General features: G+C 38.4%; 2 protein-coding genes and 1 long non-coding RNA gene across 5 annotated transcripts; all 3 read right to left on the bottom strand.

The window, feature by feature from the left end:
• Nucleotides 1-12,090: 12,090 nt before the first annotated feature.
• On the bottom strand, nt 12,091-13,939 carry LOC109177260. The gene is made up of 4 exons (XM_019326574.1): nt 13,809-13,939; nt 12,711-12,780; nt 12,561-12,613; nt 12,091-12,417 (listed from the first exon to the last, which is right to left on the bottom strand). The coding sequence occupies exons 1-4, from the start codon at nt 13,937-13,939 to the stop codon at nt 12,315-12,317; spliced, it is 357 nt and encodes a 118-aa protein (XP_019182119.1). The 3' UTR covers nt 12,091-12,314.
• A 27,590-nt stretch (nt 13,940-41,529) lies between these two features.
• LOC109177447 (pre-mRNA-splicing factor SLU7-like) lies at nt 41,530-45,171 on the bottom strand. 3 transcript variants are annotated; one of them, XR_002053588.1, is made up of 12 exons: nt 45,041-45,171; nt 44,302-44,465; nt 44,059-44,171; nt 43,471-43,884; nt 43,231-43,366; nt 42,845-43,144; nt 42,407-42,623; nt 42,184-42,287; nt 41,997-42,065; nt 41,811-41,901; nt 41,714-41,752; nt 41,530-41,677 (listed from the first exon to the last, which is right to left on the bottom strand). XR_002053588.1 is itself a non-coding variant. In XM_019326840.1 (11 exons), the coding sequence occupies exons 1-10, from the start codon at nt 45,054-45,056 to the stop codon at nt 41,824-41,826; spliced, it is 1,611 nt and encodes a 536-aa protein (XP_019182385.1). In that variant the 5' UTR covers nt 45,057-45,171; the 3' UTR covers nt 41,530-41,726; nt 41,782-41,823. The 3 variants fall into 3 exon arrangements, 2 of the variants coding, with proteins under 2 accessions (XP_019182385.1, XP_019182386.1); XM_019326840.1 differs by having other exon boundaries at nt 41,530-41,726; nt 41,782-41,901; XM_019326841.1 differs by having other exon boundaries at nt 41,530-41,752.
• Nucleotides 45,172-45,530: 359 nt separating this feature from the next.
• On the bottom strand, nt 45,531-47,973 carry LOC109177449. Its single transcript, XR_002053589.1, has 3 exons — nt 47,736-47,973; nt 46,209-46,292; nt 45,531-45,675 (listed from the first exon to the last, which is right to left on the bottom strand). It is a non-coding gene; the product is annotated as an uncharacterized LOC109177449 (long non-coding RNA).
• Between the last annotated feature and the right edge of the window lie 24,116 nt (nt 47,974-72,089).

The raw sequence follows: 72,089 nt of genomic DNA, 5'->3' as shown, positions 1-72,089 counted from the left end.
ATATTAAATTATCTACAATAAGTATTACACTTTCTTTTAAAAGTAACATTTCACATATAACTATTGCAATATGTATATTAGAATTAAATTGTATAAGTATCACAATTTCAGTTATAAATATTAAAATATTTTTTTCATTAGTAATAATCATTTTATCCTAAATATTATCACAATTTCACATATAAATATTACAAAATCTATTTAAGTAGTAATTTATTTATTTCAAATTAATATTAAATTTTCTGTAATATGTATTATGATTTCTGTCATAAGTAAAACAAATTTTGTCTTAAATTTGATTCGTCGCACGGATTAAAACAGTGAGATGGTCTCACACAAATACAATTTTTTTCTTAGTACAATTGCACCTATATTTTAAATTTTGTCATGTGTTATTATCTTCATAATAAATAAATATAATGTCAATTTCATTTTTAGTTGTGGATTATACATTTAATTTTCATGTGTGACTTGAAAATATTTACAAACTTTTGTAATCCCTGGCCTGACTTCTGGTCAATAACCGTAAGTAAGTGCACATGCATGAACATATAACATTTTTCAATAAAGTGATTTTAAATCAAGTCGAAAATAAAAAGTGGTTGGAAATAGCAATAAAGGTTTTTCCGGATACCAAAAGTGGTTAGAACAATCAAATATATTTTTGAATTCAATTACTCTGTACAATGCAGTATCAATGAGGCTCAAACCCACAACCTCTCGTGTAAGAGTTCAACTTGGTACCATTGGACCACAAAGTCTTTAGTAAAATCAATCAAATATATTTTTTCTTCATGTTTTGATTAATTTTGCAATTGCTAGAAGGTTAGTGTGTTTGTTAATTCCATAAATGACCCGTTAACTGTATTATTGATATTTATTAATTTTTATCCTCAACTTTCAATTGAAGAATTTAGAATAAAAATTGATAACCATCAATAGTTAAGGAATCACTCTTAGAATTAACTTTTAAAAAATATAGATACTATCTTGCACATTTGACACATTTTGTCACTAGTTAGACATGCTAAAGAGTTTCCCTAAATCAAATAAATATTAAAGAGTAAAAGAGTTCTACTAGGTATATATACTTTCAAATTTTACTTTCTCACTTTTACTCCTTGATGTAATAAATAAAGATATGTTAGTTTCATCATGCATGTAGTGAGTCCCTAAAAAAGTGTTCACATCAAGAATTTGAGAGTGACAATAGAATTCGTGAGTAGAAATCGAGAGTCTACGTAGTATTTTCCTAAGTAAAAAGAGTAATATTTACTTTTAGTAATCAACTACTTTGCTATTGTCATATTTAATCTCTTTTTTTTTTCTTAATTTTACTACATTGCCTTTTTAACCTGGGATATAGTACAAATAAGCCACTGAACTATTTGAGAAACATCAATTAAGCCATCGAACTCAAATAACTCCCAAATAAGCCATTGAACCCGAAAAAAAAAAAAGAGCAAATAAGCCATTGAACTTAGAAAAAAAGAGCAATTAACCTTTTTAACAAGTTAACTTTAGGTTTTTGTTGACTGAATTACCCAATGTTTATTTTATTTACGTTTCTTTTATTATAATCCACTTACATAGTAATATATTTTAAATTAATTATAATCAAAATAGTTTTGTCTTGTTGAGATTTGATTTATTTATTATTATTATTTCACTTAATCTTATGTTTAAAAATAATAATAATTAAATAAATTAAATCTAGACAAGACAAAACTATTTTGATTATACTTATTTTAAAATATATCACTATATAGACAGAGTTAACCTGTTAAAATGTTATTAAATGCTCTTTTTTTCTGAGTTCAATGGCTTATTTGGGGGTTATTTGAGTTCGAAGGCTTAATTGATGTTTTCCAAATAGTTTGGTGGCTTATTTGTACTTTATCCCTTTTAACTTTCATTTGCTTGCCAAAATTAGTGTTTCATTTAATTTTTTTTTTTAATTTCAACTTTGACAAAAGAGGGCTAACGCCTAACGCCTAATTTTATCATTTTAGCCTTTTGTCCCAACATGTAATTTCTTTCCTACTCTCATAATCTTTAATAATTTAATAATAAAATACATGTTAACTCTCTCTATAACAAACAAATGAAAGTCAACTTCACCAAAAAAATAAAAAAAAATGAAAATCAAATATGTAATAAATTTTTTTTTTAAAATATGACTAAACGAGATAATGTTACAGTAGTCCAAAATTAAATGTAAAATTATTGTCTCAAGTAAAAATGTTAATGCAGTTGATAAGATCAGAAGTTGAATAAATTTATATTTACATATTCAATGTAACATTTTATATTTAAACTTAGAAAAGAACATTAAATAATTTAATGTGAAAAAAGGTTATCAAAATGATGCAACTAATGAAGTAATGAACCCCTGGACTCCTTGAGATGTAGTTTCATAAATTAAATTAATTAATCCATCCGCCGTCCATGTGATGTTGAAAAATTTGGGTCGTAATACATTATCACCTGTACAAATAATGCTTTGTTACGACCCTTTGAGACCGAGGGGTCAAGAGTACTTTATTTGCTATGTTTCTTCACAAAGCATCAGAACCGGATGGTATGAATTATGATTTTTACCAACAGTTTTAGAATATTGTTGGTGGGAATGTGTCTGGCTTTATTGTGGATTGCTTAAATTCTGGTTTGTTCTCTGAAGGATTAAATAACACAAATGTGATTTTAATCCCTAAGAAGAATGTATCTGAGCCGGTCGCTGATATGAGGCCAATTGCCCTAAGTAATGTGCTTTATAGGATTATGGCTAAGGTATAGGTAATAGCCAATAGAATGAAACCACTTATGGGGAATCTGATCTCGGAATCCCAGAGTGCTGTTATTTCTGGTAGGCTTATTACTGATAATATTTTTATAGTTGCGGATGTGAGGCATTATTTAAATAGAAAATAATGTGGTCTAACTGGTTGGGGAGTCTTGAAATTAGATATGGCAAAGGTTTATGATAGAATGGAATGACAATTCCTACGAAGGATGCTTGAGGTTATGAGTTTTGATGATCGCTGGATTAATCTGCTAATGCAATGTGTTACTACAGTTCAATATAATATTTTGATAAATGGCGTTAGTAGTGGCGAATTAACCCCAACCCGGGGTCTCAGACAGGGAGATCCACTTTCTCCATATTTATTCATTATTTGTGCCGAGGGTTTGTCTATGTTATTGCAGAGGGCTCAGATGGCTGGTTCTATACATGGCTGTAGAGTGGCTAGATGGGCTCCCCAATATCCCATCTATTTTTTGCAGATGATAGTCTGTTGTTTTTCAAGGCAAATATTCAGGAGGCAGGTGTGATAAAGCAATGTTTGGGGCGATATGAGGAGTTGTCACGACAGAAAGTGAATTATCATAAATCGAATATCTGTTTTAGTAAGAACACCAGGGAGGAGGACATGGATGTAGTGGCGGCATGTTTGCAGGTTGACCAGGCGCCCAACTTTGGGAAATACCTGGATTACACTCTTTTATTGGGAGGAATAAGAAAGCGGTGTTCACTTATATTGAGGATAAAATCAAGCAAAGAATTGGTTCGTGGAACAAGAAATTGCTATCACAGGCAGGTAAGGAAATTTTATTGAAAAGTGTAGCACAATCAATGCCTACTTTTCAATGAGTGTTTTCTTAATTCCTGACACAGTCTGCTTATCAATCCAAAGGACTATGAACAGATATTGGTGGGGTTCTGGTTTAGAAAGGGGAATTCACTAGAGAGCCTAGGATAAATTAAGTATTCCTAAGAAGTTTGGAGGGTTAGGCTTTAAAGATCTCAGGGGATTCAATTTGGCTATGTTAGGAAAACAAGCATGGCAGTTCCTCACTAACCCCAGCTCCTTGTTGCAAAAATCTATAAGGCACGGTACTTTCCTCATACCTCATTTATTGATGCTAGGGTGGGAAATTGCCCGAGTTATGCTTGGAGAAGTATTATGGCAGCACATGATATGGTAGTTGCGGGGGTACGAAGAAGGATTGGTAATGGTAAAACAACTTTAATTTGGGGACACCCATGGTTACCAGATGATCCCACATGATATGGTAGTCGCTGATTACATCAGTCGAGCCTAGGTTTTGATAGAGGACCTTACCCTCGCTGACCGGCATGTTCCTCTCGAGGTTCAAAATCCATACGTCTTCTGGGGGTTGAGGCTCGAGTTCCGGAGTCTTGTCTCTTCTCTCAACGTCCGGGGAACGCCGGTCACGCTTCATGAGCTCTCGGATCTCCTTAGTGTCGAGGAGTTCGTCGCCGACAGTGGACCGAATGCATCGCCGACGGCTTTTGCTGTGCAGGAAAAGTGGACAACATCGAGGAAATGGGAGCCAATCGCGTGGTGGTGGCGGTCGTGGCTCTAGTAAGAACGGCGGGTGATGCGTAGTATATTTGCAAACAAATAATTCTCGGAGTACGAGCTATCGATCCACAGGGAAGTGGTTGTATCAAGCACTAGTTACTAACTTATTCATTAGAGCTAATCCTAACAATTACTTAGATGATTGATTGGCATAAAATAAATAAAATAAAACGGAGGTTCAGGATTTTGAAAACAATTAGAGAGAAGTTGAGATTCATGGGATTCAAGTATTTAATCACCTAGTGCCAATTATCGGTTGCAATATTTAGTTTGGAATTAAGATTTGTGTGGGAATGCAAAGTGGAATCGAATTACTCCCGTAATCTCTATTCCTAGTGAATTTCCACTCCCATGGCTTAAACACCCAATAAGATCAAAGATCAGCATTCAATTATTCCTAATTACTACCATCTCCCGATGAGCAATAATCTAGAATAAACTTCCCCTAATAAGTTCCCCTTTCCCAAGGACCAACCATTAGGTGCAATCGTGTGTGCCCTAATTTATGCCCCAACTCCCATTGGTGACACAAACATGGCTATGAAGCTAGTAACTATGACCATTAATTACAAGCATCAAACAATATTATCACGATTGCAACACAAGTATTAAACCCAAATAATAATATATTAAAGAAACTGAGAGCTCAGGCACATAGGTTCATAAACACTTTTACCCAAGAATCTCTAAAGAATTTAGCCAAGCATGACTAAATTATACATAGAAAATATAAATAAAGAATTACAAATCATCAAAAGAGTACAAGAATTAACCAGACGATTTTCCCAAATCTCCCTAGTCTCCTTCTTGCTTTCCAGGACAACTTGTGGCTCTTGATTTCTCTCCTTCTTGTCTCCAAGAATCTCTGAATTCTCTCGGTCTCCATTAGGGTTGAGGAAGGAGGGATTTTATAGTGGGTACAAAGTTGAGATGAAATAGGAATCTTGTACAAAATTGGACTCAAATTATAATTCCTATATTTAAATAAAGAAATTGCCGTAATTAATTTAAATTGAAGTTGGAATTGGAATTTGGAATTGAAGTGTGAATTGGGGTTTGAGAATTGAATTGAATATGGTAATCAGCGCCCTCACTGTTGCTGATTCCAGCGCCCTCGCTCGACGCGTCGAGACCAGCAGGTCCCGATCACCAAACTTTCTGGAAATTTTCGACGCGTCGAGTACTCTGGGCCCCGAACTTGTCCAAAATTGCTCCAAACTCATCCTTGAACTTCCCTTGCTCATAGAATTGACCTACAATGGTTCAAAAACACTAACAAACACCGTAAAACATTCAAAACAAGTGTGAACCATAATTAAATGATAATAGCAAGGAAAATATGTATTAAATAAGCAAAATCAAAGAACTTAAATACTGAGATGATTCAAAATAACTATAAAAACAAGCAAAGATGTGATAACATCACCGGGCAATCCCGTGGTGGTGGAGGAGGCCGTCGCGGCAATGTTGGTCGTGGCCTTCGCGGTAGGAACAACAATCACCAACCTAAATGTCAACTTTGTGGGATACTAGGGCACACTGCGATCACTTGTTACAAGCGGTATGAAAATGATCCTTAGGCTAATATGGTTTATCAGGGTGCTCCTTCAGATTCCTCACATGACTCTCATACTTGGCTCCTAGACACAGGTGTGACAAATCATGCTACCCCAGATATAGCGGCTCTCTCTATCTCGGATGAGTATAATGGTAATGACACACTCCGTGTCAATGATGGTACGGGTTTTCTATTAGTCATATTGGTCATGCTTCTTTTCATACCCCCTCTAGGTCGTTTCATTTGTCTAATATACTTCACGTTCCCACATTATCTACTTCTTTATTATCCGTTCAGAAATTTGCATCTGATAATAAAGTATTCTTTGAGTTTTACCCATTTTTTTTGTTGTTGTGAAGGATACCAACACCAAGGAGATTCCTCTTCAAGGCAATAGTTTGGCTCGTGCGTCTCTGTCTGTCTGGCTTGATCGTTTGGGTCATCCACACCATCGTGTCCTTAGACGTGTTATTCCTTTTTTGTTCGGTTAGTGGGTTTAATAGTATTATTCATTGTAATTCAAGTTTGTGTCATGCGTGTTAATTGGGTAAATCTGCTCGTTTTTCATTGCCACGTGTTGAAACCTCTAGTTCAAATATTTTTGATTTAATCTATACTGATATTTGGGGTCCAGCTCATATCTTGTTTGCTGATGGTTATAGATATTTTGTTCTCTTTGTTGATGACTTCTCTCGTTTACTTGGTATTTTCCCATGAAACAAAAATCTGATCTCTATGATATTTTTGAGAAATTCCGTGCTCTTATTGAACGAATTTTCAATTGTAAGATCAAATCTATCCAATTTAATTTAGGTGCCGAGTACAAAAAGTTGCATTCATCTATCACAAAATTAGGGATCTATCATAGACAGTCCTATGGCTATTCTCACGAACAAAATTGTCGTGTGGAGCGAAAACATAGACATATTGTTGAAACCGGTCTTACTCTCGTGGTTCGTGCTTCTGTTCCATCTAAGTTTTGAGATTTTGCATTTGAAACTGCGGTTTATTTAATTAACAGAATGCCATCTGCTGTATTAAATAATTCCAATCCTCAATCATTGTTGCATAAATCTCCTCCATCCTACTTTTTTCTTCGTGTCATTGGTTGCATGTGTTATCCTAACCTACGACCCTATAGTTGTCACAAAATGTCTTACAGATCCTCTCTGTGTGTCTTTATTCGTTATCCTAAGTCTTTTAGGGGTATAGATGCATGAATTTAAAAACTAATAAGGTGTTCATATGAAAACATGTCAAATTTGATGAGGCAGTTTTTCCTTTTGCTACTAAAAATTCTGTGCAGAAAATTTCAAATTCACATTCTAAATTGTGGGTTGCATCTATTCTTCACCCCATGGTGACTGAGTCTGCTGCCCGCGTTCAGTGCTAACCAACACAGCCGACTGCACCAGTTCGGACCGAACCAGCACTGCCGGCAACGCCAGAACGGACCGATACTGCACTGCCGGCAGCGCCTCTTGAGGCCGAGACAGCACAACAGGCTGTCTCAGCGGTAGCCGCTCGTCGGTGAGGGTACCCACGGGGTCGGTCCACTCAGTCGAATGTCCGCACGCACGATATGGAGACACGAAGTCAGTCTCGCGCACCACCTACAGTTTTGACAGCTCAGGTTTGCACCACTGATCCTACTTGTTACACACAGGCTGTCAAACACTTGGAATGGCGCCAAGCCATAGATAAGGAATTTAATGCTTTACTCCAGAATCAGACTTGGTATTTGGTTCCGTCTCAATCTAATCAGAATGTGATTGGCTGTAAATGGGTCTTTTGAACCAAGGGAAAGACAGATGGTTCAATTGAGAGATACAACGCCAGGTTAGTAGCAAAGGGATTCAATCAGGTTCCTGGTCATGACTTTTTTGACACATTCAGTCCGGTTGTAAAACCTACCACAGTCAGGTTACTTCTTTCTTTAGCTATATCCCCTGGTTGGATTGTGAGACCGCTAGATGTTCATAATGCCTTTCTCAATCGTAATTTGATTGAAACTGTTTATATGCGACAGCCACCTGGATACATTGACGCTCAATTTCCTAATCATGTCTATTTGTTGAAGAGATCCTTGTATGTGTTGAAACAAACTCCGAGAGCTTGGTTTAACTGCCTTCATGCGTTTTTATTGTCCGTTGGATTCTAGGCATAAAAAACAGATGTGTCACTATTTTATTACTCCTAGAATTCTACTTATGCTTATCTTCTAGTTTATGTTGATGACATTCTAGTGATAGGAAGTGATCTGAATCTTGTTAGTTATTTACTATCAAAATTTTCTACTAATTTCAAGATTAGGGATCTTGGTGAACCAGGTTTCATTCTTGGTATTGAAACCGTTAAGTGCAGTGATGGGATCCTTCTATCTAAGCAACGTTATATGCTTGATATTTTGAAACGTGCTGGTATGACTGATTGCAAACCTCTATCCAACCCAATACCTGCTTCGAAATCTCTTTCTCACTCTACAGATTTATATGATGATCCTACGCAATATCGGAGTCTGGCTGGAGCTCTTTAGTATCTTACTATCACCAGACCATATTTATCCTTTGCAGTTAACCAACATTGTCAACATATGCATGCTCATACGACCACTCATCGGGAAAAAGTCAAACGTGTGTTGAGGTATGTCAAAGGGACTCTATCTTATGGTTTACGTATCCGAAAATCTGAGTCCAGAGAATTACATGTCTTCCCTGACTCAGATTAGGCTGGTTGTCCTGAGGATCGTAAGTCAACCAGTAGTTATGCTGTTTTTCTTGGATCAAATCTTGTATCTTGGGTGTGCAAGAAGCAAAGAACTGTGGCCAGATCTTCTACGGAGGCTGAATACAAGGGTTTAGCTAATGTTTGTGCTGAGGTAATCTGGGTTCTCTCCTCTTACGAGAGACTGGTGTGACTGGGATCTTTGTTCCCAAGCTGTGGTGTGATAATCTTGATGCTATCTATCTATGTGCTAATTCCATTTTTCATGCTCACACTAAATATGTTGAGATTGACTATAATTTTGTGAGAGACAGAGTTGCCAAGGGAGAGTTTCAAGTAAACTTTATCTCTACCAAAGATCAACTTGCTGATATATTTACAAAAGCTTTAGCAGGTACTAGTTTTTCTTTTCTTAGAGACAAGCTACAGGTCATGTCTGGGGTATTAGAACTCTATGTATTTGAGTCAGTTTATGATTCACAATCCTAGTCTCCCTCTGTCTCCTCTTGTATATATACCAAGAATCTGTACTCTTGTAATTATCACTATTAATACAATCAATAACAGTTCTCATCATGCGTGCATATTCTGAACAATATATATATATATATATATATATATATATATATATATATATATATATATATATATATATATATATATATATACACATATATTTCAAATTTGAGGAATATTATGTATTTTTTTCGAAAAAACCTACTCCCTAGAGCCAAAAGTTTTAATCGTTTTTTTTTTTTTTCCGACGACGGCTACCTAGATTTCGTTGTCGACCTATAGAGGTATGATGTGTGGGTGGTTGATTGTAGCATATTTTACAAATAAATAATACCTGGAGTACCAGGTTATCGATCCATAGGGATATGAGATATTAAACACTAGTTACTAATTTATTCACGAGAAGCTAATCATAGTGATTATGATTGAAAGTTGCAAATAAATAAATAAAGCAAAGTAATGAATAAGGGTTTTGAAAATAATAGAGAGAAGATGAGATCCCTGAGATTCAAGTGTTTAATCCCCTAGTGTCGTAATATTAAATCTGGGTTCAAACAAGTATGAAAATGTAAAGATGGTATAGAGTTACTCCCATAATCTCTAACCCTAGTGAATATCCACTCCCGTGATATAAACACCCAATAAGAACGAGAACAAGCATTCATAATAAATTCCTAACTACTACCATCTCCCAAATGCGCAATAATCAAGAATTAAAACTCCCTAACATAAATGTCATCTCCCAAGGTGCAATAGTTAAGTGCAATTGTGTGTGCCCTAAATTATGCCCAACTCCCGTTGTGACATAAGGAAAGCTATGAAACAAGTAATTACAGTCGTTAACTACTAGCAACAACAATAATAAACACAATTGCAACACAAGTTTAAAACCCAAATAATAATATATTAAAGAATCTGAAAGCACGGGCACATAGGTTCGTAAACACTTTTTACCCAAAAATCTCTAATGGAATTTAGCCTAGCATGGCTAAATAATACATAGCTAAAGATAATAAAGAAAATACAAATTATCAAAAGAGTACCAAGAATGAACCATACGATTCTCCCAAATCTCCATAGTTTTCTTCTTGCTTCCCAAGACAACTTGTGGCTCTTGACTTCTCTCTTTCTTGTCTCCAAAAATCTCAGAATGTCTAAAAGGGTTGAGGAATGGAGATTTTATAGCTGGAATCAATCCCGGTAGAAATAGGAATTTTCTATGCGAAACTTGGGCCGAACTCGCACTTGGGCTACTGCTCGCTCGACGCGTTGAGCCTTTGCCTTCAAATTCTCGGGACAGCACTGCCCGACTTCGACGCGTTGAGGGCAGGCTCAACGCGTTGATTCGAGGCGTCGTTTTCTCGCCCTCGCCCATGTGATCACTCGACGTGTCGAGCAGAGACTCGACGCGTACTTGAAATTTTGGACGCGTCGAGCCAAGGGCTCGACGCGTCTAACTCGCTGTGCATGCGTCTTTCGGTCCACTTTGACTCCAAATTTGTCATAGAACTTCCCTTGCTTTTGTACTTGACCTACAATGGTTCCAAAACACTATCAAACAACGTAAAACATTCAAAACAAGTGTGAACCATAACTAAATGATAAACAAGTGATTAAGAAATTAAATTACTAAAATCATGAACTCAAGCCTAACAAATATAATCAAATCAATACTAGAAATATGCACAATTAGACTTACATCAGTGGTATAGGAACATAGAATGCATAATAAAATATATGCAGATGGGAAATATTTGGTTTTGTCCCTCGTACTAGTTGTAAAGAGGAATAATCATGATATGCAGTCATGGACGGAGCCCGGGGGGGGGGGGGGGGGGGGGGGCAGGGGCAGCTGCCCCCCACCCCATATATAATAGTTGTATGTATATATGTATATATAGTATAAGTTTTAGTATTAGTATAAAGAAACAGATAAATATTAACAAGAAGTGAAATAGATTAGTTAGCGAAGCATATATTTGGTTATAGTGAAGGTCCAGAGTTTGAATCCTTTTTTGGCATTAACATAATTTTACAGTTCTCTAGGCTTCAACACAATCACACTTGTATAAAATACACACACACACACACACACACACACACACACACACACACACACACACACACACACACACACACACACACACACACACACACACACACACACACACACACACACACACACACACATATATATATATATATATATATAACATTTTCGAATTATTTTAATGTTTCACCTTCACTCGAAAAAATTGATCGATCCGTCCTTGCTTTTTCGCCCCCTCTCAACAAAATTCCTGGCTCCGTCCTTGACTTCAACTTTTTTGAAACATTACTGTCTCCTAACCCCTTAGCTGGTTCTAAAGTTAGAACCAAAACAAAAGTCTGTATCCTCCCATGTTGTATCATTTGTTCATCACTTCATTTAATTTTTCCTTCTTCCATAAAACAGAGTAAATATCTTGGGGGTAAACAAGTTAGTTAGGCTATTGACTTGGTAATTCGGGCCATTTTATCTTCTTCTTTTTCTTTGCCACTTAGGATTATAAGGCGGGACTATTGACTTCGTATGATTCTCCTTGTTGTTCTTTACCAGTTATGATCATAAGGCAGGACTATTGATATGCTGGTTTATCTCTTTGTTATCGTTTGCCAATTAAGATCATAAAGCAGGATTTACCCAATGCACAACTTTAAGTACTGCATATTGACTTAGTAACTTAGGTTGGTTTATCTCGTTGTTGTCATTGGCCAGTTAGGATCATGAAGCATGATTTGTTCAATGCACGCCCTCAAATAGTGCATATACACAATCGAGTAGTGGTTGCAGGTTTTCCTCGTCACTCAAAAAAAGAGTGAATAGTTACTCCAACATACGCATAAGTTCAAACTCTCGTTCTCATACTTAAACAACTCAAACTCTTATCACTTGAGTCGAGTTCGATTAAGAAGATACAAGACCGAAGTTAGTTTATAGAGGCTGGCATTTTAAATCATGGCACTCTGAGAGTGAAATTTGTACATCATATAGGGGAAAGAGTACCATTATTGCAAGCAGGGTTGTACAAAGATCCTCATTTTTCTCCAAAAACCAACCAGCTTGCTATCTCAAAGCCAAGCCATAACTACATCATGTCAAGGTCATCTTCATAGTCGTAGTCTGGTTCGCTAGAATGGCGCAATCTCTTCGCCTCTCTCGGGCCTCCCCTACCTTTTTTCGGTTTCCCCCTGCAGACATTGTGAATTTTATCAAGTCAGCTGTGACCAACAAAAATTTGTTCGGGATATAAAAATTCTCTATACAATATTATCAAATCCCTTCCATTAAAGGCACTGGTTACCAATAGGATAAGGGATAACCAAATACTTATTGTCCATTTGCAGGTATACCTGCACCATCTCGCCCAACCGCTACTTCCTCAGCCTGGAACAAGGGCAAGTAAAACTTATTTTTGTAGAAACTACAAAACAAAAGACATACGTAGCACCATCATTGAATAACTATATGTAATATAACATACCGCTGGCGAAGTTACAGAGGATAGCGAAAAAAACCTATCTTCCAGTTGAAACTTCCTTGACCTTTTTAAACTGAAACAAACCATTGATAGAAAAGGAAAATCACACAAAGAAACAGAGTATTAAACATAAATTGTAACTAAATCATCAGACATATCTAGTGACCTCTAATCCATCTCATTATTAAATGAGGTGCTTTTCTTCGGTGGGGGAGGGAGACTCCTAAGATTTCAGTCCAAACATGGGATTCTCTCAATACAAATATTGAATTGTCATTTAGGTCGCACTCTGGTACATCTTCATCTTCCTTCATGATTGTTTATTGCCCAAGTGAACTGTCTATGTGCTCCCTTTTGGCATTGTCTGTTGTCTATCCCCTGATCATTTATTTTTCCCAAATTAGCTCATACCCTTGCTGGTTACCTTGTTGACAGCTTAGTACCTTACTTAATACTAATCCATTAAGGACTTCGATAAAGAACGAGTAGCCTCCCCTCCACCAAAAAGAAGATTTTTTGCAGGATAAAGGCAACATAATAGAAGTTGGTGACAAATCTTACATTGCTTTCTTAACAATTGTGTCCCAATGATTGAAAAGCATATTCCTTTTGCTGTCCCATTGTTATTGGTTTAGCTCTGAATGCAATTCATGAAATCTCTCTTTTAGAGCAAGCACAACAGTATCAACACTTGTATCTATCAAGGAGTTTCAAAAAACATTGAGGCCCTTGATTTAGTCCAAACTCTTTACACCTTGGTAGAGAACCACAGAGTACTTTAAAATGTCACATGATTTCCTGTATTCACTTTTAACCATGGCTGCAAGAGATCTGCTGACACTTAGACTCTAGAATCCCTACTATATACCTAAACTTTAACACACTACAATAAAAGGAATCATATTAAACTTTGAGCTCAGTATCTACCCTCTCTTAGTCAATACCACTGTGGAGTTAAAGACCTGACTACATTCCCACATTACAAGTTCATGCTGACAGGCAGCATTACTATTTACTACCCATGATGATTCATTCAAAGTTCACACCCAACAAAATAACAGTAATAAGCATTCCCAAACTTAAAATGGTTGAAGAATTTACAGTGTAGTGCTTTTCGACGATGACAGAAACCCTTCAAAACCTTTCAACACATTCCCAGAAGCCAGTCGCCCGTTGGAGGGCGGGAAACTATCCCAGAGCTGGGAAGGCCCGTACGTGGTATCAGCGATCATTCGCCCGGGAACCTACAAGCTACAAACGACGACCGGGAGAACCGTGGATAGAGTATGGAACTCGGAGAACCTCACGCTCTTTCACCATTAGCCTTCTTCCCTGACCACCTGTGCCTCCTAAATCATGTAGTATTGTACCGTTGTAATCTTGGCCTAGCCGGATAACCGTTGTACCGGCAGGCTAATCTTTCTATGTAATGAAGTGTTTTCCTTTCGTTCAAAAACCTGTGTAGAATGAAGCCCGGATCCGTCCCAGCACGGCCGTTAGGCCACGAAGCCCTACGAGGGTAGGCGAAGCCCGGGTCCGTCCCGGCACGGCCGTTAGGCCACCAAGCCCTACGAGGGTAAGCGAAGCCCGGGTTCGTCCCGGCACGGCCGTTAGGCCACGAAGCCCTACGAGGATAGGCGAAGCCTGGGTCCGTCCCGGCACGGCCGTTAGGCCACGAAGCCCTACGAGGGTAGGCGAAGCCCGGGTTCGTCCCGGCACGGCCGTTAGGCCACGAAGCCCAACGAGGGTAGGCGAAGCCCGGGTTCGTCCCGGCACGGCCGTTAGGCCTTGAAGCCCTATGAGGGTAGGCGAAGCCCAGGTTCGTCCCGGCACGGCCGTTAGGCCACGAAGCCCTACGAGGGTAGGCAAAGCTCGGGCTCGTTCAGTTGGTGGCACACTCGAAGGTGTCCATCGACGTTCGATCACGAGCCCGGGCCCGTCCCGGCCTTATTCAGTTGGTGGCACACTCGAAAGTGTCCATTAACGTTTGATTACGAACCCGGGTCCGTCCCGGCCTCGTTCAGTTGGTGGTACACTCGAAAGTGTCCATCGACGTTCAATCACGAGCCCGGGCCTGTCCTGACCTCGTTCAGTTGGTGGCACACTCGAAAGTGTCCATCGACGTTCGATCACTAGCCCGGGTCTGTCCCGGCTTCGTTCAGTTGGTGGTACACTCGAAATTGTCCATCGATGTTGGATCACGAGCCCGGGTCTATCCCGGCCTCGTTCAGTTGGTGGTACACTCGAAAGTGTCTATCAACGTTGGATCATGAGCCCGGGTCCGTCCCGGCCTCGCTCAGTTGGTGGTACACTCGAAAGTGTCCATCGGCGTTCGATAACGAGCCCGGGTCCGTCCCGGCCTCGTTCAGTTGGTGGTAATACTTGGGATAACGGGATTGAGAATGACAACAAGCGAGCGTTAAATTAAAAAGCGGCCAGCCTGAAAAGTTGTTTACCTGACACAAAGGGGTCGGGCTCCCTGAAAGGCAAACTGCCATTGTCAAAAAACCAAATGACCCGGCACAAGCACGAGGCCGGGCTCCCGTTCTATGAATCTAAGCTTCGGGAGGAGCTTGTGAGTGTGGCTCGTCGAAAGGGGGCTGGCTAGTGACCGGGGGACTGTCGAACGGCTCTAGGCCGGGATCGGGCACTTCTGCGGGCAGAACCCCCAAGACCAGGGCCAAATCATTGTCGTCGAGCGATGAGGCCAGAGCATCCCGGTCCTCCGGCTGAGCCCGGCGCTGAAAGCCCATTTGGCCAAGGTCCAAGCTAATTCCTCGCCGACCGGGTTCCTCAGAAAGTGGCGGAAGAAAGCCTCGCCCTCAGCCCGGTCGCGGCATACCCGAGCTGCAAGTTCTTCTGGGTTGTCCAACAGCTTCTGGGCCTCTGTTGCCCGGGTCTCTACCTTGGCCAACCGATCATTGGCAGTTCGCAGCTTCTGGCACGCTTCCTTGGCCTCCTTCCCGTGGCGATTGGCAGCCTTTTGGAAGGCCTCGGCGTCCTCCGTCGCATTTGCCCGGCGGAACAAGGTCACCAAAGTGCACGTCATCTGCATTTGAAAAGACAAGTAAGTAAGACTTGGTGAACGGCAAATGCAAAGTGTGAAGGGTGAAACAAGACGGGTACCTACATAACGTCGACGGCTCCCCGCTCCCCGATCTCGTTCAGCGTTTCCCTCTTTTCGTCATCTCCGGCTGGGATGATGTCAATCAGCCGGTTGAGCTTGGCCGCGGGGTGCTCCCCGCTTAGCAGGACGTCGATGACCGGGGTCTCGGCGGATGGGCTTGCCCGTTTGCTCCGCTTTAATGGGGGGACCTCCTCCACGTCGGCGTCCGCCTCCCTCTCTTTCCCCTTCTGAGTGTTGGTACGGACGACCTGCAAGTCCGGTTCCGAGTCGACCGGGTGGGCCGAGGTGACGCCAAGAGGAAGGCCGGTGGGAACCGCCAAGTCCGCCGAAGCGGGACCAACGGAAACGTTCTTCTTGCCCCCGAGCGCGATCTTGGGGCGGGGCCCGGTGGAAGAAGCTGGTGCGGCAATAAATGCCTTGTCGAAACCCATACCTGCAAAAGAAAGCGAACTAGATTAGTTGATCGGTTGACCTTTACCGGGCGCTAGAAATGCATGCGGCTAGATGCAAAACCTCCGGGTACGTCCGAAGGAGGAGGAGGAGGCCGGGCGATGGTGATCTGAATTCGTCGAGGCTCGTACTTTTCCGGAAGGTCATACCGGGGGGGCTCGAGGCGGGCAGCGTCAAAGGCCTCGGGAGTCTTGTAGATATGGTAATCGTAGAACTCGGACGAGATCTTCGTTATGGCGTCAGCAAGCTCGGGGGTTTCGTCCGGGGTATCCTGCTCTGCGTAGTGGCTGGACCATTCCCGGGGAACCGGCAGATCCCAGATGTACTTGACGGAGAACAACATTTTTTTCCACCCGCGGTTGTTGTCCAGAAGATGGAGTATCTTGCACAGATGCCCGTGCGATTAAGCCTGCAGGAATCCAGACCCATACCGAGGTGCCAACGGCCGTACCGAGTAAGTGAAGTCGAATAGCTCCATCGTGCAGTCGAGGCCGTGCCGAGCACAGACTTGCGGGAAGCACGCAATGATACGATGGGCGTTCGGGGTGATCTGCCCGGGGAGAACCTCATAGTGCTCGAGGAACATGAGCAGGAATGGGCTGAACGGAAAAGTTAACGGGGCCCTCAGGGAGTCGAAATGAAGCCCAAGCCATTGCCCTGTGGTCCGGTCGACAACGTTCCCCAGCGCCCGGTCAGTGTTGAAGGCAATTTTCCTGCCTATAAGGGAAGTGATTTCCTTCGCCTCGGCCCGACGACCTCGCTGTTTAAGAAAATCAGTTTTCGCCCGGAGGCGGACGCGACCGGGGCGAAAGAAGGCGCTGGGGTCGGGTCCCTGAGATTCTCGGCAAGCCGATCGCGCAAAGAGGCGGATAAGTCGGGACGTAGGGCCCCGACGATCGTTCGTGGAGATTTCCCCGAACCCGAGGCGTCGCTAAAGATCACCCGTGGTGACTTTTCCCGGCGCGACGACCCGACCATCGGATGGCTCAACACCTGAACTTCGCTGGATTCGCCCCCATCGCCGTCGTCGTCGGGACGCTCCGCTAAGAAACCGCTCCGCCCCTCGGACTCTCCCGGATGGTCTTGACCGGTAGGAGCGTGTGGAGAACGGGGCGCGGTGTAGCGGTCTATGAACTCGCCTGTGCTGGTGGTCCCTCGCGAAGAGCCGGTCGTCGTGTCGGAGTCATCCCCGGCCGCATAATCCCGACTGGTATCCGAGCTGGACATCTTCTCCTTTAAAGAGAAAATGAGGGGGGTGGCGTTTCAGTACGGGCGCCCGGTTCAGGTCTTAGCCTATGTCTAGGTGGGGAGTAGCTGTACTTCAATATAAAAGAAACGAAGGTGGAGCTTACCGTTTAAAGAGTCAGCAGATGGCGCCCGCTTGAAGTTCCTGACGTGAAAGCTGCGACAACTGGGAAGCTCTGAAGTTTGTTGAAGAAGCGAAAAGTTTGTAATGGGCCCCTAAACCCCCTTTTATAGGAGCGAAAAAAGGCAGGAAAAAGAAGTTTCCGAAACACGCCAGGCCCGGATCTCGAGACCTATAGACAGGCGGCACGTGGCGGGCTGCATCCTACGCGCGTCCCCACCTCAGCCTACTCCGTGTGATCCATCCGTCCAATGCAAACCGATGGGATGAAGAGTCAGCCCGCACCCCTCCGCCGGATATCGTCGGGCTCCGGGCTGGGGGGACTATATGATGGGGAATATACGCCGGTCATACGGGTCGCCCAACCAGCCCGGCCTATTTGCCCGGTCACGACTGCTACAACTCCTTGCCCGTTCGTCCGGTCAGCCTCTTGGCACTGAGCGCTTCGAAGGCCTCACGGGCGTCTGACCGGTGACCGGGAGGGATGGCTGCTTGGAATGGGGCCTGCCAATGACAGAAGGTACGTGCCACATGTACGGTCGCATGCCTGCCTCCCCAAGGCCCGGTGCATGCGCACCACGTGTCTGACATGCCGGAAGACCAGGTGTTGTTCCCCATGTCCCTTATAAATACTGCATTAAATGCTTGAGTAGAGGACTTTTGGATTAGATGACAGACTAGGTTAGAGAGGATCCCGGTCATCATCTACGATCGATCTGTCTTTGACCCCACTGTAAACTTCTTCATATCAATATACGGTTATTTTATCCACATCAATAATAATAATAATAATAATAATAATATTGTAGCTCATGTGGTTGTATCACATATCATCAGTTACCTGAGTAGCTGAGGGTCGACCAGGCATCCGGCGTGGCTGAGGTTAGGATAGAGGTCGTCCGCTAGAGATTGTGAGGGAGACGGGGAGAGGAGCAAGGGCGTTGGCGTCAGAGGACGGAGAAGCAGAAATCGAGAGGACTAAGAAGCGAGGGTAGGGCCAGATGGTGTAAGGACAATACCGCTTGACCGGAGTGTGTGAAGATCTAAATAAGGTTAGTGTTAGGGAATTTGGACTAGGCAGAAGTCAGAATGAATGGGCTAACAGTTGACTTGCAATATATATATATATATATATATATATATATATATATATATATATATATATATATATATATAAAAGCTTCGAATCTGGTGCAACCCCTATACTAGATGAGATAATGAGATCTCATGATATTCATTGATTCATTTTCCATAAATGGTTAAGATTATAAGAGATTGTGAAAGTAATTAAGGATATATTTAAATCAAAATGATTAAATAGTAATTATAGATATATGTTTAATTATGGATATAATTCAATTGGAATCTTAAGCATTATATTAGGAAGATTATGAATGGAAATTGATATTTTAAATTACTAGGGACCCTATCAATACTAATAATTAAATATATTTTGTACATCTGAAATTTAAATTATGAGAAATTTTACGATGGTGTGTGCGTTTTATAGTTTGCCATGGTGTACACCTCCTGTTACAGAAAACTGCACACGTCATTCCACACCCGCGCACACACCATCGTAAAATTCCCCACAATTTAAAAAAAAAAAAAAAACACACAAGAAGTCCAATACTATATCTACTACGTACTGATTATCTACTCAAAATTCAAACGCCGATACCCAAATTAGATTGGTATATTTTTGTTTTCTTTTGGATACGTTTCGCACACGCCCGAAACTAGTAACACACAAACCAAAACGTACATGCCTGTATCACGAAACGCACATACCAAAACGCATAATTTTATGAAATAAAAAACCAGCATGTCATGGTGTACAAGCCCCTGTTACAGTAAAACGCACATACCATTCCACACCCACGCACACACCGCGGTAAAATTCCCAAGAAAATCACTAAGAGAGAGAAATATTGATTAAGGAGAGCTGAAATAACGCTACAAATCTTTATAACACTGTTGGTTCCGATAGGGTGGTAGAAAGTCTAGAGGGGGGGGGGGGGGGTGAATAGACTTTCTAAACTTTTTCACAATTAATAACACTTTGATAATTTCAACTCCAAGTTAAAAATAAATAACAAGATATTTAACTTGGGTGCACAGCGGAATAATTCAACAATAAAGTGTTACGTAAAATTAGAGAGATATATCACATGCACTACGTTAGGTATGCTTGAAATAGCTCAAATAATATGTATGCAAATTTTGACTCGCATGCGGACGTGAAAAGTATTAAACCCAGATGAATTTATCTGTGTACGAAATGGGTTAGTCAAAATTCAATATGCAATGTCAATAAATGGTTTATGTGGGTATGCATGCATGTACACGTATGAAGTAGGAAATGCAAATGTTGAATTGTATAAATTAGATTAAATATGCAAAACTAAAATGGTGATGTGCATGCATGTATACGTATGGAAATTGCAAACCCAAACAGTGAATAGTAAACATAAAATGGGTTAGTTCACAATAAACTAAGCAATAATAAATGAGAGCAGTAAATAAATGAGAGAGGCAATTTAGAGTGGTTCGGAGGTGGCGTAATCCCCCTACTCCACTTTTCTCCTTTCGCGTCTAGGAGAAAATTCACTATTTTCCACACAGTTACAATAGTGAATAAGTGCTACACAAGCACTTCTCGAGTGTTTTGCACACAGCTACACCCAACCCTGAGTGTCTCGCACACAGCTACACTCCTCCACGAGTACTTCGCACACAGCTATACTCCTACGCCAACTAAGTGTCTTGCACACAGCTACACTTAGCAACTACGAGTGTTTTACACACAGCTACACTCACGAGTGTCTCGCACACAGCTACACTCAACAGGTTAGTGTTTTGCACACAGCTACACTCAACCCTCTTTCTACACACAGTAGAGAAATATTTAGAGAAAACAAATTTCTCTTCTAAGGACTTGAAGATTTCTACGCAGATAGCTCAAGGATAATGAACTGGATATTTCAAATATTGCTCTCTGTATTGTGTATTGCCTCTGCTTCAAGTCTTCAATCCTTGCCCGTATTTATAGCCAACAAAGACCATATAGCCGTTGTAGCTTCTTCAATCCTGGCCGTCCATCTGATTTGCGATGCTCCAATTTGCAACTTGCTCTGAAGTAATTAAATGCAGCAGCTTTCGGTGGAGAATAGCTTTATCAGATTTATTTGAAAAACTTCATCTGTGTAATCTTCAAAAGTCATATATTGCGGCTGATCTTCTACAATAAATCTTCTTTTGGTTTGGATGAAATATCTTCTGACAAAAGTAAATCTTCATGTTGAGATCTTCAAATCCGACCGTGCTCTTGCTCTTGAGGAAGAGAAAATTTCGTAGAGAATGACATGCTCTGTTCTTGCTTGAAGAAGAGAAAATCTTCAGAAAGAAATTCTGGCCGTGCTCTCTGCTTCTTGTTGGAATAGCATGATAGAGAAGATAAGTAGTATGGCTATTTTAATTTAAAATACTTCTCTACAATTAATGCTTCTGACTAGTATTTATTGTACACCTTCCTACTCTCCTTTTGATGCTAGCCACGTGATGTAGACAGCATGCAATCTCCAAGTGTTATCTCTTCAAAAATGCTATCAGCAAGAACCAAACCCATGTCCATCCGCATTGCTTCTCACGTTTCTTGCCAATGCTCCGTGTGAACCTATTGGTCATATTTGTGTTGATAACGTATTTATACTCCTTATGTACAGCGTTTCTGCTCTTCAAGCTTCGATTCTGACCTTAGACTTGCTTGTCAAACCTCCAATCTTGACTTCAACTCTTGACCACCACTGAGCAAAATGGATGTCACAGAGATTCGAACTCGGAACCTCACCAAACCATAATAGTGCCTTCTCCACTGACCTACTAAGACATCTTGGTACAAGTACTGCAAATAAATCCTAAGTACCAATATTCTGAGTGGTTCTATTTGCCTTTGAATTTCATTGGATATTTGGTTCAGGTCTATTTTGAAGTTTGTACACTGGACTCAAAATAAAATATGGGGAATTCTAAAAATACAATTTTGGCTCATCAAAACTATATTACAATTATTCCTAACAAACACATGAAAATAAATGAAATGGAAAGTAATAAATATAGTGCTTAAGGACAAAAAGACCCATGCCTTATCTAAATTAAGTATAACATGAGATCCAAGTGGTAATCAATCTGAATCGTCAAAAAATTAAAATCAACGATCAGGAAGTGTGCTCACGGGCTCGGCTGACTAGGGGGTGTGCACCGGATTCAAAAACTATATATATATATATATATATATATATATATATATATATATATATATATATATATATATATATATATATATATACTAGTTTTTTTACGCGCTTTGCGCGAATGGGATAATGCCCAATAATTATTTTTAAATAAGTATTTCAAAGTATATCAATGCAATATTATATAGGAGATGTTCATGCATAGGTAAATAAATGTTGAATTTGTTTATTTAAATCGGTAATTTAAAGTATATAAATGCAAGATAATATATGAGAGATTGATTATAATTGTCACTAAAATAAATGTTTGCAACTTTGTAATAACGTTAGTCTAAATACTTAGTCTTAAAGCGATATCGTCTAAATAAATACTACTTTTGGTTTAAATTTATCTAATTCTTCTGAATTCTCTTTTGGGTAGCATTGCTATTGTTTTCATCTTCAGTACATGTCCTTTTTGTTTTTTATTGGTAGTGTGTCATTTGCAATTAGGTTACTGATAACAGCATATAGTGATTCATCATGCAATGAGATTATGGTGTAGGAAGTTTTAGATTTGTCTTGCTGTGTATATGACTGAGATTTTAGTTGTAATATGAACTCTTTAGCGTACAAACACCTATTGATATTTAGTAGTGGTAGTTTTTTCCCGACATGTGCTATGAGATGTGTGTCGTAGGTTATCATGTGAAAGTATTGAACAAAATATTAATATTTATTATATTTGTATAAAATACTTGGTAAAGAAATAAATAAATAAATATATATATATATATATACATATATATATATATATATATATATATATATATATATATATATATATACATGTTTTGTATTATAACTTTGATATTTAATTAAAAGATAATGTAAAAAATAAGACAATGAACAATGTAGTGAATATAATAAATTAATAAATTTGAAGGTAAGGAATCTTTGAATTGTAGAAAATAAAGATAATATAACTAATGAAATTATGTTTCTTTTAAATTTTTTTATAATAAATAATTTTTTTTTTTAAATAAAGCATTATAGACATCTAATTCTAAATTAATTAAATGCATATGTATTATTTTTGGTTGTAGGTACTAATTTATTTAATTAATAAGAGCAATAAAGTGTCATATATACTTTTCTTCAACAATAAAGAAATCAATGATTTTTTTTTAATTTCCATTCCTTGTTGCGACAAATTGTTTTGAGAGTTTGTCCATGACAATTGCTACAATTGCTGTCAATAGAGGATGATAATAAATAAGTCAAAATATATGGTTACAATAGATATTAATATAATGATATAGTAAAAATTAACTTACAAATTTCTTTATAAGTTTTTCATGCATTGATAAAATTTTGATGTGTAAACTTGTTCAATTGGAGCTAGTAGGATGTTAACATTGTCAGTTATTATTTGGAAAATGATCCTACCGTTTTAGAGTTCATGTGTAATTGTATTTATGATCAATAACTTTGTAGTTAGGCCGCGCAGGTCTAACAATGATGTAAGAACAATTTTGTCTGATAAAAAAAAATAATAGTATAATATTTGTAAATTAAGTAATGTACAATTGTACCATTATAAAAAAAATATATATATATTAATACCAGAATTGCCTAAATCATTCCAATAATGTAAAAGCATAATTGAAACATTAAGTTTTGTTCTAAATATAATCAAAAGAATATTAATTAAACAAAAAAAAAAAAACTTAACCTAAATTTGTTTGTTTTTTTTTTAAATAAAAAATTCAAGAAAATCAAATGATTTTAAAGTAGTTCCTGATTTATAATCTTTGATGCTCAACTTCGAATACTATGTATTTAGTTGAGCTAATTATTTGAACAAAGTTTATGTTGAATTTTATATTATATACTAGTTTTTTACGCGCATTGCGCGATTGAGATAATGCCCAATATTTTTCTTTTAAATAAGTACTTTAAAATATATCAATGCAAGATTATATTGAAATTGTTCATGTATAGATAATTGAATGTTAAATTTGCGTATCTAAATAGGCAATTCTAAGTTTACAAATGCAAGATAATATAGTCAAGATTGATTATAATTGTCAATAAAATAATTGTATAGGTATGGTTGAAATCAAATGCGGGACATAAGGGGGAGCAAATAAAAATTAGGGCATAAAATATTAAATATATACTAATATTGAAGAGCTAACTGCTGATTGTCAAACAAGAACATTGCGAGATAGTTTCCTACTTCAATTTGTTGTGTGATTTGAATACTCTTCAATAAATCCCCCAAGTAGTTAATATGATTGGCTTAATTATATATATATTTATTTTTTTTATTTTTCTAAAACAATTATTATTATTATTATTATTATTATTATTATTATTATTATTATTATTATTATTATTATTATTATTATTATTATTATTATTATTATTATTATTATTATTATTATTATTATTATTATTATTATTATTATTATTATTATTATTATTATTATTATGTATACCCTTAGGTCATTTTACATGTTAATCTAAACAGTTAATTTTTTCAAATATCTTTTTACCAACCGTTGATGTAATTCACTGGTCAAATTCGCTCATATAATCCGCTAACGCTAACCGCTAACTGCTGATTTTCAAACAATGACATTGCGAGGTAATTAAAAATAGTGTACAAAAAAGATAATAGACAATGTAGTGAATATAATCAATTGATAATTTGAATGTAAAGAATTTTTACATTAGAGAAATATAAAGACAATATAACTAATAAAATTATTTCTCTTAATTAATTTATTGATAATGAATAAATTTTTTTTTAATAAAGACATTGTAGGGACAATGTAGCAAATATAATCAAATTGATGAATTTGAATGTAAAGAATTTTTATATTGGAGAAAAATAAATACAATATAACTAATGAAATTATTTCTCTTATTTAATTTATTGATAATGAATAGTTTTTTTTTTTTTCTTTTTTTTTTACAAAGGAAAGGGGACACCCATATATACTATCTACGCCTTCACCAAGGCTCAAACCTAAGACATCTCACATAAGGGGCCAATCGAATACCAGTGGACTACAAGCCACTTGGTGAATAGTTTTTTTTTTTTAATAAAGACATTGTAGACATATAATTCTAAATTAAAGAAATGCATATGTATTATTTTTTTGTTGTAACTACTAAATTATTAAGACCTTTCTTATTGAAATCAATGACTAAGTTAACGGTGAACTAACGGAAAAGATAATATTTAACGGAAAAGTTAACGGAAAATCATATTCATTAAGGATAAATTAGTAAATCTTAAGGAAAAATTAAAATCTGATCAATCTGAGCCATTCATTTGATTAAATAATTTGACCGCCATTTTTTCTACCCATTATAGGCCTAACTCTCTTGGGCTCTTATTAGTATAGTAGATAGATTTTTTAATACATTTTAACATATTCATAATATATGTTTCACAATTATACCAACTATACTTGGGATGAGGTTCAAACCTAAGACCTTATATAAATTAAGAGTATGTTAAGAATAATAAATAGTTAACGGAATATTCCGTTACTAAAGTTTAAACTAACGGAATTTAGGGTTATTTAAGGGAAGAAAATAATATAATAGAGGGTAAATAAGGAAAATCATTAAAAGATACTAAAATCAAAATAATATGAACCATTTATTTTAAGAAACAATTAGTACCGACATTTTTTTTGTTCCAGCTAAGGGCTTAACATTATTCGCTCTTATTAAATTTGTAGATAAATTTGTAGATATATATATATATATATATATATATATATATATATATATATATATATATATATATATATATCAAAAATTAATATTATTAATAAAATAATAAAATGTTATTAAACTGTTTAAATTGTATACATATTAATTGTAGTTCACATAAACTTAAAATTTTATTAAAAGAAATTATTTATCGCGAAGTATTTGATAATTTATTAGTATGATTAAATATGAATTAATAGTTGTGTTTAATAAAAGATCAGGATTACATCAAATGAGATATTCATATCTTTTGTTAAACATTACATATTTTGAATTAATAGTTGTATATTAATTATGTATACAATTGTTTCCTATAAAAATATATTCCTACAATTGACGTAATATTACATTTGGGATGTGCTCAAAATTACATTATAAGGAAAATGACATTTTTTCCCCTGAATTATATACTTATAGCACTTTTTTCCTCTATAGCACTTTTTTCCTCTTAATTATTCATGTAAGCACATGGACGGAGCAAAAGGGGGGCAGGGGGCTGCTGCCCCCCTCACCCCACTCCCACCCCATATATAATTTTTGTATGTATATATGTATATATAGTATATCTGTTAGTATTAGTAAAATAAAACTATTAAACATTAGCAAGAGGTGTTTTAGATGAGTTGGTTAAGCATATATTTAGTTATGATAAAGGGTAAGAGGTCAAATCTTGGTAGTAATATATTTTTATAGTTGGCTTCAATGACTCCTTCCTTATGGTTTCAACACAGTCACGTTTTTAATAGCCTTTTAATATTTAATACATACACACATATATATAACATTCTTTTATATTAATAATGAGATGTGTTTTTTTTAATTATCTCCTTTGTTTTAATATTTCGCCTTTTACTGAAAAAAAAATTCTGAATTCGTCCTTACTTCTTCGCCCCCCTCAACCGAATTTCTGGCTCCGTCCCTGTGTAAGCACATTAGCCCCCTCAATTATTTTAAAAGTGGCGGTTTCCCCCCCTACTATATTAAATTCACATCTTTACCCTTAAAATAAACATTTTATTTATTTTTCTTCTCAAACAAATTATTGTGTATAGGTAGGGATGATCATGGTTCAATTCGAAATGAACCGGACCCTATAGCAATCGAATTAAAAGTTTCCGGTTATGATTCAGATCCAAAATCCAATATTTGGATTTCAGTTATTTAAAATTATGAACGAAAAAAAAAAACTGGATCGTGAACTGTAAACTAGCGGTTCCGGATCTAGTTCGCAATTTTGAACCGTATTTATTTTAAAATTTTATTTTTTATTTTAAAATAGTCTAAATTCAACAATAAATGTATTTTATTTTTTTTCCAGTTCGGAACATAAACCGGTCGTCCCGGTTCGCGATTTTAATAAACTCTAAATATCGGGTTTTGATTCTAAATTGTAATTAGAATATTTCGGTTTGGTTGTTATAGTGTCTGTTTGGTTTGAACAAAATTGTGGTAATAATTTGTTGGAGAAGAAAAATAAATAAAACATTTATTTTAAGGGTAAATATGTCAATTTAACATTTTAGGGGGGAATAGCCACTTGAATAATTTAGGGGGGGAAAGTGCTATAAGTATATAACTCAGGGAGAAAAAGTGTCATTTTCCCTATATTATATTAAGTTGTCATATTATGGTCGGATTATTTAATGGCAAATTATTGTGTGGACCATGGTCCACCGAGCGGTGTGGACCATGAATATCATGTATATTAGGGACCCATCGATCGTCAGAAATCAAGATCTACTAGAAAGGAGTACCAAGAAGATCAAAAGAGGCCGAGATGTGTTGTCATCACCGATGGAAAAGCCTCCGGAAGGAGCAAATGTAGAATCACCGACCGGAATAGGGAGAGATACCCCAGAGTCGAGTCAATGGAGGACCCCAGATGCCACCCCGCACCAATCTTGGGTACGCAAGGTCAGTTCTCATCCACAAGTAGAGGATGTGGATTCGGATGATGATATGCTAGATGAGGAAACAGCGAAGTCTGAGTACTCGGTGATTTTGGTGACCAAGGAGGAGAAAAAAAGGCTCAGGCAGCCGTGGCGGAGGTTGCTCATCATTAAGCTGCTGGGGAGAACAATGAGTTACTATTACCTCCAACAAAGATTGGAACGTATGTGGAAACCGGAAGCTCCATTCGAATTGATTGCGGTAGAGCAAAATTATTTCCTGGCCAAATTTGAATCCCTAAGGGACTATGAGGTGGCAAAATTTGAAGGCCCATGGTTGGTTTTAGACCATTATCTTGTGGTACAGGTGTGGATTCCTCATTTTGATCCATGGAATAACAAGACCAAGAACCTTCTTGTTTGGATTTGATTCCCAGCGCTGCCAATGGAGTACTTCGTTGACGAATTCCTCAAGAAGATAGGGAAGGGAATTGGCCGGCCGATCAAAATTGATACAACCACGTCGCTAGCCTCGAAGGGGATGTTCGCTAGAGTTTGCGTTGAGGTAGATATCACAAACCCCCTGGTGTCTAAATTTGTGTTGAATTTTGCAGAAAGACGAATTGAGTATGAGGGGTTCCATATGGTCTATTTTAAATGCAGATTGTACCGGCATCGCCAGGAGTTGTATGGGAATGTAGGGGATAGAGTTGTTGTCAATTCTGAGCAAGGTGGGGATGTCCAAAAGACGCCTGAACCGGCAGTAGTCAAACAGGTACCATCGGAAAAATTTGGGTCGTAGATGCTGGTGACTCGCAAGGAAAGACGGAGTCGCAATGGACCTACTGCCCATCACAACCAAGGGTTGGTTGCAGGAAAGAGGCAGAACTCCCCAGGACATGTGCAGACATTTGAAGGACTGGGATCTCAATCCCGCTTTGTTTCTTTGGTGGGATTGGAGGAGGACAAGGACAATCAAGTTCAGTCAGGCCAAGACACGGCTATGGAATTCGAGGGGCTGAGCGACAACCTTCCTAGGATTAGAACTAATTACCGTAACCCAGTCCGAACTCAGCCAGAGCATCAGCCGGAGGAATCCAATCAGAGAATTGGTGAATAGGTGTTTACTCAAGAGCAGTCAAGGCTAGCAACCTAGGGAGGTCATAGAGGAAGGGTTAGAGGAAGAATTGGGAGAGGTGGGGTCCCAATCGGGCAGCGGCGGAGGCTGAACATACTGTTGTACGGGGTTCTAACCAGGGAAGAAACGTTATCACTACGACAATTCACCATGCAGTTGACAATCCAGAGATTCCAGCCAGGATGAGCCTTCTGACCACCTTCAAGGAGGTTCCACCAGACATCGGGCCACATTTTACTAGCTTTATGAACCAGAATGTTGGGGCTATGACGAATGCCAATAACATGCCCAACTTCAAGGAGGTTCCTCCGGATCCTGGTTTATCAAACATAAACAGTGCGACCCAGGATGATGAGGCAATGGATGAAGCCAGTGGTTTGGGTGTCCCTGTTGGGCGTTTTGTTTCGGGTGGCCTGCGTACTTGAATGTCTGTTTGCTTCTTTTTTATTTTTTAATATGTTGTGTCTCGTTTGGAATTGTCAGGGTGCCGCCTCAAGAGAGTTTGGGCGTACTCTTGAACATGTTGTCAGGGTTCATAACTCGTCTGTGGTGTGTTTGCTTGAAACCAAAGTCTCGGGCACCCAAGCTAACTCAATTTGCTTTGGTTTTGCCTTTGATGAATGGGTTAGGGTGGAAGTGGTTGGTTTCTCGGGAGGAATTTGGATCTTCTGGAGAAAACCAGTCGATATTGAGATTTTGGATACACACCCCCAGTTTGTTTCTATGCAGGTGGATGATAAGCGGTCGGAGCCATGGCTCTTGACTGTCGTATATGGAAGCCCAAATCAGTATCTTCATAGGCAGTTGTTTGCGGAGCTATCGTACCAGTCCATTAACTCCCACAAACATTGGCTGGTGGTAGGTGACTTCAACTCGGTCACTTGCCAAGACGAAACTAGCAATACAGAACATTTTTCTATGACTAGATGCAGGGACTTCAATGATTGGATATTTTGAGAATGCTTTCTAGATTTAGGTTATGTTGGTAGCAAGTTCACGTGGATGAGAGGCGCTAATTCGTCCACCTTTAAGGGTGTTCGGCTAGATCGAGTTCTCGGCAATGTAGATTGGAAGATCAAGTTCCCGGATACTATGGTGGAACACCTACCAATCCTTAGTTCTGATCATACCCCTCTGCTTGTCAGTTTAAATCCTCATGTTAGAGAGTTTGCAAACAAGAAGTTTAGGTACAATATTGCATGGTCAACACATCCCTCGTTTCAGTTTCTGATTAGGCAAACTTGGAATGAAGGGTTGGATGTGGGATCTAATTTGAAAGCTTCAGCTTTGGCATTAACTAGATGGAACAGGGACACCTTTGACAACATTTTCCATAGGAAAAATCTTTTATTTGCAAGGCTAGGAGGAATTCAACGAAGCTTGGCTTTAAATTCCAGACCTAATTTGATTAAACTTGAAAGAAAACTGAGAAAGGAGCTAAATGAAACACTCTTTCAAGAGGAATTATTGTGGTTTCAAAGGTCAAGGGAAGAATGGATTCTTTCGGGTGACCGGAATACACAATTTTACCATGCTGCAAACCGTTGCGAAGAAGGCTAATTTCAGAGTTTTATCTTTGAAAGATGATGAGGACTGGTGGATTAAGGAGGAGAGCCAAATTTTGGACCATGTTAGGGACTATTTTTTTAATCTTTTTGCAGAAGAACCAACTAGCAGTATTATGGTTTTATTACGTGGTAAATTTCCAATCATTTCAGAATCAGAATGGACTGAAGTCAATACGCTATTTGGTAGTGAAGAAATCAAGCAGGCCAACTTCGATATGAGACGATTTGTCTGGGCATTGGAAAGGAATTAGAATTGCTAGAAATGCACCCAATGTGTCACATCTCTTTTTTGCAGATGATTTGGTCTTATTTGGGGAGGCTTCAGTGGAACAAGCTCAAGTGATGAGAAGCTGCCTGTACCAGTTATGTGCTTGCTCCGGGCAGAAAGTTAGCTTTCAGAAATCGTCTATCTTATTTTCTAAAAACACATCGCCGGACTTGCAGCAGCAGATTATGGAGATTGCTGGTATTCCCAAAGTGGTGGACATGGGTATATATCTGGGCATCCCATCGATTCACGGAAGGCTAAAGAGGGATTCGTATGCAGGCATATTGGAAAGGGTCCAATCTAGACTTGCTGGTTGGAGAACCAAGACCCTCTCTTTTGCAGGCAGGCATGTTTTAGCCCATTCCGTGCTTTCTTCTATCCCATATTATACGATGCAATCTACCCTCTTGCCTGTGGGGGTTGTTTCGGCAATAGAAAAGCTTGTTAGGAGTTTCTTATGGGGCAGCAAAGATGGAGAAAGCAAGTGTCACCTAGTCAATTGGGAGGCTGTCACGAAAAGCAAAGCGTCTGGCGGCTTGGGTATACTGAAGTTGGAACCAATGAAACGGCGTTCCTTGCGAAGCTTGGATGGAGAATTCTCCAAAACGAGGATTTTTTGTGTATACAACTATTTAGAACCAAGTATACTTTCTCATCAGTTGATTGTTCTTCTTGGCACCCTCTGGAAGTGACAGATCAAGTTCAAGCGGATGCCGAGCTCAAGTTGTGTAGTGTGTGTACCCTGCTTCTTTTAGTTGAAGAAGTCAACGAAGGACGGTTGAAGACGCCATCCTGGTTCTTTGATCCCGAGTGATCTAGCTTAGGGTCATTGTGGTGCCAGTTTCTGTTTGTAGCTTGTTCCTTAGCTGAGACGTCTAGATCTGGGTAGTTCGGTGGTTAGTTTTAAGTAGGGAGTTAAGTTTAAGGTAGGGTTAGTTTCCCTTTTCGGTAAATCTTTTATCTATCACCTTATCTTTCTTTCTTGCCTTAGCTTTGTGGACCATCAACCTGTTTCTAAGCCTTGTTACTCGTTTTGTTAACCGACGGTTTTGGTGTTGAACTTCGTTGTGGCCAAGCCTATCAATCTTACCACCTTATTTGAACCTTTGGTTTCTCTAACTTTGGTTGGTGGCGAACACCTTTTTGTTTAAAACCTCGTTTGCATCTTATCTCTAAACTTTGTCACCCGTTTCGCAAGCCGACCGTTTTGTTGTGGAAGCTCGTTTTCCTTCCCTCGTTTGTTGTTGCCGTTCTGTTGTTGGCGCTTGTTGGTTGTGTTTTGTTGCTTGTTCTTGTTTATCTTGTTTTCTGATCGTTGTTGGGGTAGTTAGTGTAGTTGGGTTGCTTTGCTAGAATCTAGTTGTTTGGGACTCTAGTGTTGTTTAGAAGGCTTTGGTTGTTGTATTTTGGCCTTAGTGTTTGTTGTGCTCAAGAAAATTCCTCTTGTGATCTTTTAAAATCTTGCAATGTCTTGACTTCTTGACAATTTTATACCTTTTTGAATTCTTGAAATTTGGTCCAAGGATGTTCTTGTTTCTCTTGTCACATTGTTGTTTCGTTTTGCCGTTATGTTTGAATTCGTCGTACACAAGCTTCGGGGACGAAGCTTCTGTTTAGGGGGAGAGGATGTGACACCTCGTAAATCCAAAATCTATTTAAGGATTAATTAGATAATTAATCCTAGTTTATTTGGTAATTTATTCCTAAAATCCTGAAAATTCAATAGTCGGATGACTAGAAATTGACTAGTCAATCCAAGTCAAAGAGTTGAACTCTATGCCTTATGAGTTGTTCCCTTGTCTCCTTACTCTTCCAACTTTAGTAAGGGCAAAGAAGACTTTTTACCTTATGTTTGTGCCCCAAGCAAACCTAGCATCATCCTTCATTTCATTTACCTAATACCCTAAACACAAAAGCTCCACCTTCTCTCTAGAAACTTGATAGCTTCTTCTTCAAGCCAAGTTTTGGGCAACCCTAGATTCTACAAGTTGGTCTCCAAGATTCATACTTTCTTAACCTTGAGCATAGGGGAGGGTAAGATCTTTGATCCCTTGGTGTTTTTAGCACCTTTTTAGGTGTCTTTTTCTAAAAATAGAATCTTTGTTGTCTTTTGGTGTGTTCTTGAAGTTGAAGTTGAAGGAGATCTTTAGGAGAAGCTTTTAAGGGTGTGAAAAGTGAAGGTTTAGGCTACAAAGGTAACTCATGCTTTACAAAATCTAATTTCTTACCTATATGATGATTTCTTGACTTCTACTTGTGATTTTTGCTATGAAATGTGAGATTTGATGCATTGTCTTGTGAGAATAGATATCTAGAGCTTGTTATTAGGGTTCTTGTATGTCATTGCTTGGCTATTTCTTGGGTTCAAGTCATATTGTTTTATTGTGTGAGATTTTGGGTGTTTTGGACTTGTTGAAAATCCCCGAAGGGATTATTTGTGGTACAGGAGTGTACCCGCGGGCGGAACGGCAGGCAGAGCTCCACCCACCGCCCCACCCGCGGGGTACATGCCTCGTGGGTAGTGGTACCGGCGGGCGGAACCACGGGTAGAGGTCCACCCGTGGCCCCACACGCGGGGTACTATACACATTTGTGGTCGTTCGGGGATTTGTTCCGCGTGATTCTTTTGACTCGGTAATTGATGTTTTGACCTCCCGATGTTGTTTTGTTGGGCTATTTGAGTGTCTTTTTGGTGTTTCGTATGTCTAGAACGGTATGTTAGGAATCCTTGTAGGATTTGGTGTCTTGAATCGGGCTAAGTGTCCAACTTTGCGATTCGTTGGACTATGATGAGTCTTGTATGTTCTATGGAACTAATTTTGGTTTACCCGTTTGATAAGCATGCTAGTTTGATGTTGAAATGCTAGCGTGTGTGGTTTGTTCTTTCCTATTGTGGATGGCAACTTGTGTTGACCATCGTTGGAGTCGGATTGTAATCCTTCTTTTTTGAGTATGGTTTCATATCTTTGTTGTGATCCATTGATTGATTCATGTGATGAAAATGTGTGTATTGGTTGTACCTTGATTGCACGGTTAATGGTATGGGACATTAATCACCAAGGTACAGATGTGGTCCTCGTGGTGGCCATGAAATGAAATTGGTGGTGTAATCTGAGCGTAGGCTCATTTGTTGGAGGCTGTGTGATTGAAATGAAAAGTACCCTAGTGTACTCATGAATTGGTGGTATGTTGGAGGCTATGTTGGAGGGGGGACGACGGTTCCGGCGGTACAAGGTTGGACTCAGAAGTACAGGGTGGCACTAGGAGGTAAAGGTTGGAACCGTAATAAGGTCGGGGGTAGCCATAAGGTTAGAACAAGGCATACGGTTGGAACTTGTGACATGAAGTGTCACTGTGGCATGTAGTTGCCAATAAGTGAATGTCTATCATTTTCTGATTAGCATGTCGGGTGGTATTCTACTTTGTGATCAGTAGAATACACCTCGAGTTGTACTTGTTTACTGTTGTTGTCCTTGTCTTGATGTTTTCTACTGTGTGATCAGTAGATTACATCTTGAGCTGTGTTGAGTTGTACTGTTGTTGTTCTTGTCTTGATGTTGTCTTGGGATGTTGATTTCCCTTGTTCTTTTGAGAGTGAAATAGAGTCTTTGCAGTTGACTTCTCTCTATGACTTTTGAACTGATATATATTGTATTCCGTTTCGAAAATGGTTTGTTTTATACTATCTATATATGCTACTTAACGCGTATTGACGGGTTACCAGCAATGTTCGCTGACCGGGCGTCGTCCCCTTTTTTTATGTTGCTTTACATGTATTGAGTAGCCTATGGCGAGTGCGCTAGCTGTTGGTTGTAGTGTAGCTCCCTTGGACCGTGTAAATAGTGTTCTGGGCCTGTGTGCCTTGGGTTGTTTGAACATGGATAGTATGTTTGTTTTATACTAGCATGTGCATCCACTTGAGGTGGATGTGGCATAGCACTTCCCGCTTTTCCCGTTTTTAATTTAAGACTTCCGCTGTTGTTTACGTTTTATGATACCTATTAGTTACCTTGCCTTACGTATTTAAGCTTTTAAAATGTTGTGAAAATCGGGGGTGTTACAGTTGGTATCAGAGCCTAGGTTTGAGCCTAGGATGTTAGAGTCTGGACTTTTAAGAAGTTAAGTGTGGTTTGAGACCCTAAGGTGACCTTAAGTATCTAAGTCTTTATGACATAGGATCCTTAGAACGCGCGGTGAGATTGTGAGTTCTTTTATCGTTTTCTGTTGTGTTGTCTGTGCTTGCTTTCCTTTTAGCTTTGTTTCTCTTTAGTTAAGGCACCAGGTAAGGGTGTGGGCCCTAAGTCTTTCCCGCTATCGTGCTGTTGCTGTAGAAGTCAAGGATGACACCATCGAGACGTCGTGCAAGGTATTCAGAAGCAGCCACCAACGAACAATTAGCTAACAGCCTGCATCAACTGACACAGATCACCCAGACGCTGAGCAATGCTCTCCTCAACAACAACCACCCTCCTCAGAGTGGGAATCATGACATAGTACGCCAAGTCGCAAGTCTCCGTCCCCCGACCTTCGCCGGTGAAGAAGATCCCGCTATGCTGGAAAAATGGATCCGGATGTTTGACAAGATCTTCGAAGCTGTGGTTTGCCCGGAGGATCGCCAGGTAGAGTTGGCTACGTTCTACCTTCGCCAAGAAGCGGACTCGTGGTGGATGCTTGAAAGGCCAGCTCGTAGACGAGATCCGGAGTTCAGTTGGGAAAACTTGAAGGTTAAGTTACGTGAGCGGTTCTATCCTGCTCATGTCAAGGAGGCCTACCTTTGTGCAGCCGACCCCTACCGAGTACAGCAAGTTCAGAAAGGAATCCGGGAGAACCGTAAGAGGAAGCTTGATGGAAGTGTTACACCTGTGGTTAGGAGTTTGATGGCTACTGGTGTTGTATCAACAAGAAGTCTACAAAGAGACGTATCTCAGAGAGGTAAGACTCCCCAGCCAATCTGGGGCGACAAGGCTAAGGGAATGCGCTCTATTTGCAAGAAGTGTGGAAGTGACCACCCCGGCATGGACTGTCTAGAGAAACCAGTAGAGTGTTTTGCTTGTGGCAAGAAGGGTCACCGGTCCTTTGAGTGCAGAACTAAGAGGAAGACATCAGTGGACTCAAAACTAGTTGGTAGTGTGAGACCCCAGTCAGGAAGCAAGCCTCGAAGTGGAAGTAACATCCAAGACCTGTGTACGAAGTCGGGACCTCGGCAAGGCAAGATCCACAGTCGTGAGGCAGATACAAGTGGGAAATGATGAAGTAAGTTCTTGTACCCCTTTTGTTGCACCTTCCTTTGTCGTTGTGGCCTTCCTTGCGTGTTAGCTTCGGGCGTTAGCTTGTTCAAGAGTCACCCTTGGCCCTCTGTAATCTTTCTTTTCCCTAGACAAACCCAATCACCCTTTTTGCCAAGTGATCATTTTTCTTTCGAACATCGATCTTGTTTCTTTCCAAACCATCTTGTGCAAGGCGGCGATGACTTCGGCTTATGGAGGAATCTGGCAAGGCCTAAGAGTTAAGTCATGGCAGAGTCGTAGTAGAGAACCTTCAGTTCGACAAGCATAGTGATCAGCGTTAAGACAAAGTTTCATCGGAAGTCGTGAACCCTTTTTGTCCCTTGAAACCGATCTTCTTCTCTTACCCTCGATAAATCCCTTTCCCTCCTCGAGAAAACCTTCCTATCCTTTCAAACCTCGCTCTTGTTCCCTTCTTGATTTGACTTCGTTCAAGGTTACAACCTCATCTTTCCTAAGTTGTGACTTTGAAAATCTTGATTCCCTTCCTAATCAACGTTATCCTTGAGCTTAAACCGGATACCTTCCATGGGGAAATCCTTTTCAACTCCCTTAAACCTCGTTTTGATTCCTTACTTCTTAAGTTGAAGCATTGTTTACCTCTCTTCTCTTCTTAACCAATATGATCTTCGAGTTTTCAAACCTTAAACCCTTCACTCTAATCTTTTCCTTTGAACCGAACCGATTCTTGTAAGCCTTCTTTCCCCTGAGTTACCTTTCTCCTTTGTTACCGTTCCTGTTTTGGACCTTTCATCCGAACCGAAGCTTTGAAGTTTTCAAGCGCTTCCTTGCAGTGAGTCGTGGTTGTGTGTTAATGCAAGTGTTAAGTTGGCAGCAGGCATCAAGTTAGCCCAAGAGTTAGGGAGAAGGACATCTTGCTCGTTTGTTGGATCTGGCAGTCGTTGCCTTTGTCTGGAAGTGACGGATCAAGTTCAAGCAGATGCCGAACTCAAGTTGTGTAATGTGTGTACCCTGCTTCCTTTAGTTGAAGAAGTCAATGAAGGACGGTTGAAGACGCCATCCTGGTTCTTTGATCCCGAGTGATCTAGCTTAGGGTCCTTGTGGTACCAGTTTCTGTTTGTAGCTTGTTCCTTAGCTGAGACGTCTAGATCTGGGTAGTTCAGTGGTTAGTTTTAAGCAGGGAGTTAAGTTTAACAGCTGCAAACCCCCGTCCATTGCTTCCCATAACATTTTGGAAGCTTGTATGAGAGAGCTGCAATTCTTCGAGGTATGGCGAATTGATGCCATAAACCGTGAACAGAATCAAGTGGCTGATTCGTTAGCCAACCTTGCTCTACAGTGCCCCAATGGTCTTCAGATTCTTACCGAACCACCTGAGGAAATCCTTGGACTTTTGGAAGATGATGTACTGAGCAATCCTTCTTGGCGTTTTGTATATACTAAAAGCTAAACTCTTTGTTTTTTGGGTATCCCCTTCACAGAAGTAATATATATATATATATATATATATATATATATATATATATATATATATATTAGGGAAAATGTCATTTTCCTCTAAATTATTCATGTAAGCACATTAGCCCCCTCAATTATTTTAAAAGTGGCGGTTTCCCCCCCTAATATATTAAATTCACATATTTACCCTTAAAATAAACATTTTATTTATTTTTCTTCTCCAACAAATTATTGTGTATACGTAGGGATGATCATGGTTCAATTCGAAATGAACCGGACCCTATAGCAATCGAATTAAAAGTTTTCGGTTATGATTCAGATCAAAAATTCAATATTTGGATTTCAGTTATTTAAAATTATGAATAAAAAAACTGGATCGTGAACTGTGAACCAGTGGCTCCGGATCCAGTCCGCAATTTTGAACCGTATTTATTTTAAAATTTTATTTTTTATTTTAAAATAGTCTAAATTCAACAATAAATGTATTTTATTTTTTTCCAGTTCGGAACATGAACCGGTCGTCCCGGTTCGCGATTTTAATAAACTCTAAATACCGGGTTTTGATTCTAAATTGTAATTAGAATATTTCGGTTTGGTTGTTATAGTGTCTGTTTGGTTTGAACAAAATTGTGGTCATAATTTGTTGGAGAAGAAAAATAAATAAAATATTTATTTTAAGGGTAAATATGTCAATTTAACATTTTAGGGGGAAAAATAGCCACTTGAATAATTCGGGGGGGGGGGGGGGGGGGGGGGGGGGGGAGGGGGGAGTGCTATAAGTATATAACTCAGGGAGAAAAAGTGTCATTTTCCTTATATTATATTAAGTTGTAATATAAAGGTCTAATTATTTATTGTGTGGACCATAGTCCACTGAGCTGTGTGAACCATGAATATCATGTATATTTTAAATATATTAAAAGCACATTTGTAGTGTACTAAAGTCACATTATTTGATAGTATATATAAAATAATGTACTTTCATGTTTAAATAATATACTTTCAAAAAATGTACTTTACGTACAAAAATAATATTTTTTAACTATATTTTTAAAAATGGTCCATGTAATAATGGTTGTTATTTAATAGAGGTAAATTATTAATTTTAATTGATGTTATATATATTAAATTAAATGATAATTTATGCTATCAATTCTTGCAGATTTAGTCTTGAATGACTCTTTAAAAAAAAAATGAATTTTGCCTTAATTGAAATTGAAAAATGTTATTAATAATGGGTATGAGTTTGATGGAATTTAAATGAGAAAATTTCAATTTTGGTCATATGACTATAGGAGCTTTGTTAATTTCAGCACTTGACTTTCAAAAGTGTCAATTTAGTACCTTGACTATGTAATTTTTATCAATTTTGGTCACTCCGGTTAAATTGTCGGCCAAATTTTACCGGAAAAATTTAATCATTCATTTAGTCTATAATTTGAGGGGCAAAATCGTCTTTTGAAGTCTGGTAAAATTGTCTTTTTCCGGCGAAATTTGACCGGTAATTTGGCCGAAGTGACTAAAATTGACAAAAATTACATACTCAAGGTACTAAATTGATATTTTTGAAAGTCATGTGTTAAAATTAACAAAACCCCTATAGTCATATGACCAAAATTGAAATTTTCTCGAATTTAAATTAAAATACGAAAATTTTTATGTCCAAGATGAGAACAATCAACCTAAACGAGTGGAACCAACACTAATAGTAAATCAAAGCGACTATTAATATCAGCCGACACATATTTAATACATACACCAATGAGTTGCGTAACAACACTTAATATTTTTTTTTTTTTTTTTTTTTGAAAGTTACTGGCTCTATTACATTGTAGTATCTGTTCATATACTTTCTCAACCTATTGAAACACAAAGAACCAATAACGCCTCCACTAAGGCTTGAACTCGTAATCTTCCAAATGGAAATCCAACCCGGGTACCATTAGACCACACTTAATATTTAATTATATAAATTTAGATAGGATTAATATTTTATACTTGAGCTAAAATTATTTTTTTGGATTGACTACATATTAGGGATGACTTTTAAATCATTTACAAATATATGAATTTGTGGGACATAATATTTTGTTTGTGACTAATAAATAGAATGGTATTTGGGTTATATATACAAAAGTATAATTATATATTTGGGTTATCGTTTCAAATTTTTTAGATTTTCATACTTTTCTATTTTTTTTTTCTCTTATCATATTATACTATATATTTTATTTTATATATTATATATATGGTCATATATCGCACAGGGTGCAATACTATAGAAGTGGAAGTAAACTCGCAGGACCATTTTAGAGAGAGACAAAATTTCCCTTGAAAAAAAATGAAGTTAAATGGAATTATTTTTTAACACATGATCAACAATAAAATTATTTAAGTTTATGCAGTGCATCTCATGAATGGAATGTTATAATTTAATATCATAATAGTTAAATTTGTATTGAGCTAGATTTTAATATTAGAGTAGTAGACTTTATAACATGTTGGTTTGTTAGTGAAGAACCTTGGTGGCTCAACTAAAATCCCAGAAACATAATAAGCAATTCTTCAATTCCTGGGGTTTCGCAGTTGCAATAGAGATCTTAAATATCTAAAAGATCGTGCAATTTTGGCCCCAACTTTGGATGTGGTAGATACAATCAATGAATACATGAATGAATATAATAATGTTGAAGGAATGACGTATCTCAGTTGTAATTCAGTATGTAAATCTTATTCAAATGTTGACATGCTAGCTGATCTGCACACACCGGAATTTTTAAATGGCTTACGATGTTCTGGAGTTCCAAATCACTCATTGACAAATTGGCTCACCCGTTATGCTTTTGAGAAATATTGATCACCCATTGGGGTTGTGCAGTGGTACAAGGATGATCATTTCAAAGTTGGCTGATCATGTTTTAGAAGCTCAAATATTGTGCGGATAAAATGCTGGTACAAAGGTCTTAATTTCAAGGATGTCATTAACACCTTCTGATCCATGATTGTTTTTAAGTTCCAGAGAAAACAATTTCCCCTAATGTTGTCATATGCCATGTCAATAAATAAAAGTCAGGGTCAAATACTGTTAAACGTGGGTTTGTTTTTGAAGAGGCCGATATTTAATCATGGTCAAATGTATGTAGCAGTGTCGAGAGTTAGTAATCCTAAGGGATTAAAAATTCTTATTTGTGATGAAAATGTAAAATCTAAAAATACGACTACAAATGTTGTATACAAAGAAGTATTCAATAATGTCTAATAAATTTTAAATAGTGGACTATCCAATTATTTTTTGACAATTATACTATATATTATAATATTATTACATATTGTTGTGCACCATACGGGTGCACTAGTACTTTGTAATACCAATGCAAGTAATAGCCGTCCAATTAAATAGCCTATTCATTTCCCAAGCAACATACATTGAGAAACTAAACTGCAATAATTACAATTCAAATCCTATCATATCAATATAACACTACTTTTAAATATTATTACACATCAGAATATTACAAATCAGAATAACAGTGCTTTTAAATATTGATTTAAATATAAAGGATAATTCAATTCAAATCCTATTATATCATACGGTGCATGTATTTCACTCCATCTCTGATCACCGGAAAATATGTCTTGCATAAATTTGAAGGGACTGTTTACCACCATGAAGGTGTTGAAGCTCTTGCCCACCAAGCTGATTCCGTTCAAGCTGCACCGCCTCAACCGCTCCAAAGTCATCAAGAAGCAGCAGCAGCGGAAGACACCGTTCGCCGACAAGGCTATCATCAAGAAAGGTGGTTTCGGCCGATGGCCGAAGCTAACCGGCAAGGCAAAACGGAAGAAGTTTCTTTTCAAGACGACGAAAAGGATCGATTTTCATAAGAAACCGGCGCCGATGTATATAGACCAGCTATTCGTGGAGCCCGTGAGGAGCATCCAGAGATTCCGGATGCCAAGAAATGGGTCCCCAGCTTGTTGACGATGGATCCAGTGAGGCTCATGATATGTGGGAAGTCATCGTGCTGGCTTCGCCGGAGATGCACGGAATCAAGAGAGGGCGGAGGAGTTCATATCCAATTTCCGAGCAGAGATGAAACGATAATTGCTTATTGTAATACTTCAATTACAATACATGTTCTATCTCAACTAAAAATATAGATAGTTATTTTACATGTTACATCTCAACTAAAAATTTCGATACTTTCTATCTCTACTAAAAGTTTCAATAGTTTCTGTCCATAGTTAGACTACATAATTCGTTCTATAATAATAATAATAACCCTTTATTCAAACATTTTCTTAGTATTCAAGATGGAGAATGAGAACAAGAATCCATATGTACATTCACTATTTCGATTGAAACAAGTAATCTTTTTGATATATTTAAAGGGAAGGCAAACTCTCAACAGTTTAGTCTCAAACCTATGACACTGATACAGAGTTTGAACTAAACTTCAAATTTGACAATATTACATCAGGCTTGAGTAAATAACTAAAGGATAACATTACTAAACTTCAAATTTGACAATATTACATCGAGTAAATAACTAAAGGATAACATATTATTATCAGCATCTCAATACAGAAAATCCTTCATTGGATCATCATGGTGGATCTTCTTCATCCTATATGCCTCCATTTCTTCGGGTGTGACCTGGAAGACAATTACATGAATGGTCAAGATTACAACAGGATGAGGAGATGGGGTATGAATACAAGAAATGAAATGAAATGAAGAGAGCAGCATACCTCATTATCATACTTCACATTATATTTCCGTTTCCTTTCATCTGTCACTTCTCTTCTCCGTTCATCCTCCTGGTTATACAACGTAAAACATGCATCAAAGAATGTTTTTGAATTCATAAAAACCTACATGTAAGGAGAAATTATTGGTTGTGTACGGTGCACAGGAAATGGTTGTGAAAGCACATACCTTTTTGAGTGCTTCAGCCAATTTTTTGTCATCCAGAACCAAATCATCTGGTACATCAGTTCCCCATGTAGCAAGTTTCTTCTGCTCAGTTGGTGTATGGGCATCTGGATAATTCATAATCAATTTAGATGATATATAAATGGACACACATGTATACAAATAACATAAAACCTGGAACAAATGCTCATAGCAAAAATACTTTGAACTGGCAATATTAACTTACCTTCTGTAGCTTCTTTGCGAGCAATATTGGCCTTCATTAGATCACCTGCAGCTTCAGCTGCTTCAATTCCAGCTGTTCCTGTGCAATAACTATTTCGGATGGTCTGTTTGCAACACTTGTAACCCCATTGGTGGTCCTTCCACCAGGAACCCCAAACAGTAGTGTGATTATTGACGAAAGCATCCTCTTCATATTTGCTCCTAGGAAGTGACATCTCCTGCAGACAAAATGGTATTGATCTTGTTAAACCCGAATAAGAATATTCACTCAAGAAAACAACAGGCAGAACACAAATGCTGCAATGACATATTCCTATTCAATCCCAACTTCCCATATAAGACAATGGGGTTGGTACTGTTTATGCAGAAGAATTTCCATATATGCAGTTAAGGTAAAAATGTCAAATACATATTCATGAACTCTTATTTCAAATATTACCTGTCCCTTCACAATCCTGCCAGTTCGATCATATTCAACTTCTTTCTCACTTTGGCCCAGTAAAAGTTCTCTAGGAAGTGGTTCCTCACTAGCTGCATTGCCATATTTATCCATGATGGTGTCCTTGGTCTGGCCCTTCAATTTCTCTTTACTGACTTTATAATTTTTATAAAGCAATTCAGCTTGGGAGGGAGCTGCTTGCATATGGATGTCATGGCCCTTCTCAAAAGATTCCCAAGCATGGATATTGAGCTGCTTGAACTCCAGTGCTTGACCACTTAATCTATTTTGGTTATCCCCCTATAACACAACCAAACCACAGATCAATCATTGAATATAAGCAAATTACTAATTTTTTTAAATAACACTATTAAAACAAAACTTACAGCATAGAACTTCTCATTTGGATCCATATCTGGAAGGGGGTCTTCACGCATGGACCGGGTTTTGGGGTCATAGTGGGCAGAATTGACATCAAGATTAAGAAGATATTTGGCAGTATCTTCTCGAATACGTAGATTCCTGAAAAGAGAAAAACATTAAGAGCGTTGAGATGTTAAGCATTTTTAAGAATATGCATGTCAGGGGATAGTAGATATAGATATATATATATATATATAACTCACCTGACAGTCCCAGTGCTACCACCTCCTGTAGTGCGCACACGCTTCTCGACCTTTGCAAAATCCATCTGCTTACTTTCATCAACCTTCGTTTCATCTACCTTCAAAGCATCTTCCAAATCTTCATCATCGCTAGCATCACCTTCCTGATTTTCATTATTGTTCTTCTCCTCCAACTTCTTAAGCTGCTGTTCCTTCAGATATTTCCTTCTAGCTTCATCCCTGGCTTCATATCTATCAACAACATGGACATAAGAAGCAGCATCATAACCATTCCAGCGGTCCCTTTTACCATCATAATCTAGCTCAAACTGCTCTACTTTCTCATCTGGGGCAATACTTTTCCCTGTCCACTTTGCTCCTAGTTTACGAGGCCTTTCCATACAAGATTTGGCAGTATGGGTCATTGCTCCACAGCTGCAGAAAGTATTTCAAAATTTTAGTGAAAGCATTAACAAAAGAAGAGTGGAAGTACAACACGTTAAAACTCCTCACAAAACCAACAGGGAATTATACTAGGTTCTCACTGCTTAACACAATTTTGGAAATAAAAAGAAATAATAAAACAAAAGAATTTGCTGCCTGACTTACTTCTCACAGGCACCTTTTCTATATTTGTCAGCCTGGTATATCTTGGCACCCCTGTCGTACCATGACTTTGTATAATTAGGATCTGACTTCCATTTCCTTTGATGTTTTAAGCTCTAAAAAACATTCAAGTCAAAGGTATGCAAGTTATAATTCATCCATAACAAGTAATGCATATATCACAAAGAAAGAAAAAAAAAAAAGTCCAAAGTCAAATTACAAACAGCATAAGATAAGAAAACATACAGGTTTCTCGGCATTGAGATACCAAGGTGCTGAGGACATATACTGTGGAATGTGAGGGTTAATTTCTTTTCCATCCTCATCAAGCTCAGCTGGTGCAAGCCCAGCCTTTCTTGCCTCTTCCAATTCCAACTGTTTCCTATGGTCTTCTCTTGATTTGAATGCAACTGCGTTTCCCACAATTTAACATGTTATTTCAGAGTAAATTCAAAAACAACAACAACAATAATAATAATAATGAACTTTTTTGCGCTAATCACAGAAGCTAAATAAACTACAAAAACATAACCTGGAAAAAACCGTTCCCAGAATTTAACAAGTTATTTCGGAGTAATTCAACAACAATAGTATGTAGTTTAATAATAATAACCCTCCTAGTCACATATGCTAAATAAGCTACAAAAAATTAATTTGGAAATAACGTTTACACAATTTAACAAGTTACTTTGGAGTAATTAATTAATAAACAATAGTAGTATTTTGTTTTTAAATCCTACTAATCGCAGAAGCTAAATAAGCTGGAAAAAACGAACGGGATTCACCAAACGATTGAAACTGAAATCTAACTCTAGATATTTATGCGTATATCAAAAAATTGAAGTAAACCTAAAGTAAAGAGCTTCCGAACAATCAACTAAGAACACGGTCCACAAACAGGTCTACTGGCATCGAGGTACCAAATTGATAAGGTGATAAGGAACACGCATACATACAAAAGAACGAAAAAGGCGAGAAAGAAAACCTGAAGCGGTAGCCATGATTAGCAGAGACGACGACGATTGAATCTATAGTGTATTCAGGAAGAAGATCGATGAGCCCTCGAGAGAAACTGCAAAAGATTTAGAAAATCGATTCTCCTATATTTATTAGGAATTTAGGAGAGAGCAATAAGAGTAAGGTGTGTGAGATGTTATGAAACAGCTGAAAGCAGAGGCTCTACACAGATAAAGAGTAGAGAACTTTTGGTCTGCGATGAAGTGGTATTTTATGTCATTGTTTAATGTATTCATTCTCCTGAAATTAGATTGTTTACACAGATTTATGCACTACCAAATAGAGGTTCTACAGATATTTATGATCTACACACATTTTTGCTCTACACAGCATTTCATTTTTTGTGCTCACTGTATTTCATTTTCCTTATGCTAATGTTTTATTTATTTCACTAATCTTATGTGCAGGGAACCTTCATTCGTTTGAACATGCAAAACAATGATGTAAAAAAATACAAATGTGTATAAATTTTACCTTTAGGACTTTAGGTTAACTGCTGTAAAAAGTCCTTTACGCAGTATCAGTACTGCAACAGTGCTGTCTCAATCCACAGGAATTAATGACTTTACGAGTGGTGCTTTGACTGTAACTACAGTAACTGATCTATTGAAAAAGAAGCAGGTTAGATTCTATAGTTCTAAAAACCATGAATACAGTAAAAAAAAACAGATTATAGATTAAATAAGATAGATTACATAAGACAGAGTAACCAAGTAATTTGGTAAATAGTGATGTTTCAACCAGCTATGTAACAAATAACAGAACTGCTATTAAATCAAGATTTGTGAAAAATGGGGCATCGGAATTATGTTTCATCATTTGCCATATACTTGGTAGAAAAAGGGTAGTATATTTTCCATAAATAAACAATAAAGAATTAAAACTGTTTTTATAATTTTTTGTTGTGTTGGAAATTATTGACAGGTAGAAGACAAGCAGCAGTGTGAAGCTTTCAAGAGGTTATTTTCAAAATAATTCTATAAATCATCAAGTATAGTTTGTATTTAGGAAAACTTAACATGACACAAACAGTGTAACTTAAACTAATAGTCCATAACAATTATTGGTTTTCAAATGTCATAGGTATTCAAACAATAATTAATGTTATTTCATAAATAATGTATAGCAACACTTACTTGATATTTGAAGGTCCCAAAGCAGTTGATCATCCTTTTTATCTTCTGTTAAGCCATACGAATTTAACATCACAGCATTGGTCCCTGGAAATATAATGTTCAAATGATTTTTTTTGTTTTGAAATACTATCAAATGATTTTAAGTAACACAATTTATCATTATGATGACAGACAATAAAGCATCATAGTTGAATAAAGCAGATCATCTCCTTCTTTCTTGAGACATATATATACACTCTTCCAGATTAACTATATTATCTGTATGCATAAATTTATGTTACTTGGATACAGTTTTTATTTTTATTAGATAACAGGAACTATAATTTCAATAAAACTATACAAAAAGGCTTAAAAATTAAATCACAAAACATAACAACTTCCAATTTCTGCCTAAAAATGACAGTAAACAGCACAATCTAATTAAGCTATTAAGTATTGTGTGCTATCATAAATAATGATAAACTCATAAACCTGTTGGAATTCCCATGATAAATTACCTATAACAACAACTAATTAAGAATTGCTATTCTCAAAGCGTAGCTATAAAAGGAACAGCCACTCAAATATTTCTAATCAAATAGTATCATTCACCAGCTAAAATTGTCCTATACTTCGACAGTTAAAGAGATGAAGAAATTGACCAGATTGTGTGTTATAGGAAGTAAGCGAAAATATCAGTCTGACAACATATATAATTCATTTTTACTTCTATTTTTTTATTATCAGTAGACAAAAACCACCATACACAAAATACTTATCTTTCTTCAAACGCATGTATTTAGCTGTTGAATATGCAATTATTCAAATAAAAAATAAAACCACAGATACAAACATTTGTAGGTAAAGAGAAGAAAGAAAAAACCATAGATCTACAACAATCTAGGGCCGATAATTAGGGGTGAGCATCGTTCGGTTACGGTTAATAACCGACCGATAACCGAATAACCGATGGCATTTTTCTACTCTCCCTAACCGACCGATCATACACTTATAACCGAATAACCGAGCATCCCTAAGAAAAATTGTAATAATGTAATATTACAGTCTACAGATTTACCGTACTTTAATGTCTTCAAATTCACACTAAAATGTAAATAAACTTACAATACTACATATAGTCCATAGTACAAATGCATAATAACAGAGTTGCAATACGACTTGGAATATAAAACTAACCTTACGATTAAATAAATTACAAGGGATGGCAACCTTACGATTTTGAACCAACACAAAAAGTAAGAATATAGGAATGAAAAGAAACACCAAAATGAGCAATTTAGAATAAATTTTATCTGAACTGTTTGTTATCATCTGTAAGTCTGTAACTCCCCAAAAGCAAAATCCACACTCAGTTAAAGTAATTTATTTTGGAGCCTGGACTCTGGACAAACACACAGCAAGCAGTCAAGTTTGCAATTTTTTTATAAAATTAAAATTCGTGTTTTTTTTTTAATTATAAATCGAAGTGAACAAATACTAAAATAGAAAATTAGAAATTATCAAATTAGTATGATATATGCAACTTACCTTTGACGAAGATGAGTAACGACCAACGAAGAAGGGCAGCGATTTAAGGGCGTGAATCACAGTGTCAGACGAAGAGGAGGCGACTTTGGGCTCCGGCGAGGGCTGAGAACAGAGAAGACGACCTGCGAGGCGAGGCCTAAGAACCAGAAGCCAATTGGCGAGGCGTCGCCTGAGAACTGAGAAGACAACTACGGTGACTCCAACCTCCGGCGAGTGGGCGAGGCTTAGGGAATTTGGACTAGGAAGAATGAATGGGCTAACAGTTGACTTACAATATATATATATATATATATATATATATATATATATATATATATATATATATATATATATATATATATATATATACTAATATAAGAGCCTAAGAGAGGTAGGCCTATAATGGGTAGAAAAAATGGCTTCAGATTTTAATCAAATGAATGGCTCAGATTGATTGAAAGATTGATCAGATTTAAATTTTACACTAAAATTTCCTAAAATACCCACACACCGTTACTAATTCCGTTAAAATTTTAAGAATTGTCGTTAATTCACCGTTAACTTACTCATTGATTTCAATAGAAAAAGGTCTTAGGTTCGAATCTCATCCCAATCAAAGTTGGCATAATTAGTACTCTATTTTACTATTATTAAATTATATATAAATAATAATTTAGTAGTTACAACAAAAAATAATACATATGCATTTCTTTAATTTATAATTATGTGTCCACAATGCCTTTATTAAAAAAAAATCATTATCAATAAATTAACTAAGAGAAATAATTTTATTAGTTATATTGTCTTTATTTTTCTTCAATATAAAAATTTTTTATATTCAAATTTACTAATTGATTATATTCGCTATATTATCCTTACAATGTCTTTATTCAGTGAAAAAAAAATTATTAATTATCAATAAATTAATTAAAAGAAATATTTTCATTAGTTATATTGTCTTTATTTTTCTCAAATGTAAAAATTTTTACATTCAAATTCATCAATTGATTATATTCACTATATTATCTATTATCTTTTTTCTGCACTATTTTTCTAATTAAATATCAAAATTATAATACAAAATAATGCTATATATTTATTTACCAAGTATTCAAATCACACAACAAATTGAAGTGAGAACTACCTCGCAATGTCCTTGTTTGACAATCAGCAGTTAGGAGTTAGCGTTAGCGGATTATACTAGCGGATTTGACCAACGAATTTATTTAATTATTAACATTGGGTAGAAAAAATGACTGCCAAATTATTAAATCAAATGAATGGTTCATATTGTTCAGGTTTTAACTTTTTTCTTTTAAGATTTTATAATTTTATAATTTATCCTTAATTATATGATTATCCATTTAATTTTTCCGTTAATTCACCGTTAGTCTAATTCTAATATTAAAGTCTAATATAGAATTATAACTACACCATTAATCTAATTCTAATATTAAAGTCTTAATAGAACGTAACCACAAATCCTAATGTCGGAATCTCCTCAAACAATATTAGTATATATTTAATATTTTATGCCCTAATTTTTATTTGTTCTCCCTTATATCCCGTATTTGGTTTCAACCATACCTATACAATTATTTTATTGACAATTATAATCAATCTTGACTATATTATCTTGCATTTGTAAACTTAGAATTACCTATTTAACCCGCACCGGCTTAGCTCAATGGTTTTGAACCTCGGCGGCGGCAGTGCGGGAATTATGTCCAAAGTGGGCAGATTCCTTGTCCACAATGCTCTGTCGAGTCGGAGTGTGGGGGAGCCTTGGGGTTGGAGACTCAACCTCTGGGAGAAGAATTACCTATTTAAATACGCAAATTCAACCTTCAATTATCTATGCATGAACAATTTCAATATAATCCTGCCTTAATATACTAAGTACTTATTTAAAAAAAAAAAACATTGGGCATTATCCCAATCGCGCAATGCGCGTAAAAAACTAGTATATATATATATATACTATCTATCTACTATACTCAAGAGAGTTAGGCTTATAATGGGTAGAAAAATGATGGTCAAATTTTTTAATCAAATGAATGGCGATTGATCAATTTTAATTTTTTCTTAAGATTTACTAATTTATCCTTAATAAATATGATTATTTGTTAACTTTTCTGTTAAATATTATCTTTTTCATTAATTTCTGTTAGTTTACCATTAACTTACTCATTGATTTCAATTTAAAAAAAAAACATTCAAATCACACAATAAATTGAATTAGGAAACTACCTTGCAATGTCCTTGTTTGGCAATCAGCAGTTAGCTTTTCAATATTAGTATATATTTAATATTTTATGCTCTAATTTTTATTTGTTCTCCTTTATGTCCTGTATTTTGTTTCAACCATACATATACAATTATTTTATTGACAATTATAATCAATCTTGACTATATTATCTTGCATTTGTAAATTTAAAATTACCTATTTAAATACGTAAATTCAATATTCAATTATTTATGCATGAACAATTTCGATATAATCTTGCCTTAATATACTTTAAAGTACTTATTTATATATAATAAAAAAAAAACAATGGACATTATTTCAATCGCGCAATGCGCGTAAAAAACTAGTATATATATATATATATATATATATATATATATATATATATATATATATATATATATATATATATATATATATATATATCAAAAATTAATATTATTAATAAAATAACAAAAATGTTATTAAACTGTTTAAATTGTATATATATTAATTGTAGTTCACATAAACTTAAAATTTTCATGTGTACTAATTTAGATGTGTTATAATTTTATTATAAGAAATTATTTATCGCGAAGTATTTGGTAATTTATTAGTATGCCTAGATTTTTACGCGTATTGCGCGATTGGGTAATGCCCAATGTTTTTTTTAAAAAGTACTTTAAAGTATATTAAGGTAGGATTATATTAGAATTGTTCATTCATAAATAATTGAATGTTGAATTTGCGTATTTAAATAGGTAATTCTAAATTTACAAATGCAAGATAAGATAGTCAAGATTGATTATAATTGTCAATAAAATAATTGTATAGGTATGGTTGAAACCAAATATGGGACATAAGGGAGAGCAAATAAAAATTAGGGCATAAAATTTTAAATATATACTAATATTGAAGAACTAATTATTGATTGTCAAACAAGGACATTGCGAGGTAGTTTTTCCACTTCAATTGGTTGTGTAATTTGAATACTCTTTTTGTAAATAAATCCCTCAAGTAGTTAATATGATTGGCTTAATTATATTTTTTTTATATTTTTTTATTTTTTAAAACAATTATTATTATTATTATTATTATTATTATTATTATTATACCCTTAGGTCATTTTACATGTTAATCTAAAAAGCTAATTTTTTCAAATATCTTTTTACCAACCGTTGATATAATTCGCTCGTCAAATCAGCTAATATAATCTGCTAACGCTAACCGCTAATTACTGATTGTCAAACAAGGACATTACGAGATAGTTCTTACTTCAATTTGTTGTGTGATTTGAATACTCTCTTTATCAACAAATTCCTCAAGTAGTTAATATGATTGGCTTTATTAATTATGTTTTTCTTAATTTTTTCATGGTATTAATAAAATACTTGGTAAATAAATATATAACATTATTTTGTATTATAACTTTGATATTTAATTAAAAAAAATAGTGCACAAAAAAGATAATAGACAATGTAGTGAATATAATCAATTGATGAATTTGAATGTAAAGAATTTTTACATTGGAGAAAAATAAATACAATATAATATAATAAAATTATTTCTCTTAATTAATTTATTGATAATGAATATTTTTTTTAATAAAGACATTGTAGGGATAATGTAGAGAATATAATCAATTGATGAATTTGAATGTAAAGAATTTTTATATTGGAGAAAAATAAAGACAATATAACTAATAAAATTATTTCTCTTATTTAATTTATTGATAATGAATAATTTTTTGAATAAAAACATTGTAGATACATAATTCTATATTAAAGATCGAAATGCATATGTATTATTTTTTGTTGTAACTACTAAATTATTATTTAATTTAATAAAAGTAAAATAGAGTACTAAATATGTCAACTTTGATTGGGATGAGGTTCGAACTTCGAACTTAAGACCTTTCTTATTGAAATCAATGAATAAGTTAACGGTGAACTAACAGAAATTAACGGAAAAGATAATATTTAACGGAAAAGTTAACGGATAATCATATTCATTAAGGATAAATTAGTAAATCTTAAGAAAAAATTAAAATCTGATCAATCTGAGCCATTCATTTGATTAAAAAACTTGACCGCCATTTTTTCTACACATTATAGACCTAACTCTCTTGGGCTCTTATTTGTATACTAGTTTTTTACGCGCATTGCGCGATTGGGATAATGCCCAATATTTTTTTTAAAATAAGTACTTTAAAGTATATCAAGGCAAGATTATATTGGAATTGTTCATGCATAGATAATTGAATGTTGAATTTCCATATTTAAATAGGTAATTCTAAGTTTACAAATATAAGATAATATAGTCAAGGTTGATTATAATTGTCAATAAAATAATTGTATAGATATGGTTGAAACAAAAAACGGGACATAAGGGAGAGCAAATAAAAATTGGGGCATAAAATATTAAATATATACTAATATTGAAGGGCTAACTACTGATTGCCAAACAATGACATTGCGAGGTAGTTTCCGACTTCAATTTGTTGTGTGATTTGAATACTCTTTTTATCAATAAATCTCCCAAGTAGTTAATATGATTGACTTAATTATATTTTTTATTTTATTTTTATTTTTTAAAACAATTATTATTATTATTATTATTATTATTATTATTATTATTATTATTGTTATTATTATTATTATTATTATTATTATTATTATTATTATTATTATTATTATTATTATGTATACCCTTAGTTCATTTTACATGTTAATCTAAACAACTAAATTTTTTCAAATTTTTCTTTACCAACTGTTGATATAATTCGCTGGTCAAACCCTCTAACGCTAATCGATAATGGCTGATTGTCAAACAAGGACATTGCGATGTAGTTCTCACTTCAATTTGTTGTCTGATTTGAATACTCTCTTTGTCAACAAATCCCTCAAGTAGTTAATATGATTGTCTTTTTAATTATATTTTTATTTTTATGGTATTAATAAAATACTTGGTAAATAAATATATATCATTATTTTGTATTATAACTTTGATATTTAATTAAAAAATAGTGCAAAAAAAGATAATAGACAATGTAGTGAATATAATTAATTGATGAATTTAAATGTAAAGAATTTTTAAATTGGAAAAATATAAAGACAATATATCTAATAAAATTACTTCTCTTAATTTTTTTTTATATATAATGAATAATTTTTTTTTAATAAAGACATCGTAGAGACAATATAACAAATATAATCAATTGATGAATTTGAATGTAAAGAATTTTTATATTGGAGAAAAATAAAGACAATATAATTAATAAAATTAGTTCTCTTATTTAATTTATTGATAATGAATGATTTTTTTTTTGAATAAAGACATTGTAGACACATAATTCTAAATTAAAGAAAGGGAAAATGACACTTTTTCCCCCTGTGTTATATACTTATACCACTTTTTTCCCCTATATTATTTAAGTGGCAATTTTCCCCCCTGATATATTAAATGGACATATTTACCCTTAAAATAAATATTTCATTTATTTTACTTCTCCAACAAATTATAACCACAATTTGAAAAAATAAAATACATTAATTGTTGAATTTAGAATACTTTAAAAAAAAAAATAATAAAATTTTAAAATAATGTTTGAACCAACAGTTCAAATTGGATCCGAAATTGTGAAACAATGATTCAAAATAAAAATCAAATCGCGATTATATATACTTATATGTGAGAGTCAATATAAATGCGAAAAAAACATACACTATTTGCAAATATTATAATTCTAATTTTAAGCTATTGCTAGTAGTTGTTCCGATTTGAACCTCTGGTTCACGGTTCAGAATCTATTTTTTTCCACTTCACAATTTTAATAAACGGAAATCCAAATATTGGGTTATGTTATGAATCGTAACTGAATTTTTTTTTATTTGATTGCTATAGTGTTCGGTTCAGTTCGAACCGAACCGTGGCCATCCCTACGTATAAACAATAATTTGTTGAACAAGAGAAATAAATAAAATATGTATTTTAAGGGTAAAAATGTCTATTTAATATTATCAGGGGGAAAAACCGCCACTTTTATAATAATTGAGGGGGCAAATGTGGATGCATGAATAACTCAGGGGGAAAAAGTGCTATAAGCATATAACATAGGGGGGAAAAGTGCCATTTTCCCTTAAAGAAATGCATATGTATTATTTTTTGTCGTAGCTACTAAATTATTATTTTCTTTAATTTAATAAGAGTAAAATGGAGTACTAATTATGCCAACTTTTATTGGGATGGGGTTCGAACCTAAGACCTTTTTATTGAAATCAATGAGTAAGTTAACGGTGAACTAACAGAAATTAACGGAAAAGATAATATTTAACGGAAAAGTTAACGGATAATCATATTCATTAAGGATAAATTAGGAAATCTTAAGGAAAAAATTAAAATCTAATCAATCTGAGCCATTCATTTGATTAAAAAATTTGACCGCCATTTTTTCTACCCATTATAGGCCTAACTCTCTTGGACTCTTATTAGTATGGTAGATGGTAGATAGTAGATAGATAGTAGATATATATAAAAAAAAATTAAAATCTGATCAATCTGAGTCATTCATTTGATTAAAAAACTTGACCGCCATTTTTTCTACCAATTATAGGTCTAACTCTCTTAGGCTCTTATTAGTATAGTAGATACTAGATTAGATATGAATTAATAGTTGTGCTTAATAAAAGATCGGTATTACATCAAATGACATATTCATATCTTTTGTTAAATATTACATATTTTGAATTAATAGTTGTACACTAATTATGTATACAATTGTTTCCTAAAAATATATATTCCTACAATTGACGTAATATTACATTTGGGATGGGCTCAAATTATATATATATATATATATATATAGTACACTAATTATGTATACAATTGTTTCCTAAAAATATATATTCCAAATGTAATATTACGTCAATTGTAGGAATATATATTTTTAGGAAACAATTGTATACATAATTAGTGTACTATATATATATATATATATATATATATATATATATATATATATATATATATATATATATATATATATATTTATATTTATATTTATATTTGCAAAATTGCACAGTTGACAAATTCTAAACCATTTGATCTCAAGTATTAAATGGCTTAGACCTGTTTTCACGGATTCATATATCAGAATTACAATTTTTAAATAATACTAAAAATGTCGCATACAAAGAAATTTTTGATACTGTGTAATACAATTTCAATGTTAATTATTAAATAATTTATTCAATACAATTTTTTAAATTTCTTATTATTATGTTATATTGTTTCATTATATTATTATCATCAATGGTCGTGCATCGCACGAGAGCAAATACAAATTCATACAGATAATCTACAAATTTAGTGCTAAATTATACGAATTAGATACACAAACTAAATCGATTATACGTATAACAAAATACATACCATGTTTCGTCTTCACTCATAGCCTAGCTTTAGTTGATATGGTTGCCAGATTAGTGATGTTTTGAGAGTGGATAAAAATTCAGCGCGATGGTGAGAGAGAAGGTCGAAGCGGCACGATAATGGTGAGGGGTGATCTTAGGGGTGAGAGGTGAGGAATGAAGTGTATTTGCAGAGACGATAAAAATAAGATTCTAGAGCATTCATCCTCTTTTTATTATATATATATATATATATATATATATATATATATATATATATATATATATATATATATATATATATATATATATATATATATATCTAAAAACATAATAAGTGTGAATGAAGGTTATACCCTTCATTTATGTCCATTTTTTTCGTTAAGTTTTTTTTATACATTATGCTATAAATGTTGTACTTTGTAATATTTTGGACAAACATACCCCTACCGGTTATAACTTCCGTTATCTTTTCCACCATTGTTACCATGCACATGCATCCACCATTGTTAAGGTTGGGGGTTCAGCCTTTTGGAAGAATAATAATAATATATATACATTATAATTTGGAGTTATTTCCTACAATATAAATATCAAATGTATAAAAATGTTTACATTATTATTATTATTATTATTATTATTATTATTTATGGACAAAGTATTGTGTACCTTAAAACTATTTCAGTGCCAGATTATCTACAAAGTATTGTGTACCATTTGTGAATCATCTTTCAACATGCTTTCTCAATATGTATCTGTAAAAGAGATAAGACCTCTACACACTATGAGAGCAATAAGAGTTAGGGCAATTAGGGTATATGAAGTCTCGGAGGTTAGAGGGAGTCATACAAGCAAGGGTTTTGAATGTTTATTCCATGATGTTGAGGTAAATCTCTGTTTTTTTTTTCCCTACTGTGTAAATCTTTCTCATCTAACTACGTGTATTTCCAGAGAGAATACATCCATGGAAATACCTCTTAGAAGATTTGGGAAAGCTTCCAATAGAATTTTGGAATGAGGTATCAAAATCTGTCAATTTGTTTATCTATCTATCTTTATCTCTATCTATCTCTCTCTCTCTCTCTCTCTCTCTCTCTCTATATATATATATATATATATATATATATATATATATATATATATATATATATATATATATATATATATATAGGCTTTGGTTCCCATGAGGTCCCTATTACAAATGAGATCATGAGGCCACATCACATCCATTAACTCATTTAAAATTGATGGTTGAGATTGAAAGAGTTATATCAATTAATTATGGATAGATTTTAAGCATAAGGAGAAATGAGTAATTGTGTTAGTGTGGTTATTTTTGGTTAGAATAATAATGTAATAATTAGCATAATAATAGACTAAATATGAATGGTAATAATTATTAGGTTACGGTTTGAGCATTTTACTGCGTATAATATAATGTTGGACAAATTAATGTTTTGTTTTGGTTATATACTCCATGACAATTTATATTGCAAATTAACTTGCATATGTGTTCAGAATATTATCAACACAAAGGTAATTATTATTTGAAAGTTGTTTTTTGGTTTTTCTTAATTTTTTATTTGGTGTGTGCGAATTCATGACGTTGTTTTTATTTAAAGAAAATTATTTAAAGTGTAAAACGCCTTCTTTTTTTTTCCCCGACCTGTGGAATATAGTACGGTAGTGTGTGCGAATATATGCTATGGCGTGTGCAAATTGAATGTATGATTTTTATTTTTTTTATAAAGCCAAAATTAGTATTTGGTGTGACCGTGAATTCATGTTGGTGGGTTGTTTGTGAAAAGATTTAAAGAGTAAAAAAGTTATTTTTTTTTTCGCCTATAAATTATATATTACGGTAGTGTGTGCGTTAATATGCTTTGGCGTGTGCAAATTGAATTAATGGGGTCTTTTTTGGGGGTTTTATATCCGAAATAAAAATTTGGTGTTTGCATGAGTTCATAATTTTGGTGTGAGTTTAAAGGAAAAAGTTTGGGACAATATTGTTTATTTGTTTTTGTGTGGTCCAGCGTGGGAAATAAATTTGGTTTGTGCGTCAAATGTAACAGGGTAGTGTGTACGTATATGTGCTACGGCGTGTGCAAATTGAATGTTAGGGGTTTGTTTTTTATTTTTATTTTTATTTTAATAAAAAATTCGAAATTAGTATTTGGTGTGAGTGTGAAATCAAGTTGGCGGTTTGGTTGGCAAAGAAAAGAGTAGTAACGTACCATACTAGTAACGTATTGTTGTGTATTATTTGTTTCCCCTGTACCATACTAGTAACGTACTGTGGTGTATGCGTGTATGGGATTAGGCGTATGCGAAATAAAAGAATTTGATAATTTTTAAAAATTAAAATTAAAAAATACTAATAATAGTAAGGTTTGAAATTGAAGAATTATTATAGCACGAACTTACAGCAATTGAGATTTCATATGTCATCGACATCCTCAAAATGGTGAAATTGAGATTTCTAATCTCAATTGTTGATTTTCTCCTTTTGGCGTACCATACAGTAACGTACGGTGGTGCGTGCGTATATGGGAGAAGGCGTGTGCGTAATAAAAGAAGATGATTTGGTTAAAAACTAAATATTAAAATATAATAATAAGGTTTGAAATTCAAGTATTATAATAGCACGAATTTACAACAATTGAAATTCTCTTATCTCAAGTATTGAATTTTTTTTCCCGTACCAAATTAGTAACGGTTGGTGGTGTGTGCGTATACCGGAGAATGCGTGTGCGAAAGTTGTGTAGAGGGCCTTCTGTAATAGTTATGTTCTTTCTAAAAAAAATAAAAAAAAATTGTTAACCACGATCTTTATGTGGTGACTGCATGGTAAATTTTTTATTGAAGGACTCGTATTTTAAGAGTAGTATATGTTTGTTCTTATTAATTTTTTTTGTTTTCCGTACCATATGGTGGTCTGTGCATATATGCACTATGGCGAGTGCGTAGTATATCAAAGTAACATTTATTATCAAAGTATAAATGAGCATGTTTTTGAACATTAGTAAACAAACACTAAACGAGTCTGTTTATAAACGAATAGTAAACAAACTTGTTCACAAGCTCTTAGCAAATAAGCATACAAATTTTCAGACTGCGTTCATTTATTAAACGAGCTCTAAAATTTGACGAACATGAATACTTACAGAACACGAACACAAGTATTTTACAGAAAGCTCTCTGTTCGCCCTACACCAAAACAATCTAATCCCATAGGTGGAGTGCTATAGGGATGAATGTGGATGAATTTAGTGTCAAAATACATACAGAACTTGGGAATCAGAATCATGTAAAACACAGTAATGGTGAAAATTCCCCAGAAAATTGATTCAACAAAAATCAAACCCCCCGCTCCCCCTCACCCCCCCCCCCCGGCCCCCTCTACTTGTCAACCCAGAGATTTCCTTGCAAAACACCCACATTGCTGGCTAATAAGCTAAAATCATCATCATCATCATTATAGCTACCCCACCCCACTTAAATCCTTGCTGGAAATATGTAAGTAAGAATTTTGAACCATTCATATGACTCTTCGCGGCGGAAAACTTCTGGGTAACATTCAGAAACCCAAAAAAAGGGGAAAAGTGCTTACTTTGACCGAGGGCTGAGATGAACTAAGGTCTTCGGAAACTGAAATCGAATATCGCCGACATGAATACGGTTAGTATTGTTGACCTTCCCATCGGAGTTTAATGCATCCAAAACCAAACTGTTTTCTAGTTTTAAGGTTTCCAGGCTGTCTCCGCATCGATTGCTCGATACCACCAGTCCACGACGAGAATGCAATAAGACTATAAATCAGAGAAAGAATCCCATATACAGTTAAACAAAATGATGCAATATTTTGGTCCATAGCAGCTCAGATTTTAAATTTAATTCAATAAAGAGAAATAATTACCTCATTCAGTTTTCTTGTAGCAGTTGCAATGATCTGTTCTGATTCTGAAGGGAATACAACTGACCATACATACTAAATTGTAGTCATCGGCCACATCATTAAAGTAATTCTCCTTCACTGCATGCCCCCTTAAGATGTTATTGGCATCCACTGAGTACCAATATATGTTTCCCAATTCACGTTTGAACATTCCAAGAGCCTCAGGAGTTCTGGGATATAAGTTCCCATGACCATCGGTATCTATCGATAGATGTAGTTGTTGCTTAGTGGAATCAGTATATGGAATAGGAATAACCTGTGCAATGGAATGAACTGCTGCTTCACAGTTATAACTGCTACTCTAACTATCCGTGTTCTCTTTCTTTCATCAGAGAATAAAATACATATTTGCCAGAAACAAAGATGACATTGGAATATTGACAACAGAGCCCAATGGCCAATGCACATGCAAACTCATTGGAAGATGCCTAAAAATATCATAAAACAATGAACAACGAGTCCATACAGTAGAACGTACCTTGAACAACAACAGAGGAAGATCCACGCCGTTGCAATGAACGCCTAGATGAGGAGCCGTCCATGGGGAAAGTTGATGAGCGCCGACGAACGAGAGAGTATAAGACGGTTGCGGCCTGACGATGATCGCCGACGATCGAGAGAGAAGAAGATGGAAGGCCTGCGGATGTATTGAATATTGACGCACGAGGAAACCAGAAAGACAATAATTAATCCAATGTCTGGTAAGGAGAACGAATCAGCGTATCAAAATAAAAAGGCAAGAAAATAATGACTCATGGCTAATTACATTAGTACCCCCAAATTAAACACAGCATCTCATTCTAGGTTTAATCTTGCCTCCAATCACAGCCGCTCAAAACCAAAAATAAACGCATAGGATCGAGCCTCATTTGAACTCATTTTAATTAGGTACCTCACCTGATCCAAAATCTATATATATATATATATATATATATATATATATATATATATATATATATATATATATATATATATATATATATATATAATTGTATAATTCATATTAATATTATTGAGGTAAGAATTATAGAAATGATAAATTACTAAATATAACTATGGTAACATTTTAATTAAAACCTAAATGAATTCAAACTTACCATTGAAGGATGTATGAAAAATTATTGTGTATGCATGTACATGGTAATAATAATATGGAAAGATAACAGAAGTTATACGACAGGAATATTTTGGTCCAAAAAATTATGAAGTACAACTTTTATAGCACAAGGTACACAAAAAATTAACGGAAAAAACAGATATAAACCAGGGGTATAACTTGGATTGAAGCTTATTATGTTTTTAGATTATATATATAATAAAAACACAATTGCTATCTGATTTTATAGTTGACTTTAGTATGTAAGTACAAACAATGCACCTTAAGTAGTTTAAATTTACAATGTCTACCGTCAATATCTTTTTACATCTCTCTTTACAGAAAATTTTATTTGTCTCAATGAAGCTTTGGAGTCCAGTGGGGGCTGGTCGTCCAAAAACAATGAATAATTACAATGCTATGTTATTCAATTCTAGTAATTATCTCTTGCGATGCACGAATAAGACTTATACAATATTAAATTATTTTAATATTAACATAAGGGGAAAGTTATTTTAATATTAACATAAAGAAGATATCGATGTAACCCGGGTTCGATTCCCACAAGTTACGGTTCCCTTTGGGCTAGCTTCTGTGCCTCTTGGAGCGAAACGGTGGACCTAGACCATTAAACGGATAGAGAAAGACCCGAACCACATCGTGGTTAACACCAAAAAAGAAGATATCGATTCTTGAAATTTATGAAGAAGTTTTATGTAAGGATACTAAAAGAAGAAGTTGTTTATTAGAAATAAATGTATCCCAACATAATAGACAAAGTAAGGCATGACAAAACTTAATAAAAATTAAATTAAAATTACAAATCACTAACAACACGTTTGGTTCACGGAATGAATTTTGAGGTAATAGGAATGTTATTCCATAAGGAATGGAATAGGCAAGGAATAGAATAGGAATTGTATTCTATTGTTTGGTTCGCGGAAGGAATAGACTTTAAGAATTATATTACCGTGTTTGGTTGATTTAAGGAATAGAAATGAAATATGTTTTAAAAGACATAAATACCCTTATAAAAATATGTGATGGTGGCGATGGTGGTGGTGGTGGTGGTGGCGATGGTGGTGATGGTGGTGGTGATGGTGGTGGTGGTGGTGCTGGGTGGTAGTGGTGGTGGTGGCGGTGGCGGTGGTGGCAGCGACGGTGGTGATGGTGACGGTGACGGTTGATGGTGACGGTTGTGGCAGTGGTGGTGGGGGCGGCGACAGTTGTGGCAGTTGTAACACCCCCTAAAAACCATGTTATTTAAAGCCTTAAACATGCAGATATCTAAACCAAAATAACAAACACAGCGGAAGACTGAAAGAAAGATATATAAATAAATTGGAAATACGGGGTGCTATGCCACGCTCACCAAAGGGGTGAACGCACAGGCAAACATCTGCATTGTTCAAATCTAAAACCAATATCTCATCATACTAAGTCGAAGCTGGCTCACAGGCCACAAAACATAAAGGAGGAGCTATACTAGCTGGCACTAGACCGCGCACTCGTCTAAACATCACCTGAAAGAACACAATAAAATATGGGACGACGCCCGGTCAGCGAATAATGCTGGTAACCCACCAATACATGTGAAATAACATACATAGGTAAGATATAAGTTGTAAAGCCATTTTCGAAACGGAATACATATGTATATAAGTACAAAACCAAGAGTAATTGTCAACACAAGACTCAACGCTCTCAACAAGAACACGGGAACACATCCCAAGACCACAAAGGATATCAACAACACAAAAGGATAAAGACAAGACCGATGGCAACACGTGCCTAGGCAACACATGCCTTTGTGACTACACACGTCACAAGAAGAGAACTCACAACAACGGCTACACAAGCCCTCGTGACATCACCCATCACGAGTTGATATGCCTTCCTTATGCCCGGTTCCAACCTTATGGCTACCCCCAACCTTATGTCTAGTTCCAACCTTTACCTCCAGGACCACTGTACACCAAGTCCAACCTTTTCCCTCCGAGGACCGTCGTCCGATCCCCTCTCCAACAGATCTCCAACAGAACCACCGATTTCATAGTACACGAGGGTACCGATCACACACACGGCAACACATGCCTCCCAAGAAATACTTGAACCTTACACAAAGGTCACAACTCCATAATCACGTCGTGGCCACCACGAGGACCACCGCAATACCTTGGTGACTAGTGTCCCATTCCACTAATCGTGCAATCCAGGTAAAGCCACACACACATCACACCTCAACATGAATCAATCAGCGGATCACAACGAAGATATGAAACCATACTCAATGAAGGAATGGATCACAGTCCAACAACAACGATGAATAACACAAGTTATCATCAACAATAGGAAGGTACAAACAACACACACGCTAGCATTTAAACACCGAACTAGCATGCTTATCAAACGGGTAAACCAAATGTAGTTCCGAAGAACACACAAGACTCATCATAGTTCAACGAAACACAATGTTGAACACTTAGCACGATTCACGACACCAAAACTTACATGGATACCTACCATATTGATAGTGTTAATTGCCACGTAAGCGGTAATTAAATAAGTAATAGACCAATTAAAGCAAGTAAATAACTCTTATTGATCACTGTGAAGTCCCTAAGTACAATCTACTTGGTTGCTCTGAGTACCGACTGACTGTGGTCGGGATTCTCTAATAACAACCTATCGATCGTCCAAAAGTCCCTCACACTGTAGCTATCGCGGGTATTTATAGCCGCGGAGCCGGAGACATAAATCCGGCCGTTCGGCATGCTTCCCGAGTAGCAACCACGTGTCGTCGTCCCGGGTGCCCTGCCTGTCAGTGCGTGGAGCCGCCACGTGTCCCTCATCAGCTCTCTTGCTAAAGGGCTACCGCTCGGTGGTTGACACTGCCACTCGGGCAACTCCCGGTCATATCCCGACCGGGTTCTTCACAAGAAAACCCGACCTGTTACCTGCAAAGACAAGAAGACAAAGACAAAGGCACACCGGCCGGGGTAAAGATATGTCGGTCGGGATATTCCCTACCAAGAGCCCCCCAGCCCGGGCCTTTTTGACCATCCGGGAAAAAACGGGACGGGATGACGAAGCCCAACCGTCGGCTACCAAATCGACCGGCCAGCTGTCATTCCCCTTCTCGCCACGTGTCGGCAACTGTTGGCCTCTGCGACTGCAACGGTCGCCTCGGAATCAGCGCGGGTCACATCGCGCAAGTGGATTGGTTTCCCGCCCAAATGCTTTCCTATAAAAACGCCCTTGAGGCCCTCATTTGAACTTTCCTCAATCTTCTGAACCAATCGGCACCCTCAGAGAGTCCCGAGCGAGCTCTTCAGCAGATCGATCGAGCAACTCACCTGCAAACTTTTGAAAGCCTCCTTGATCGGTAAGCTCTCTACTTTCTAGCTCTGGTTTTTATTCTTGCATAGTAGTAGGATAACACTAACTCCGGCCCAACGTCCCGAGCCATATACTAACCCTGACCGACCTTTAGGTAGAAAAGATGTCGGACTCGGATAGCCAGAACGTCTCGGTTGCAGACTATGACGACGAGGTCGAGCAGATTAGCGAGGAGGTGGACATCATGTCATATTCTCCGGAGGTCGAGCAACGACCACAAAAAATCCCCGAGCGGGTCCCCGAGCCAGAAAAGTCATCGAGCTCGTCTGGGACGTCGGGGTCGAGCTCCAGTGGGTCGGGGAGCTCGAGCGAGGAGAGCGGGAGAACGTCCACGAGCGGACGGAATTCCCCGGTCGAAGGCGTTAGGGAAACGCCTACGAGGGTAATAGGGGATTACCCTCAGGTTGAGCCCGAAGGGGGCAACCGAGCAGACGACGCGGAGGCAGTCGAGTAGGATCCGGCCAGGCCGGCGGCGCCAGGCGGGGACGGGTTTGAGTTCCTCAATAGCGAGAACGTCGAAAACCAGATGAGCTTGCTGACAAAAGGAGAAGCTAGCAAAATCGCTGCAACACTTGCTGGTCGGGTCGAGTTCGACACCAGCCGCCAGCTCGGGAACATCATCGAGCGGCATCGGGGAAAGTGGCTCGGGATGCATTACGACTCCCTGATGGCCCCGATCACTTTCCCCTTCTCGAGCCTTCTCACCGCGTTCCTGGGCTACTACCAGGTTATGCCCAGACAGATCTGCCCGAACGCGCATCGGATGATTGCGTGCTTCCCCCAGATTTGCAGTCGGCACAACTTGGCCTGCACCATGGAGCTATTCAATTTTGTCTACCAGGTGAAGGTGCTAGCAGCCGCGTATGGGGGCGGATTCTTGATGACCCAGTCCCGAGCAGATATGTGCTCGATCGAGGGGCTGCCTGGGAACAACCGGGGGTGGAAGAACTGGATCTTCTCAGTAAAATACGATCTGTGGATCCTCCCGGTCGAGAGGGTCTGGAGTCAACGCTTCCGAAAGCAAGTCATCCCAACCGAGACTCAGGCCCTTAAGGACGCCGTTACCAAGATCTCGGGCGAGATTTACGAGTACCGGATCTTCAAAACGCCCGAGTGCTACGAAGCGGCCCAGCTGCCCGATCTGGTCTACGATCTGACCGAGAAATATAAACTCGAGCCGGCGGGTGTAACAATTGCAAGGATGCCCGCTCGGGGCAAACGGAAGGGTGAAGGTCTAACACTAACCTCTTCCCGACCCTTAACATCCCGAACGTGCGTTACTTTCCCGAACTAACTGCCTTTACTTTTTTCATTTTGCAGAAATGGCAGAATTTGGAGACGATGACGCTCCTCTTCCCCCGCCCGCCAAGATCTCGCTTGGCAAAAAGAAGCCAAAGGCCAAGCTGACCGGGCAGAAGGAGGTCCCACTAGCCCGACCAATCGGGACCTCGACCATCACAACGGCCGAGGGCTTTGTGGTCGAGCCGACCGACGTCTTGGTCACCCGGGTGGAGGTCACCCAGGGAAAGGAAAAGGTGCCCGAGAAGGGCGTAACCGAGGTCGGCGGCATCAAACGCCGTAGGGAGCAGCGCAGCCCGAGCCCCTCGGCCGGGCGGAACAAAGACGAGACGTCCATACAGGCCCGTATTGGCAACGCCGGGCTAGTCAGGGAGGATCTGGGGAAGATGACCCCGACTCAGGTGGCCGAGAGGATCGGCCACGACTTGGCCAAGGTAAGCGTTTTCTCCACTTGATTTTTCATGCAAGTGTCTCTGACCGGGCTAACTCTGACCGTCTTTTGTATTGCAGATCTCCCGAGCAGGCCCTTGAGGGAGACGACCTCCAGCTGGTTCTGTCTGCACTTCCTCCAGACCTCGCCGACCCCGGTCCATCTCCGTTCGCCCCAAAGGACAAAGCGGCCGACCCGAGCGGGCCTGCGGCAGCTGCCCCGAGCGAGGCGGAGGCTTCCAAGAAAGGGGAGGCCAAGGAAGCGAAGAAGCAGAAGTAGTTTTACTTCTCTTTGTTTTTTGTAGACGTTGATCGGGAACCCGGTCCCGAGTTTGTACCGGGCACTTTCTTAATTAAATGAAATCCATTTGGGGCGAACTTGTGTCGTTCGTTTTTTTTTTATTCGCACTTTTATCTTCAATCAAACACGCGCCGAACCCTTAGCGCTCGACCTCATGGCCTTTTGGCCCGGTTATGCATTACTCGACTTGTTCGACCCCCGAACTTGTGGCCTTATGGCCCGGTCGTGCATCCGAAGTTTCGACGTCAAACTGGCCTGCCCGATCAGGTTTACCCGATCTCTTGGCCTTGTCGAAATTTTGAGAACAGGTAAGCCTCCACGGTCTGGGTTTTCCCGAGCGACGGGCCTACAGCACTTCATCCCACCCCCCACACTATTGTGCCCTCGAGGCACGAGTGGGTGCGATAGTGGAAAGAAGTTGGACGAATCGGGGAATTATGCTGAGAGCTCTGGCTTTCCCGATCGGTGGCGTGACCCAAATGTCCGCCGAAGAGGAGCGCGTTTGACCGGTTGGCTAATCTGCCCGGTCGAGGTAACGTGATGAAGATTTGACCTGCGTGCAACGAAGGTAAAGAAAATAACCGACCGAGCCGCCGTGTGCAAACGGTCAAGCAATCACCGATCGTATATACTTTAAACATTCCCGCTCGCAGGCGGTTAAACAAATATTTACAACAATAAATTTAAATATACATGACGACCGGGACTAACTCGCAGATCGAGCCCCCACTTCGTCTAAAGATTACAAAAAATAGGCTAATGCCTAAACATCACGAGGTGCTCGGAATTCCAAGTCCCCTCGATTACCCGACCGGTTGTTGTCTCGAGTCGGTACGTTCCCGGCCGTATGACAGCACTGATGATGTATGGCCCTTCCCAATTCTGAGCTAGCTTCCCGCCTTTCAAAGGTTGACTGGCCTCCCTTTGTCGTAGAACGTAATCTCCCACCTGAAAATAACGAGGGTTGAACCGGATGTCCTTTGAACTCTTGACTCTCTTCTGATACTCGGCCATACGCCGAGCAGCTAGCTCTCTTTTCTCCTCGACCCCATCGAGATCCACGACCATCGGGTGTTCGTTCTCCTCCGCGTTGTAAGTTTGTTCTCGGTCAGTCGAGATCCAAGCCTCGATCGGGAGTCGGGCTTCTGCTCCGTAGACCAGGGCAAAAGGGGTCTCCAAAGTAGCCTCCCACGGGGTCGTCCGATAAGTCCACAGTACATATAGCAACTTATCGGCCCAACTACGACCAGCCGAGTGTAGCTTCTTTTTTAGACCTTCCAAAATCGTCCGGTTGGCATTTTCTACTTGTCCATTTCCCTGCGGGTAAGCCACCGACGACCGGACATGGGTCGTCCCGATCGTGGCTAAGAAATTTTGGAAATACTGGCTTACGAATTGGCGGCCGTTGTCGCTAATAAGATGGACGGGCACACCAAAGCGGGAAATGACATTGCGCCAAAGGAACCGAGCACACTGTTGAGAGGTGATCGTGGCTAACGACTCGGCTTCAATCCACTTGGAAAAATAGTCAATGGCGACAATCACGAACTTTCTCCGACCGGAGAGTTGAGGGAAGGGTCCCAAAATGTCTACCCCACACCTAGCGAAGGGAATCGCAGTCGTGACCGGTTGATAGAAGGTTGCCGGTTGTTCAGGCATCCGAGCAAACAATTGGCACGTCTCACATTCCCGAGCCAACTTCTCACAATCTAGCTGGAGGGACGGCCAATAGTACCCAATCAGCATGATCCGACGAGCTAACGATCGACCTCCGTGATGTGACGAGCAAATGCCCGAGTGCAATTCCTTCATAACACGGTCGGTCTCAAATGCGGTCAATCAACGCATAAGAGGGCCTCCATATGATCGCCTATAAAGACGACCATCCAAGACTTGGAACCTCGGGGCTCTAAGCTTGGCCTTCCGAGCACGCTGGGGGTCGTCTGGGAGTCGACCGTGCTCGAGGAAATCCTTCAGATCGGTGATCCAATTGTCTTCTGCCGGTTGGATTGGATTGACCGGCAAGCGGTGGATGTTGTGTCTCGGGATCACCAGAATCCGAGCAATCTTCGACATGTGTTCCGGGGCGTCTTGGGCCAACTTGGACAAGATGTCCGCATCGGCATTATCCAACCGGGGTATGTGCCGGACGGTATACCCCCGGAACTGGGTAAGCTTCTCCATGGCCAGGTCTTGGTATAGTTGTAAACGCTCTCCGTTCACTTCATAATCCCTGAGAACCTGCCCGATCACGAGCGCGGAGTCCGTTTGAGCTCGGATGTATTCAGCCCCCAAGTCCCGAGCACACTATAAGCCATTGACAAATGCTTCGTACTCGGCTTCATTGTTAATTGGATGGAACTGATACATGAGGGCAAAATAAACTTTGAATCCCTCCGGGCTCGTGACCACTACTCCTCCTCCTGCCCCTTTCTTGCTACTCGACCCGTCAGTAGCCAGCGACCACCACTCAGCCTCGGGATTCGCAACCTCGGGAGGTCGGGTATCCCAGGCGGTGCACTCGACCAAGAAATCAGCAAGGGCTTGACCTTTGATGGCTGGTCTTGGTCGGTACTCGATCGCATACTGGGTTAGCATTAACGCCCACTTAACTAGGCGACCGGATGATGAAGCAGTTCGGAGGACTGGCCCGATCGGCTGATCGGTCAAAACGCGAATTGCTCGGCCTTGGAAGTAGGGAGCCAGCTTCTTCGCCGCGATATACAAGTCATAGACGACCTTCTCTAACCGGGAGTACCGGAGCTTGGGACCATGTAGCGCGTGGCTTACATAGTACACCGGTCGCTGGACCCCTTCCGGATCGGTTCGGCACAATACTGCGCTTACTGCACGATCGGAGACGGCGAGGTACACGTCTAGCTCTTCTCCGAGCTCGGGCTTTGAGAGCACGATTGGTGACATGAGATACTCCTTTAGCTCATCAAAAGCCGCTCGACATTCTTCGTCCCAGGCGAACCCATTGACTTTACGCAATACCTTGAAGAAAGGTAAAGCACGCTCGGCTAACTTAGAGAGGAACCGGCTGAGAGCTGCCAACCGACCGGTCAATTGCTGGACTTCCCGAACGGTAGAAGGTGGTTGCATGTCCAGAATCGCTTTCACTTTGGCCGGTTGGGCTCGATTCCCCTCTTGGTCATCATGTAGCCGAGGAACTTCCCGGCCTGAACTGCAAATGTGCACTTGGTCGGGTTCAGCCGCAACTGGTACTTCCTCATGATCTGGAAGCACTCCCGGAGGTCCTAAGTGTGGTCGGATCGGTCCCGACTCTTGACCAACATGTCGTCAATGTAAGCTTCCATCGTTCGGCCTAGCAGATCGGCGAAGAGCATATTGACCATCCTCTGATAGGTCGCTCCCGCGTTGCGAAGGCCGAACGGCATCACTCGGTAGCAATACAGCCCGTCTGGGGTCACGAAGGCTGTTTTGCTCTCATCTTCATGGTGCATCATTATTTGATGATATCCTTTAAATGCATCCATGAAGCTCATCAACTCGGCCCCGGCCGTCTCGTCGACCATCTGATGGATACTCGGTAGAGGATACGGGTCGAGTGGACAGGCCTTGTTGAGGTCGGTGAAGTCAATGCACATCCTCCAAGCTGGGGGCTTAGGAACAAGGACAATATTGGCCACCCACTCGGGATAGATTAACGGCCGGATGAGCTCAATCGCCGCCATTTTTTTTAACCTCTTCTCTGACAAGTTCACGGCGATCGGATGAAAGATGCCGGGTCTTCTGCACGACCAGCTTCACTGCGGGATCGATAGCCAATTTGTGACAGATTACTGATCAGTCGATCCCGGGCATGTCTTCGGGCCCCCATGCAAAGATATCGGCATACTCCCGGAGTATGGCCAAAATTTCCGCTCGGAGCTCGGGGGTGAGGGCCCGGCCAATTTTAATCTTCCTGTCCGGTCGGTCCTCGGACAGGGGAACTTCCTCTATTTCCTCGGAAGGCTCAGGTTGTTCCTTCCGGTTTTTTGCCTCCTCCTTGGCAATGGTGTTCACCCTGGAAGACGGATCGGAGTCACGTCTGTTGACCGCTCGGGTGTAACACTTCCGGGCGGATTGGACATCGCCGCGGACCACACCGACCCCATTGGGGTGGGGAATTTCATGTACAGGTAGGGCATGGAAATTATCCCACCGATCTTCATAATTGCGGGTCGGCCTAAGATAATGTTGTGGACGCAGTGCAAATTGACCACAACAAACTCCAACTCCGTTCTGATCGACTTCGGGGATGTGCCGATCTCGACTGGAAGCATTATTTTCCCTTCGGGGTAGATAAGCGCCCCGGTAAATCCCGACAGTGGTACACCGACCGAAGTCAGCTCCTTCCTGTCGAGTCCAAGCTTCTCAAACACGTCCAAATAAAGGACGTTCACACTGCTCCCAGTGTCCACCATAACCCTCTGGACATTCGTCCCCTTAACATCAATCGTGACCACGAGCGCCTCCATGCCGTGGTCACCGCTGCTGGGTTGATCTTCGAGGGTGAAGGTTATGGGCTCCATCTTCTGCCTCTTCCCGGTGTCCCGGGAATCTACAATGGCGACCGGGCAATTACCCCTCGATCGCGAAGCATCGTCCAATCCACCAAAAATAACGTGTATGGTCGGCTTCCCCGCCGGTCGGCTGCTAGACGGGGGGGTCAGGGTCCCGTCGGTCATCACGACGATCGTCTCTTCGGTCCTGACCTGACCGATCGGAGCGTCCATCACGATCAGAGCGATCGGAACGGTGATGGGAGCGTCGGTGATCTCTCCGATCGGTGTTCTTCTTGGTGTCTTCTCTCTTCCCCACACACTTGTCCAACTTTCCAAAATTGAGCAGGTCCTCCAAGAGTTGGTGCAAGTGGGTACACTCTTCAGTGTCATGCCGGGCACATCGATGGTAAGCACAGTGCTTACTCTTGTCAGGGCCGTCTCGATCGGGATGGGGGAGTTTGATGAGATTGCACGACTGAGCGTACTGCATGGCCTCCGCTACGGATCGGTTCAAGGCCGTAAACTCACCAGGCCTGGTGCGGGATCGGGGATGATCATCACCCGATCGGTTTTCCGCCCGGCCAGCCGGTTTACGGGACGAAGACCCGACCTCCTGCGAGCGGTTTACGGCATTCGCCTCGCCGGTGTTGGCATAATCTGTGACCCTTCGAAGAGCCTCCTCATACGTGGCCGGGGGGTGTAGGATAAAATCCTGGTACAAATAACCCGCCCGGAGGGAAATGTGAAGCATGTGGGTGGCGGTCGCATCATCCATGGACTCGACTTCCCCGACCGCCGCCTTCCACTTGACGAGGAAATCGGTCAAGCTCTCCCCTTCAAGTTGCTTGGCCTTCTCCAAGTACATGTAGGACTTCCTCACCACCTTGGAGGTGACGAATTTCCTCACGAACTTGATCGCCAGGGCGTTAAAATCAGCAATTGAGCCCGGCTGCAAAGTTCGGAACCACTCCGCTGCCCGACCGGTGAGCATGGAGTAGAAAGCCCTACACATCACGGCGTCTAATACGCCCTTCAACATCATGTTGCCGTAGAAATCATTGACGTGAACCTCAGGATCCGTACGGCCATCATAGCTTTTCTCCTCGGAGACCTTCAAATCAAGCGGGTAGGGCTGAGCCATTACCTCGGCAATGAAAGACGTCTTGAGCAAGGACGATTGGTCGACCGGGGGTATTGCAGGGTGCGCGTTTCTGAATTGCGCAAATTCCTCCTGGAGGTTGTAGAGCAATCCTCGGGTCTCGTTGAGCTCGGCCGCCTGGGCAGCTTGGGCTGCGTCCCGAGCGCGTCGTCGACGGTGAGATCTCGACCCGCTATGCCCGGATGAAGCCTCCTGGCTAGCTTCCTGCATCTGTACATCTTCTGGCTGCCGGTTTGGGTCTTGGGGCCCCAAATGTTGTCGCATCGCCGGTCGAAGATGATCAAAAGCTACCGCTCGGGTAACTTCTTCGGGGTCCTCCGCTCGGGCAGGAACCTCCGGTGCTTGCTGGGCCTGTCGTGGTGCCTCCATCGCATCAGCACCCCCCGACCCCAACCGCGAACGAGCCGAGCGTCGAGCCCGGGAAGCGGGCTGATGCTGGGGCTCTGCTTATGCAGCCGGGTAAACTGGAGGGGCGGCGGCTGGAGCCGTGTACGCAGGCGTGTAAGGTGGATAGCTGTAACACCCCGTGTTACGGCCTGATTTAATTCGGTTAGGTTTCCCTTTAATTAATTAATAAGGGTCCACCATGAA

The sequence above is a fragment of the Ipomoea nil genome, unplaced genomic scaffold (assembly GCF_001879475.1).
Source record: "Ipomoea nil cultivar Tokyo-kokei standard unplaced genomic scaffold, Asagao_1.1 scaffold0804, whole genome shotgun sequence".
Lineage (NCBI taxonomy): Eukaryota > Viridiplantae > Streptophyta > Magnoliopsida > Solanales > Convolvulaceae > Ipomoea > Ipomoea nil.
Note: the sequence above shows the minus strand (reverse complement) of the source record. Positions and strands in the feature narration are given on the sequence as shown.

Excerpts from the sequence above, each read along its gene's own strand:
- LOC109177260 (XM_019326574.1), bottom strand. The coding sequence starts at position 13,939 with ATGATCGCTGATACCACGTACGGGCCTTCCCAGCTCTGGGATAGTTTC. Across the intron at positions 12,614-12,710 it reads CCTCTGTAACTTCGCCAGCG|GCTGAGGAAGTAGCGGTTGG; the intron begins GTATGTTATATT and ends CCCTTGTTCCAG. Across the intron at positions 12,418-12,560 it reads GGTATACCTGCAAATGGACA|GGGGAAACCGAAAAAAGGTA; the intron begins ATAAGTATTTGG and ends CAATGTCTGCAG.
- LOC109177447 (XM_019326840.1), bottom strand. Across the intron at positions 43,367-43,470 it reads GGTAGCACTGGGACTGTCAG|GAATCTACGTATTCGAGAAG; the intron begins GTGAGTTATATA and ends TTCTCTTTTCAG. Across the intron at positions 41,902-41,996 it reads ATGTGAAGTATGATAATGAG|GTCACACCCGAAGAAATGGA; the intron begins GTATGCTGCTCT and ends ATTGTCTTCCAG.